The following is a 72089-nucleotide window of genomic DNA, read 5'->3' as shown; positions in this document are numbered from 1 at the left end:
AAACTTAATCATAGTTACTAATAAATAAGCGGAAAAAAATTGGAATAAAAGTTTATACCAAAAATAAGATTAATCTAGAAACCACCGGCGACCACCTTTGCTACCAAGCTCTGGTCACCGACTAACCAATGATCTCGCTCTTGGTCCACCTATATACTTGCCCCATCGAATGGAGTGTCCAAAAAATACAACAACGTGGACGTAAGCAACTACGCTCAGAACATAAAGCAAGAGTATATAAACCTAATATGATGCATACATATGACTGGGTACTAGATATCACACTTTCTCCTCAGTTTGGACGCCAATGAGTATGTAGTACCATCTAGGGTCAACTCCGTTGGATACATCCACACACTCGTTTGAACCACCGTAGCGTAGGTTTCCGTCAACACGGCGTTGATCGAGCAAATATTACCACTGAAACCTAAAAATATCTATCAACTAAGCTTGAATATATCGTAAGTGCACGAGTCAAGTAATACTATAGTGTACATGAGTACGAGTATCGTCCCACAAAGATTGATTTAAGATAAAATTACTCAAGTATTATTATTTAGTTAATAAAGATGAGATGAGAATAAATTAATAAACTAAAATAAAATACTGAAACAAAAGATAAATAACAAAATAAATTTCAGAAAATAAATGAATTAATGATTTTTAGGATCTCGGTTCACCTACCTTTTTCTTCTCTAATGATTGAATTTCAATTCTCAAGTCATGCTTCTGACGGAATTCCCTAATCTATCAATATACTCTGTCGAGCTATATTAATCTAATGAAAAAAAAATGCAACAACCAAGTGTCCTTGCATTATTTAGCAATTGCAATTGTATTAATGAATGGTGGAATTCTCTAGCTTTTGACCTATTGGACTATGACTATCAGCATGTATCCAACCTCATATGTCTATGCAAGTTGTAGATCCATGGATTATATTACTCTATCATGTTATAAAATCTTTTTTCAGTATCAATTATAACACATAAAATCAATTCGAAGTTGATCAATCTCCAAAATTGCAATAAACACAATAATATAATCAAAAAAGCTTTTAAAACCAAATTCAATCTTCAAGAAGAAATCAAAACAAAGTTTTAGGGTTAGAATCCCCTAAATCACAACAAAAATAAAATGAAAAAGAGAAAACTAGTGTTGGCGGTTCTTGAGTTCTTCTTGTCTTCTCCCTCGCTCATGCACTTCGTTCCTTTGATTGATAGCCGCATCCTCTCCTCCCGTCTCACGTCTGATATCTCCTTTTTATATGTGGTTGAAAGACATCAAATAAAGATTGCGAATCAAGGCTTTTAAAATGTCAAATATTCTGAATTTTTTCAATCCGCGCATGCACGGACCATGTGTCCTCTCCAGCGCCCAGTTTTTTGAAAAAATCATATCTCAAGTTCTGGCCGTCCGATTGAGCCGAAATTTGGACAGCAGCTTTAAAACATCTTAAACTAAATTTTGAAATGTGGAGATCAGAATTGAATTTTTCTATAATCAAAATAAATTTTTGAACATTACTGCTCCGTAATTCATTCTTGCGGCTTTTCTCTTGCCCAAAAATCACGATTTCTTCACAACTTCCTACAAAAATCAACCCGGATAGTGAAATGCACAAATATGAAATAAATCACAATAAAATCACATAAAAACATAATGAGACAATACGAATGCATGCAAAATAGACATAAACATTACATAAAATAATGCACACAAAATATACTTATCAACACCCCCATACTTAAATCGTGCTCGCCCTCGAGCAAGACAAAAAATGCAACAAACAACAAAGTAGGAACAATTCATGGGAATTTGCCTCAGAGAAGTCACATGTCGAACTAAAACACCCTCGACTCTCCACAATACACCATCGGTTTTGTGTGAACGTGTGTGTGTGAAATGTCATTCCAGTTTCATGCAACTTTTAAAGAATCCGTTTTAAGACTGCTTAGCGACCTAATAACACATCAATGCAAGAGTCACTCACATGCATCCATTCCTTCCAATTACCTCTAACAAACACTCCTCCCTTGAGATAAATTATTACGCACCGCCGGATTTTGCACTCGACAATTTTAAAGCCCCAATAATTACCCGCAAACTTAGCTATAACTGTGATAGGATTTGAATTTTAATCCCTTCTTCTATAGTCCGAAACCCGAATGGAGTCGTTATTAGTTTCTCAAAATGAAATTTTTAATTTTTATAAATTTGCAACCTCATTTATTCCGCAAACTTATCAAAGGACATGGTAATTAGGATTTCAATTCCTCATCAATGACCCGGATGAAGTTGAATTTCTCAAAACTTCGTATCAATTTTAAAATTTTTCAAAAAAATTTATGCGCCCAAGATCATAAGTGCAATTGGTAGAGGATCATTAGAATTCACATGACACAATTAAGATCACTAAACACCTAGTGTCGTGCAATGGTCAAACAGACACAAACATCATCAATTTTTTTCGCTACAATTCACTGTTTTAATATGAGTGCTTAAAAATATTCACGGTTCAACCTACGGTTTCTCATGTCAAGTCAAGAGAAAAAACAAAACATATTCACAAAAATCATAACTTTATATCATCATTGGCTCTCATTCATTATCCTACTTAACACATATGTAAACAACTACAAAACTAACAAGACACAACAAACTAAACGATAACGAATGCAACAAAAACTTAACAAAACACCGAAATAAACTAGTCTACCCCTCATACTTATCCAAAGCATTGCTCTCAATGCTTCAGAACAATGAATAGAATGCAAAACAAACATAAACACAATGAAGACAAAAAAACACTCCCCTGGTCAATGATCGTAGTGTATATCCATCTGCTGCTGCACCACATCTCTTAGGCCATCAGTATTCCCATGAATTCAGCTTGCAAATAAATTTTTTTTATGGGATTAAACATGATCAACTCAAAATAAAGCAAAAACTAGATAAAAACTAAAAATAAATAAGAAAAATAAAATGAAGTAAAAATCTTGGGTTGCCTCCCAAGTAGCGCCTGATTTTCAGTCTTCGGCTCGACCCTCAGATGCACTCATCAAAGAGCGGATGACGCCCAAAGTAAGTGTCATATGACACCAAAAATGGGTATTATTTTCATGTACCCTCAAGCTTGGCTAGATGTATGCAGTTTAAGCTTGTCATCTCAACAACAATCTATAGCAGCCGATAAACATGAGAAACGAACATCTCTGTAGGTTCTCGGAGAACAAATTCTTGTGAAATTTGTGTTGGCGGTGTATCTGCATATATTTTCTCCTTCAGATCTCCTTCTGGTTGAGGTTCAATAGAAAGAGAAGACTCAAACACCTCAGGATCTTCATCATGAACGATTTGCACTCCAAATCATGGTTCTTTGAGTCATCATCGTCGAACCAAATTTGGGGGATCACTGTTTGAGTATATTTCTTCGCTTCATGTTCTCGGTGTCCATAAAGAATTGATATTTTGAGATCTTCAATCTGCTCCTCAAGATGACATCTAGAATTGATTAGATCTTTTATAGCTCGCTCGGTCACGGCCACGTACTTTCTCCCCATATTCTCTAGTAAATGTTTGATCAATTGAGAACAAATTACCTCATCCTCTTGAAATTCGAATGGTTGGTCTGAAAAATCTGGGTAATGAGTATCTTTTGGATATTGATGGCTCCAAATCTGTGGTGTAAGATCCCAATACTGGTGGTAGTCAAATTCTGCCATAGCATCTAATATGTGTATCACACTGTCATCATCTCGGCAAAATAGTGGACAACCAGTTTGCAAAGCTCCATTAATTATCCATCTCCTTGTCACTGCATCCAAACCATTAAGAAAAAATTTAAGTAGATAATAATTAAAAAAGTCATGATACCAGAAGGTGTTTGCTAATTAATTGAATCTCTCCCATGCTGCGTAGAATGACTCTCCATGTTGCTGGGTAAAACTCGTAAATACTTGTCGATGGATCATCTCAAAGTATTACCCAGATGAATTCTTGCAAGAATAAAATATAAAACGATAGATCAAACAGGAATAAATCACTATAAAAAGAAATTAGAAAATTAACTAAATAAACTAACAAAAAGTAAAATTTGTCTATTTCAATCCCTGACAACGGCGCCAAAAACTTGATCGAGCAAATACTATAACTGAAAATCAACCTAAAAATATCTATCAATTAAGCTCGAATATATCGCAAGTGCACGAGTCAAATAATAATATAGTGTACATGAGTACGAGTATCGTCCCATAGAGATTGATTTAAGATAAAATTACTCAAGTATTATTATTTAGTCAATAAAGATGAGAATAAATTAATAAACTAAAATAAAATACTGAAACAAAAGATAAATAACAAAATAAATTTCATAAAATAAATAAATTAATGATTTTTAGGATCTCGGTTCACCTACCTTTTTTCTTCTCTAATGATTGAATTTCAATTCTCAAGCCATGCTTTTGACGGAATTCCCTAATCTATCAATATAATCTGTCGAGGTATATTAATCTAATTAAAAAAATACAATAACCAAGTGTCCTTGAGTTATTTAGCAATTGCAATTGCAATTGCATTAATGAATGGTGGAATTCTCTAGCTTTATACCTATTGGACTATGACTATCAACATGTATCCAACCTCATGTGTCTATGCAAGTTGTAGATCCATGGATTATATTACTCTATCATGTTATAAAATCTCTTTTCAGTATCAATTATAACACATAAAATCAATTCGAAGTTGATCAATCTCCAAAATTGCAATAAACACAATAATATAATCAAGAAAGCTTTAAAAACCAAATTCAATCTTCAAGAAGAAATCAAAACAAAGTTTTGGAGGTAGGATCCCCTAAATCCCAACAAAAATAAAAGGAAAAAGAGAAAACTAGTGTTGGCGGTTCTTGAGTTCTTCTTGTCTTCTCCCTCGCTCATGCACTTCATTCCTTTGATTCTCCTCTCGTCTCACGTCTGATATCTCCTTTTTATATGTGGTTGAAAGCCCATCAAATAAAGCCCGTGAATCAAGACTTTTAAAATGTCAAAAATTCTGACTTTTTTTCAGTTTGCGTCGCGCATAGGTGGTAAGTTTTTACCGCCTAGGCAGAAAACGTTCTGCCCAAAATCTATCAATTTCGCGACATGCACGGACCTCATGCCTAGGTTTGTGCCTGTGTCCTCTCCAGCGCGCAGTTTTCTTGAAAAAATCATATCTGGAGTTCTAGCCATCGGATGGAGCCAAAATTTGGACAACAGCTTTAAAACATCTTGAAATTAATTTGGAATGGTGGAGATTGGAATTAGATGTTTCTATAATCAAAAATAAATTTTTGACCATTGCTGCTCCGTAATTCATTCTTGCGGCTCTTCTCTTGCCCAAAAATCGTGATTTCTTCACAACTTCCTACAAAAATCAACCCGAAGAGTGAAATGCACACATATGAAATAAATCACAATAAAAACACATAAAAACACAATGAGACAATATGAATGCATGCAAAATAGACATAAAAATTACATTAAATAATGCATACAAAACGCACTTATCAGGCATCTCCCGATGTCAGACAATATAACAAAGAATATAGGGCTGAGCGATCCTACTACAAAGGCTATCTCGAAGGAGACTCATCTCAACATGATATGCATATGCAGCATAATATATCAAAGCAGTAAAACATGTATTATGACACGTAATATGCAACATACAAGCATGCATACTCGCTGGATATCTTAGTCAATACTTACGTACCTCAATCAATTGGCCTAGATGTACAAGAATCTATAGTCCAAGCCTACAAGTCATGATAATAATAGATACTCCCTATACTAATAAGGATCTCGAACTCTACCTACGTCCGTCATCTTCCCACTGATGTCGAAGGTCCTAACCCAAGCATAGCTCCGCTACAAGCCCCGTAGCACCTCGATATTTCCCGGCCCTCGAGTATAAGAATAAAACCCTAAGAATATATACTGATAAACACTCAAACACATCCAAACACACACTAATTGTGAAGATCTCGTCGTCTATTTATAGGCAAGGGTTCAGAAGCTCCGAACTCGCAGGTCTTCCATGTGGCGAACTGCCCTCTTCGGAAGCTTCGATACCACCCTTCGGACGTTCCGATATCATGCATACGATTGCGTGTCAAAACTCTGGTGTCATGTCACTAGTGCACATGTCCTAACTCTTCAGAAGTTTCGATCTCACGTTCGGTGGTTCCGATCTCACCCTCAGCTTTCGAACTACATCTCTTGGTCCAAACTTACACTGGTCCATGTTCGAACCTTCCAAACTACCCGAATCAACTTTGAATCTTAGACCATTTGACATCCTGGAGTTGATTTCTTGGTTTGATTAATTATATTTAATTTCTTAATCATGTTTAATCATTTAAGCTCGTAAAATGGGATTCGAGTTACTACATCATGAGAATTAATACACATGGACAATAAAGTTACACATTCAATTTAAAAATTTGTTTTCATCTTTAGGGTAACAACTTAAGAGAATTTTTTAAATAAGCTCATGCGATAGTCACATCATATTTGTTTTTATAAAAATTTAAACATGACAAGATTTAAATATTCTCCGACAACTATCAGCTTCTCCAAAATCATATTTTGGAACCCTTCAATATCAACCCTCTTCTTCTCAAATTCGAAGTTCTCGTCATTTTCCGTAAATCACTAAAATTTTAGACAGACCAACCCACGTCAACCCACCAAAAATCTTTCTTCTCCCTGCCATTCAGCGGGCTAAAAATCCCCAACCCAAGGTGGGTTGAGACTTGAGAGTTAGCCGTGCTGGTCACGAGTTGGCCTATATAAAAATAAATAAATAATAATAATTAAATCATTATAATAATTAAAATTTTGATTTAATAAATAATATTTATAAAAATATCAATAAAATTTTTAATTATTGATTTCACATGTTTGCATTTATACAAATAATTAACACAAAGAATTAAAAACTTTCATTAAAAAATATATAACCATAATTCATAAATCCATAATGTAAAAATATATATAATTTTCTTTCCAGGCCCTCGCCAAGTCAAGCCCACCTCGGGCTGACCCACTTTTAAATGAGTTGAAAAAGTTTCAATCCAAACCATTTAAGTTGTATGGCGAGTTGAACCAACTCGACGAACCAAACTCAAATTGACGGCTCTACCACCCACTACTATCTTGACGACAACCACAAATAGCTTCTTTTAAGGATGGCAATGGGGTGGGTTCAGGACGGTTTGGCCAAACCCGAGACCCGTACCGTCTTCCTTTGGACCGATCCCACGTACCCGACCGGTCCAATCCAGGCTATACCCGTTGGACCCGTTAGAATTTTTATAATTTAAAATTTTTAAAAAATTAACAAAACATAATTAAATTTATTTTTCAAATTTATATTAATAATATTAAGACAAAAAATATTCTCATAGGTTAAAATTTATCAAATTTTATTTAATTAATAAAAAATAAAAATTATAGTAATATATTTTCATATTAAACATATCATAATAAATTAAAACCATTTCAATCCAAAATTATTATAAACTCAAATTATGGATAATGTATTGATTATTTAATATAAAAATATAATTTTTTGGTGGGATGGGTTCGGGGTGCGGCCTTGCATATGGACCCGCTTGGGCGGGTCTATACCTGTCCCGCTGGGCCGAGTTCAATACAGAGCCGAGATTAGATCCGACACATTGTTATCCCTACCTCAATTTCATTTTCTAGAACCTCATTTTTTGTGTCCTCTCTCTCGAACGTTGTCGCTCCCCGCTGCTTCCTTGTACTTGTTCAGTTAATTTTTATATTTATTTTTTAAAAATTAAAATTATATAATGTATAGCTTCTCCAACGTACGTGACTCTAGATTCTCCTCAATTTCAGACCCCTCGTCTATGGTTTCTCTCCTCAAATTATATATTAAAACTAGGGTTGCATGGAGTGATCTATCTTGGATCACCTACTAGATAGAATTTAAGCATGCAATTAACTTAAACAAGTAAAAATAATTAGAGTAAATTGCAGAAACTTAAACCAACTACTAACCCGATAGAATACAACCGATAAATAACTGAAAGTCCAAATAAATAATTATACAGCTCAATCGAATAAATATAAAAATACCGAAAATCTTAATCTAAAATCATTGGCAACCCCTGATCCCAAGACAATGTTACCAACTACGCACAGGTTCAACTCCCAAGCAACCTGCAACTGTCCTGTCGAATGAGGTATCCAAGAATACAACCAAGGACGTGAGCGATAACAACGCTCAATAAGAAAGTATAAGTATACACGTGTTATGAGTGCATGAATGCAAATGTCAGAAAACGCCATGATATGCAACACTCTGGGCTGTCGCATAATATCTGTGGATTTAGGTGACCTAATCCCGTACTAGCGGGTCTAACCATCCATTAAGAAAAAGGGGGCAGAGTGACCCCACTACAGGCTATCTCAAGAATACACGATCAACATGAAAATACATGCAGCATAATATTCGTGACATAATATATGACATAAAATATGTCAAATAAACATGCAACACATAAAACATGCATACTCAACTAGAATATCTCGGATAGTACTTTTGTACCTCAATAAATGGTCTAGACGTGCATGAATTTACAGTCCATCACTGCGTGTCAAGACAATAATATATCACTATCACCAAGGGTAGATCCACCCCAAAGGCTGGGGTGGGCTCTAGCCTTGCCGCTTTTTTATTTATTTTATAATTTAAGTTTTGGTCCAGCCCACTTTTCTTTTTTTTTTTCTTTTGTTTAAAATGTTTAACAATTGACATTAAAATATTTAAATTAAATGTAATTGCCGTGAGAAATTAAATGAAATATAATTATTATTTAACCATTTCACATGTACATATTTCGTTGCATTATATGAATAAATAACATTACCTAAGCTTGTAAAGCTAAGTACTCATCTTAAGATCATGTTTCTTATAACTGTAGTTATATAAAAAAAATTAAATAAGTATTGTGATAATTATGTGAATTAAATGTTCACAATAATACTTTTCAATAATTAATAGAATGGTCTTTTATACTGGAAGTTCAAGTAGGCAAAAAGAACTATGTTTTTATTTTTTAAACCAAAAGCTAGTACATCGATTAGTTAAGAGTATTTTCCAATTAATGCTAAGATTTCAAACCATGATGACCAACATCCGTTAAGTAACTAAAAATTATAGGATGATGTGTGGGGATGATTAGTGGGACTTATAAAAGCAGTTTTCTTTTGGGCTTAGGATTGTGTTGAGAAGTTTATAAAATTTTGTTATTTTAACTTCATATCATGCTACATGCAAAATGAGACTTATACATTGAGTTACAAAGTACATTAAAAATCACAAAATTATACTAAATGTATTTTGGAAGATTTTTTTCCAAATTAAGCTTAAGGATAGATTTGTTATTTTAAATGTAATTTGTAACCCAATTTGTAACTTTATTTGTACACAGAGCATATTCTTTTAACTTTTGCTTGACATTGTGAGTTCCGTGCGGAAGTTGAGTATAAAATTTTAGGGTTGCGGTTACCTTTATATTGTTGAAGATTTATTTAAAATTCATAAATATATAATTTTGTTTTCAAATTAATGATTTTTCCATATATATATATTGGCAACAAAAAAAGCAAATTAAGAGAGAATTAATATTATAATGCCAGCTAATTCCGTTGCCTCACGTAAGAAGGGAGACCAGAAGAGCATGTTTAATCTAACATGAATGGCACTCATTGAATCACGTGATAATCGGGCCTCGTTAGCTCACTATAATATTAACATCTCCCCCATTCACCATTTCCACCCAACCTTCTCCCATCTATCTATCTTTCTTCTACATACTCAACAATTAATATATATAATGTCGTGGCAGACTTACGTCGATGATCACTTGATGTGCGATGTGGACGGCGTCCATCTCACCGCCGCCGCTATCATCGGTCAAGACGGCAACATTTGGGCTCAGAGCTCTGCCTTTCCCCAGGTTCAGTTTACGTCAATTCATATTCATGCACGACGTTTTGTTTTTGTTGTTGTTGTTGTTGTTTTTTTTACCGAATCTGGTGTGATTGAGTTTGATCTGTTTTTCTGGATCATATCTTGATTAGATCCTTTTTGCTTTTTTTAAAAAAAAAAAAAATTTATCTCATGAATATGGCTTTCATTTGTTTGTGTGGCGATTTATATATATATATGTTTGATTTTGTATTATTAGGATCACGTTATTTCAACCTTCCTGATGTGATGTTCTTAGGCAGTTTTTATGCATGGATTCGAGTTCGGTTTCTCAATCTCTTTCAAATGAATTGTGATTAAATTATATCCATTTCTTTTTATGGGGTTCTTGATAAAGTGCGAAATTCTCCTATATAAAGAAAGGATGTTGATGCCACCAGTTTCTTGGGATTTCAAATATTTTGTTGTGATTCAATCGGTTATATGGAAATTGTAATATTTGTTTCATCAACGATCAAGGCTCACATTCGCTTGTCTGCAGACTTGAATTAAATTCTATTACGCATTTGCTAGCTAGTTTGTGAGACTTGATGAGCATTATTATACTACTATGTTTAATTCGCTGACAAATTCTTGACTATCTGATTTTAGCTCAAGCCTGGAGAGATTGCTAATATCGCGAAAGATTTCGATGAGCCTGGATCTCTTGCTCCTACCGGACTATATCTAGGAGGCGCTAAGTATATGGTGATTCAGGGCGAGCCTGGCGCTGTAATCCGTGGAAAGAAGGTCACTTTTTTAGCTCTGTTACTCTTTTAAAACGAACATATATATACACATACCATCAAAGGCCCTATGTGCTTTCGGCCTTTCTTTATTTGGTCCTAATAATAATGAACGTCCCCTTGCTAGCTAATTATAAGCTGGCACTTTGTAATATATGGACTGGAATTCCATCTTTATTTAGTTCCTAATCAATACAGGTGGTATTTCTTTTAGTGGATATATACTAGCTTTTACTTTTATGCTTTTCTTTTGGTTAGTTTCTATCAAATCACCCAAAAAAAAAAAAAAAGTAAATTAAATTTCGTGTATTTTATGTTGATCTATGCAGGGAGCTGGTGGTATAACTGTGAAGAAAACAGGGCAAGCTCTCATTTTCGGTGTCTACGAGGAACCAATGACTCCTGGACAATGTAATATGGTTGTAGAGAAGATGGGAGACTATCTCATCGATCAGGGCCTGTAGGCCGTCGATTCCTGATGAGCATATATCTTATTACTACGATGATTTCTCGAGTTCCTTAAGATTGCATTTTCAACCCTTGCATTTGATTTATGAAGAGTACATTTGAAAGGAAAAAAGAAAAGAAAAAAGAAGAAGAAGCTATTAAATATGGTGATTTGAATGTGTTGAATAATATATAGTTGTTTGTTGTTTGATAAAAGTTCTCGTGTCAGATTGAGTATTTCTTGTGATTTTTCTCGTTTTCTTACAAGATAAATGAATCGAGTTTCATTTACAACGTTTTTGGATATTTGCACAGATGTGTGTCACCCATGACTAGAGGAATGTCACATTCCCTATCGAAACTCCGTGATATAAGGATTGTGTCCCTTTCCGAAGTATAGCGAGTAATAACATGTTCTTATTTAATTTGAACCCGGGTAATTCCTAAATATATCCCTATAGTTTCGTTGCACAGTTAATTATATCCCTTTTATTTTTCGTATCCTAAAAATATCACTTATTAATTAAAAAGTGTCTGAAACATGTCCGTGAAACTAAATAATTCATATTCTACCCTTTATTTCCCAATTTATTAAAAAATAAGTTTTAGCCCATCATGCTTCTGTAAGTAAATTAAAGCAAATTACTTCTTTGACCACATTGTTGTCGGGTTATGTCCATCGGGTTTTACAGGTTGCTCCTCACAACCAAACCACGCGATCGCAACTGATGGTTTCTGACACAGACTCCTTCAGCAGCAGCTAGCACAGCCTTATTTCGTTTCCTACCTTAAGGCGTATAATAAAAGCTTAATTTTTAAATGAAAATAGCATGATAGGGAAGAGCTTCGCAAATTTATTCAGACAACATATTATTACATAAATCAACCTCTTTTGAAGAGGAGGAGATAACTAGTTTAGCTACTCATAGTAGTCTTGTTCTTGAAATACATAAAATTAAAACTTAATACAAACTTAGAAAGAGAAATATTACAATGTTTTATCTGTAAGAAAACTGAAGGAAATGATCGATGTCTTCAGCTTCCTCAAATGTCTGTATTTATAGCTGAAGTTCCACTCGTTTCACCTAGAAACTTCAGGAAATCTTACAGCTGTCTTGAATTCTTTATGCCATTATTGATGACATCTTTTGTTAGTGGGAGAGTCACATGCCCGATGGCATCTTTTACTAGTGGAGGAGTCACATGCTTGACATTTTTTTTGAATTTATTCTCCTCACATGCCTTCTTTATTGTTTTTGGGGCATCTTTTGCTTTTGCAGTGGGCCCCTGGGAAAACGCGTTTTTGGTGGTCCCTGTCCACCTTTGCTTGTCTCAGAAAAATCTTTTCGATCCGTTCGGGGTTTGAAGGTTTTTCCGAATTTTGGCTCCTTCTGGTTTGGACATTCTGGGCAGATATTCTCTGACCATCTTCTGATATGAGCCATGTTACAAAATTTTCGACGAGTCTCTTTACTCCCCGGCAGCTTGTTGTTCCACAAAAAGTTCATCTTTTTTTCGAAGAGTTCTTCCGCAAAAGCCGTAGTTTTTTCTGTCATTGTGTTTAACAGGAATGATCCGTTCACAGAATTCTGATAAAATTTGAACGGAGACTTGACCTTATCCATCTCGGTGAGACAAACCCAAATACCACATGCCCTTCTGGTTGAGATTTCATTTTCTCCAAAAGTTGACACCAATGGTATTTCTTCATATATAGGATCCTTGATAAATCTTTGATAATTCATGTCAGGTCTCCTTAGCTTGATGAAATGAAAGGGCTCGTGTGATCCTTTTCCTGTTGGTTCTGGAGCTGCACTAAAAAAGTATAACTCGAGCACATCTCCTTTGGACAAATGATCATTATTTGCCCATGTTTCTTGGACTGCTTCCTGAATCCATTTTGGTAGCTGTGATATTTTTTGAAGCCCGGTGAAGTTGTATAAACTGAGGCTAAAGCCCTAAATTCATACCATAGCTTTGCATCCTTAGGATTGACATTGTTTTTTAGCCAAACCCTTGGATATATTCCTGCAACATCAACCCTGCAAGTGATCTGGTTGATTTCACTTATTGTACTTAATTTCTCTCATCTTTGTTGATAAACCTGAAATGGAGAAATGGCAGCTGGGTTAGTATCAATCTTAGATTTGCCCTTGTCAGTGTTGGGCCTAAGATTGATCTCTTCCTCTTTTACCCCAGAGGCGGACGATTGACTTGATGAGTTATCCTCATTAATTGTTGCTTTATCTAGATCATCAAAAGCTGATGATAGATTAGCGCTTGTTTCTTGAGTATTAGAATCCTCAACATATTATTTTACAACCGGTGGCTATATTTCTTGTTCTTGTAAAACCAATGATTTTAACATTTTTTGTTTATGAGAAACCAGTGGTTTTTCTATGGCACGCATAATTGGTCATTGAATAGCAGCCCATAGTTGAGTTTGAGCTTGCATACATCCTATGATTCGATTGGATATTTTGATCCGATCAGCTTGTTGTAACATGTCCGCCATATCGGCACTTATGACAAGCTGGTTGAACTCGGTTTAAAGCAACCCAAGGTGTTTCCTGAGATGCCTTTGCATTTTCATGATGGAAACCACATCACTGCCTTCCATATTTTTTTAATAAATCTGCAAGAATATTTTCATGAGATTTAATAATAACAATATCAAAAATATAATTTTGACATAAAGCTTGCCATCTTAATAACCTAGCTTTCTCAGGTTTAGATTCAATCTTATTTCTTAGGAAAGCTTTTACCTGAGTGTTATCAACCTTCAAAGTGAATTCGGATGACAGTTGGATGAATTCGGATGTTAGTCTGGGAAAACGGACGCCTCAAGAGTGAACTGGATGAACAAGATGACAGCATATGGAATGACAGACCAGTTCTGGTGTAATGATCATATCGCTCAGATCCATGATCCAAATGTAATGATTCAGTATGTGTTGGAAAGATATGAAGATGATATACAAATCATATTCACAATTCAAAGTCTTAATCGGAGCCTAAGAAGATGATAAATCACGTTAAAGTTGCTGGTTCTGCACATGTTGATAACCAAACTCGAGGATGTACACAGTCTGGTAATTTGAGCATATATCTCTCAAATGAGATCCAAATGAAGTGATTTTTGATGCGTTGGAAATCAAATACACAAGTCTACAACTTTTATGTTCACCACTTTGCCCAGAAATCAACGCATCAAGATCTACAAGACCTCGACCGATCAGCATTCTTCCGACCAATGAAGACCTCAACTGATTTAAGCAGCTATGGTATTTCGGAAATAACTTTTTCATATGAACTTCGAATTTAGTGATTCTTCTGGCGCTGGAAATATAAAATCAAGAACTACAACTTTTACGTTGATCACTTTGCCCAGAAGTCAACACAAAAAGAGTTACAAGCATCTGAACAAACAGTATCAACTCAAGCAGTCGAGAAATGTCAACTGCTCTATATCAACCGACCAACTTGAAGATATCAACCGATCTAATCATGTCAACCGACTCGAAGATATCAACCGATCCAAGCTTGTCACCTGATATCGCCTGTCTACTGGTCAGATCCAGATCTAGTCAAGCCGGTCAAAGCTACAGTCCAGAAGAGAAATATGAATGATATGATATCAGAAACAATACAAAACCTTTTCCAACAGTCATATTATTGTGTCTAACGTCTATATCATTCTTGGAGACTATAAATATAAGATCTATAGATTGAAAAAAAAAAAAAGAGAGTGGACACCCAAAAGAACATTCAGCTTGTTAGAGCTTTTCCACATCAAGAGAGGGAATCAAAACAGATCTATCATCTAGTTGAGAGCAAACCCAAGGTGTGAATAACACATCAACAGATTTCTTGAGTTTCTCCAGTCAAGTTCTTCATACCCCAACCCCAACTCACTCACACACATATGAGAGATGATTTGTAAAGATTAGTTGAGTGAGATTCTTAACACAAAAACGTTAAAAATTGTGTTTGTAAGTCTTGGCATAAAGGCGTTAAACATTATGAGGATTTTGAGGTTGCGGCCTACAATCGAGTGTGAATCTAGTAGTTCCGATTTAGGCAGTGGGTAAGTCCTAAAGTTGGAGTGAGGTGATTACAAGAGTTTATAATGTTCAAAGTCTTCTAGTGGATCCTTCCGTGAGGAAGAAGGGGTGACGTAGAAGATTGAGCTCCGAACATCCATAAACAAATTCTCGTCTCTTTACTTTATCGCATTTACTTATTATTACTGTTTTTGGATGATTTGTTGAAGCATTTTTTATGTTCTTTAAAGTACCAAAATATTGCATACAAAGTGTTTGATAAAATTCTTCAACCAAAATGTTTTTACTATCTCAACTTGTAATCTTTTTTAAGCGATTTCTCAAATACTTAATCAGTTTTTAGATGGATTATTTCGAGTGTTTTCTACTTGGTTTATTAACCAAACTCGATATAATTTATCGGTGCTCGGTTCTTACTCGAACATTTCAAGAACGAGCTATTGTAGCTCAAAATATTTTAAAAGTGTGTATTCACCCTCCCCCCCTCTCTACACACCGTTTCCGATCCTATCAATCTTGATATCATTATTTTATTAAAAATATGCATTCATAAACAAAGATTTAAATACATAAAAATACCAAAATATTAAACTAATTAAAATCATAAGTTCAAACATATTAATTTTTCGATTTATGACTATATAGTATTGAATCAAAATCTAAATTTTTAAAAAAAATGCATTGCACAATTTGCAATAAATAATAAAAAATAAAATGATTATATAACGATAAAATTTACTATTAATTCTATATTTAATTGAATAAAATAATATTTTTAATTAAATAACTATGAAAAATATTAGTTATTTTATCTTAGTATTATTTATACAAAAAATAAATTTTAATAGTAAATTTTATCATTATATAACCACTTTATTTTTTTATTATTTATTGCAAATTTTGCAATACATATTCTTGAAAAATTTAGATTTTGGTTCAAACATATATAGCACTTAAATTGAAAAAATAATATGCATGAACTTATCATATTGGTTCAATATTTTGGTACGTTTAGATATTTAAATCCTTGTTTATGAATGAATGTTTAATGGAAAAATTGGAAACACGAAGTGATTTAATAAAATATTGATATCAAGATAAAGTAATAATATTTATTGTTAGAAACAAATTAATTAATAACAAAATTCAAAATAAAAATTCATAAAATGTAAATGTTTGATAAATATCTTATAATTGGATCTTATGGGTTGAATAGATTTAAAAATTATACTCTCAAGGGTTCAAATATGTAATTTGAATATTTCACATAGGAATTTGCATGGTGCCAAAAAAATCAAAATATTGACACAGTTGCATGAGGGGTGCGTGCGCAATAATCGCTCATATGAAAGGGCGTGTGTGCTAATTTTATAAAAGATCAGGGTTGAAGATGCCTATTAAAATTTTACAGGGGAGAAGTGTGCATTTTCAATAATTCACAGAGGTATGTGGAGCAAATAACTCTTTAATAAAGTCTCAACCCTTTATAGTAACTGATTTGATAATTTATGTATGTAGACTAAAATATCATTTAATTTTTTTTATTGATAAAAATAATTGAATAACAATATGATACTTTACATTACACATTTTAAATCCAATTTCTCATCTCAAGCCCATGTTCTCTCTATTTTTCCCACAACCCTTTATTTTTTATACATTATATTTCACACACAACGTGTGTAGCTAGTATAAATAAAAAAACCAGTACTACGACGCCCGGCCCCCCAGCTCTACCATTTTCTCCAAACGCAACGAACAACAACCGCCTTCGTACTCCTACGGTGTACAGGTGCCGCCCTCCAATTTCACACACCTTCTGTGTACGTTTTGTTTTCTACAAATTCCGAAGGTCACTTACAGCCTCACCATTTCACATTCTCTGTAATAGATCTGTGTTCTTATAAATTAAATCGCTGATCATCAATCAATTATCAATAAATAAAATAAAATATTATGGATTAAAAAAATTTGAATAAAACATATATTTTATGAATGATATATTATTATATTTCAAAGTTCTGATTAACGAAATAGTTAATATAATATTATATAAATATAAACATACAATAATTAATATTATATAAATATACAATAAATATAACTAAAAATATTCAGTATTAGTAATTATAACGAAATAGTTAATGCTATATCTTATCTTAATTCTTAATATTAATAATTAATAACAATAATAATAATAATAATAATAAATACATAAATAAATGAATAATAAATAATAATAATAATAAATAATTGAATGAATGAATAAAATCTATAATCTATAACTATTGATACATATTATAAAATTTCATTTTAATTAATATAAATATATATTAAGTTATAATATTTAGTATTATTAATTACAACAAAATAGTCAAGATAAGTTGTAATATTCAACATAATATATCTTCTCTTATCTTCATAAATAATGAATATCATATGATCATTTTTCTTTTGGTTGAAAAATGAAATGCTACATTGTTCATCAATTCGAAAAATGATTATTTCTAGCCAATAAAAGTAGAGCTATATCACTTGACATATGCACATACACGCATATGAATTCCTTGGGCCGTGAGATGGATGGATAGATGTATGTATATACACGCATATGCACATACACGCATATTATTTGTTGTTGATAATAATTATTTTATTTGTGTTTAAATTCATGGTTTGCTTCACCATAAAATCGTGAGAATTTTTATTGTCTCACTTTTACAACTTTTGTCTAATATTTAAAAAATATTATGACTTGGTTATTTGCATTGAGTGGTAGTGAAAAAGGTGTTCTAGATATATATTTTTAAAATATATATATATTTGATGGGGTGTTCGTACCATGATAGGATATTGTTCTTCTTGGGGGTGAAGCGAAATACCAACATGTTTATTGATCCAGCGGAACCTTCTACGTATTAATTAGAGTCTACGTCAGGACCTAGATTCCAAGCCTTCGTCCGTAGTTAGTCCCGTTGATGTCGAAATTTTGTGTTCGAAATTATATTTCAAAACTTTGAAACATGTCCCAACAACTAAACCAAGTCAACCCAACACTGACAGGCGGCACGGCGGCGGTGGCTGGAAAATGGGTTTCTGGGAATCGCAATAAAACTTCGCAAAATCGGTATCAATAGATAGCTCTTGTCGAGACGATTCCAATGGTACATTTGGTTTTGATTTTCGGCGACCGGAGGCGGCCAAACGACGGCGAAAAAGTGAAGGCTGCCGGAGTTGGGTTCGTCGAAATCGCGATTAAAATGGGCAAAATGGGTGTCCGTGGATAGCCCTCGTCGCGAGGAGTCCAACGGTATATTTAGTTTCGAGTTTTGGTAACTGGTGACGGAGTTACGGCTGTTTGAAATTTCCATGGAGGAGAGAGAAAAAGGTGGACAGAAATATGAACGATGATGATGATGAATAGTGACATGTGGGAGAAATTAACGTGATATAAATATATATGTATATCTCAATGTAATCGTGTACACGTGTTTATATATGTGTGTACTTTTTTATTCTCTTGGCCCGATTTGAATTATTTTAATTTCTAGTCGATATGACTTTTTTCTGAAAAAAATTTATAGTCACTATAACTTTTTCTGAAAAATTTTTATAGTCGCTATGACTTGATAAATTTTTTATAGTCACTATGATTTCTTCTGAATTTTTTTTTTATAGTCTCTATGACTTCTTGGATTATTTATAATCGCTATGACTTTTTTGAATTGTTTCTAGTCGCTATGACTTGATAAATTATTTATAGTCGCTCTGATTTGATAAATTATTTATAGTCGCTATGATTTTTTTGAATTGTTTATAGTCATTATGACATTTTCTGAAAAAAAAATTTCATAGTCGCTATGACTTTTTTGAATTGTTTATAGTCATTATGACTTTGTGAATTATTTATAGTCACTATGACTTTTTTGGATTGTTTATAGTCATTATGACTTTTTGGATTATTTATAGTCACTTATGACTTTTTGAATTGTTTATAGACGCTATGAAATTTTCTGAAAAAAAAAATTTATAGTCGCTATGACTTGATGAATTATTTATAGTCGCTATGACTTGATGAATTATTTATAGTCACTATGACTTTTTTGAATTGTTTATAGTCACTATGACTTTGTGAATTATTTATAGTCACTATGACTTTTTTGAATTGTTTATAGTCATTATGACTTTGTGAATTATTTATAGTCACTATGACTTTTTTGAATTGTTTATAGTCACTATGACTTTGTGAATTATTTATAATCACTATGATTTTTTTGAATTGTTTATAGTCACTATGACTTTTTTTTGTGCTCTAGGAGAAATAATGTAGTGCTTAACATGGAGTACTTAGGAGTGGATCAAGTTCCTAAGATTTTGTCTCATTGGGAAGTCCTGAACCCACTCTATTTTCTAGGTGGTGAGGTATCCCGGGACTGTAATTTTGTCGTCTTGACCTCTTACAGCATCGTGGCTTAGGTAGTCCTACAGGGCTGGCCAAGCATCTGATGGATGAGTAGCCTTAACGAATGCATGGGTCGTGACATATGAGTTAAGAATTTGTTGACGGAGTTGTGTTCCTTCCTATATAATTAAATAGAAAAGTAAAAAAATCAACGTAAGTTTATTACTAAACTTAAAATAAAAGAGAATTAAATAAAATTTTTGATCTGCAGAGCAAATAAAGTAGCGGCAAGCAATTTATTTTAGCTTGCAGGTGTTTGCTCTATGAGTATAGAGTTTCTGTAGATTGACATGACTCTCTGTCATGTGTTATATTTCATTGTATTCTTCGTTTCGTTTTCTTTTCCTCGAGGAGTGCAACTCATCAGTTTCCTCGATGCGAATGTATTTTTCCGCTCTAGACAACAGCTGCTCCAAGGTGTCCGGAGATTTTTCTGCTATAGATTCTTTGAACCTTCCAGGACGCAAGTTCTGCTGCATTATTCTAGATAACATATCGTGGTTCACGTGTAGGACTTCGTGAACCGCGTGATTAAATTTATTAACATAGTATCGCAAATTTTCTCCTTCTTTTTGAAGAATTGTGAATAAGTATGCTGCTGTTTTTGGGTATTTCTTGTTAATTGAGAATTGTTGGATAAAGCGCTGGATGAGTTTCTCCAAGTTGGCGATAGATTCAGACGACAGCTTATTGAACCATGTGAGAACTTTTTCTGATAACGTTGTTCAAAATATCTTGCAGTAAGCCGCATCTGTGATGTCATATAAATCTGCTTTCGCGTAGAATTTGTCAATATGATCTTGAGGATCACCAGTTCCATCGAACTCAAGTAGGTTGGGGATTTTGACTCCCTTAGGCAATGATTCAGATAAAATGACATTAATGAATGGGCTCCGACGCACAGTCAAGATTGTTGACGAATTCTCTCCAGTTACATATGTGTGAGATCCATCTTTATGGGTTGGATCATTGGTTTTGTTTTCATTAGAGACGTCGTGAACTGTCAGAGCATTTGTTTCACCCTCTTTATGAGTAGTATTTTTCTCGGTCCCCTCAAGATCTTTGTCTTTCACTTTAGACTTAGTTTTCTTTGGTTCTTTGTTACCGGGGTCATGAGATGAGAGCCCTCTTCTATGAGCTGTCTTGTCGGTGCATCGGCATTGACGGGATTCCACGAACTGAGTGACCGCTTCAGTCGCTGCGCGTGCGGCTGTTCCTTCCATTAAGACTGTCAACGTTTCTTGGGTGAAACTAAATTCAGGCGGTGGTTTGGAGATTGGAGGTGGGTCTCCATTGCGATTGTTTCCTTGAGATGTTTGTGATGGAGTATGCATTCTCAATGATGCAGTGAACAATTTCCCACAGACGGCGCCAAGCTGATGTAGCAAAAAATTGATATTGCCCGATTAGAGAAAATCTGGGTAACTTGCGGAAATCTGGATAGCCGAATTAATACTCGAACTGTTTCAAAGACCGAACTTCGTGGGTTGTCACCTGCATCACAAAGCAAAGTGAGTGGTCGGGGGTTGCCCGGCGAAAACACTCTGACGCTCAAGTCAGGTAAAAGTTCTAAAGAACTAAAGCATGTGACTATAGAGTGCGTACCTAAATAATGAGAGAACTTGAGCTATTTATAGATAGTCAGAGAGTTTCATGAGCTTGAGCCTCTTATGGGCTTTGAGGTATTTATGGGCCTTGATAAAGTGTTCAAATAAATATCGGAGTAATATGGGACCCATATGGATTGAGTCATTGGGCTGGGACCCGGGAAAAAGTCAAATTGGGTAATAACCCATCAAGGTTCTTATAATTATTATTTAATTTTTTGTTCCATACAATGTTCCGAAATTAGAACTTAAATTTAGTAGAAGCCAGAGTGATTGTAATTATTTTACAACATAAACCCAATTTTTTGATCAATTGAAAGTCAAAATTCAGCATGGGCTGAACAACTTCAAATATTCTCACCCAAAAGGTAAGATACAACATTTCACCAACCCGCATACAGTGTTTGGATGATCTCATATTCCAGTTATCATTTCTCATTGTAGCATTTTGTATTTCTACCCTCAATCGTATAATGAAATTCCTAATGGGTTCAAATTTATCAATTTCCTCTTATTTATGATAGTCGTTATCGTGATACGATACAATATTTTGATTTATTTTTTTCATCAACATGTTGTTATTTGAAAGTCGTAGTTGTAAGACTATCGATAATATGTCATCAGCTTCTATCTCACAAGGTATATTTCTCTTCATAACCTATTATGAATCTCGCTTCAGAAAAAATAGTTGCCTTGCACTTCCTACTTGATGTAGTCCACTATATTAATATTAGAGCCATTCGTAGAAACTGCTTCACAAGTAAAAAAAAAAAAAAAAAAGTCACACGACGCATCTAAGCTAAGCAAGAAAAGAAAAGAAAAGAAAAGAAAAGAAAAGAAAGAGGTTTCAACTCAAGCAGGTTTCCCAAATTTCTTACATCATTTTGCTGTCTATTGTCATCAATTGTTATTTTGTAAAAAAAAATATTGATCTTTGTTTATATTTATTTCCTTAAATATTGAACTTTTCTTATATTTATTTCCTTATTTCTTATATCTTCTACATATCATATTTCCTTATTTATCTTCTACATATCATATTTTCTTATGTCTTATATATTATTTTGTACTTTAACTTCTCAAAATTATTTAATGAAAATAAATAAATTTTGCTACAGTACCTATTAACATTTTTATACAATTTTAGTTTTTCTGTGGAAGTTTATAATGAGCCAAAAACGTCTATCACATCTTCATTTTTCACTATTGCTATTTTTATATTTTATAATATTGTTAACATGTATTTCATTATCCTTTATTTATCCTCTCAGAAGGGTATGATCAATTTCCTTTTGTTTTATTATCGTAGCTATTGCTTCACAATCTAATATTTTGAAGTTACTTTCAACAACAGTTTGTTATTCAAAGATGATCATTCTAAAGCTATCGATAATATGTTATCAGATGCTACCTCCCAAGGTATATTTCTCCTTGTAAGCTATTACGAATCTCAAAGCTCGAAAAATAATTAAATGACTCGCATTTTCTACTTGATGTTGTCAAATATATTAATATTATAAAAATCTGTAGAAAGTGCCTCTAATGGCAAAAAACGGTCCGAAGACGCATCCGAGCCAAGAAAGAAAATAAAAGAAACAGGCTCCAAATCAAGCAGGTTCTCCAAATTTCGTTTCATCATTGCGTTGCGCATTGTCATAAAATGTTATATTGAAAAAAAATTATTTATCTTTATTTTCTTATTATCATTTTATAATTTATCTCCTCAAAATGTTGCAGGGAACAAAATTGGTTACACTCGTTCTAACATTTCTATGCAATTTCATTTTGGTTGTGCATGTTGGTAATGTGTTGGAAAACATATATTACCTCTACAGTTTTTTACTTTTAATGTTATATCTACAATATAGGCCTAACATGTTGTTCATTTTCCTTTGTTTGTTTTTATCAAAAGGGTATTATCCGATGATGGTAGCTTTGTGCCTATTGATTACATGCACACAAAACAACTAGCACAAGGTATATTTTTAAGATAAGTCTCATATATCGTAGAATTACGAATTACACCGTGTTTAAAATTTCATGCTGCTAACTATAATAATTATTTATAGACATATTTGCATAAAATACTTCAGAAAAGGACAAACCGGTGTCCAAAAATTCAAATTCTCTTATTCAAACACGCCCTCAACAGATTAAGAATGCATTACAGCCAAGAAGAAAAGAAAAGAAAAGAAAAGAAACATACTGTCACGTTGCTCATAGTTGTAAAATATCAAGGTAAAAGAAATAACTATTAGATATTTATGTCCTCATGAATTTCCTACGAAATATTTTTTTACATTTTATGATTTTCAGAATTAACATATAATTGTATTTTCCTCCTTTCCATAACATGTAGGAACAATAGAATCACGTGAAATAAATTCAATGATCATGTATCATCACTGCGGGGCAAAGAAGTTTGAATTTGAAAGCCCCACGTTTTGCTGTGATAATGGTAAAATCATATTAGAAAACACAACCATTCCAAAGGAATTATTTGTAATATTTACTGACACATAATCTCAAGAGGCTGAGGATTTTCGGAAAAGAATCAGAATATATAACAGTATATATTCATTCACTTTTTTTGGACTTAAAAAACGTCTTATTTTCAATTGTATTTTTGGGATAGCAACAATGAATTGACTAATAGGATGACCGTATTTGAGAATGCTGATATTTGTGAAGATACTATGAAGTTATTGAAGGATGTAATGAAAAAAAAATCCATATGCTGAATTGTTGCGTCGAATGCATGATTTTCCCTCAATTGAAGATGTAACACTTCAAATATGCAAGAATGCTGAAGTAGATCAACGTATCTACAATAATCCTACAGCTGACCAAGTTGCTGCTATTTTGATTGAGGGAAATAATCCTAATATTTCATATGATAGGGACATAATACTTCATGGGTCTGATGGAAAGAAACACATAATGAAACATTATTTTGGTTGTTATGACCCTCTTCAATATCCACTTCTTTTTTCAAGCGGTGAAAATGGATTTGTGGGACCTCGGTTCTAAACATATAATTTCGAGTTAAACAATAATTGAGCATACAAGATCCAAGATTAAAAGCAATAATTTTTTTTTTGAAAATGGCCTCGCTCAATCGGTAAGATTCAACCGATCGAGCGAGCAAGAATTTGCAAACTCACTGCCCGGAAAAATCTAGCGCCGCTCGATCGGTAAGATTCAACCGATCTAGCGAGAAACTTTTTTGCAAAACAGAAACATGGTCACCAGTCCATCGCTCGATCGGTTAAACTCTACCGATCGAGCGGTGACAGCACAGGGCTAAAAATACAGCAGAAAATTTTTGCCAAAGCTCAAGTCCAATGCATTCAATGCATAACAAGGTTCATAATATATGCAACGAAAACATTCAATCCACAATATTCAAATAATAGAAACTACAAACATCAACCAAGTTCGATTTCTAAACATGCTTCAAATATAAACTAGATTGACATGCTGAAACGACTTCTAAATCGAGTCCCACTTCTATCTCTCACTCTTAATGCTTACCAGTTCTTCGCTGACTTGATCATGCTCCACCTGTTGCCAAGTACACATACAAAACAAAGCAACAACCGGATAACTCCGGTGAGAATGATATTCCCTGTAAAAGCAACATAACATGCAATAACAAGTATTAACTCAAAACATGTAATACAGACAACATATTAAAAACTAATACGAATGAAATGCATGTCTTTAAAACAGGGATATCAAAACAAAAAATCAAGGAATTGCTGCTCTGCTTTTGGGATCCCGAGGATGAGATCACGTAACGAATCACCGAATCACCCAATCGAGGTGGTGTCACGTATCCCACTCCCCTAGAATTTGGTGCGACTATAAGGAGTATGCTGACACTAGGCGAACCTCTACGCTTAGGCCACTCGATTAAAGCCCCCAAAATGTCTAACATAAAAATGGTCGTTCTGCCCGCTGAAATCAAAGATTTGGCTCAAGATGAATGCAGAATAAAAACATAAAGCATTAAGCCATATAACAAAAGTTCAAACAACAAAATACAAGTCCCACATTCTAGAACAAGTATTGATGCAAGTATGTGATTTAAGGGAAAACTCAAGAACCAACTGTCTCGAGTATGCTATCCCACTAAAACGATGACTGCTTGTACCTTTCGATGCCACAGCTCCAACTATGGATAAGCTACAAAAGAGGTTATATCAAAATCTAAACAACCTAAACATCAACATCGCTCAAGGTAAACTCTTTACCGCTCTTCGTCCAACTCTTCAACGATCGACTGCTGCTAACTCTGGGCTTGACAAACTTCAAACAAACTGTATAGAGGCAAAAGATGATAAAAAAACGACAAACAACCCAATTTCCAAAGTCCTACAACTCAACGGTTCAAAAATCCCAAATCTCAAACCGGCGGTATAACGGCTATAAACTGAACAAACCGGAAATGCAGATAGCAATACAGCATTGCAAACAACTCAAATAAATGCTAAAACAACAACATCAAAGCAAACCCAACACATCTCAAAATTCCCATTTTCGAATTATGCTTTCCAAAATCAAAACAAATCCGAACGACGCTCTATTTCAAAACCGACTGAGAATAAACGACAAGAACTCGTTCAAGAACAAAATAACCGAAACTCAATCGATTCTAACAACATTCGAAAATAGAATTACAACTGATCGGAGAAAAAATTACGATAGAACGAAGCTCTCGCTGCTGTGATCGCTAAACTGCCTTCAAAAATAATTTATAACGGACGGATCGACCGGAAACCGGAATTTGAAAGCTTGAAGAAAATTTTCCCAAGCTCTAATGGAGGAGACATGATTTGGAGGAGAAGGTGGAATAGGAGAAAAGACTTAGTCAAGTCAACTAATATAACAAATCCACCTTTTGCGTTTTAGTCCCTGAAAAATCCAAAATTTGCAAAATAGACTCTGATCAAAATCAAGTCGGCTCTTGAACTCTGTAATCTTCGCTTATCTCAAATAAACTAAATTAAGATAAATTTGGGGTGTTACAATTTTCCCCCTCTAAGAACTGATTTCGTCCTCAAAATCGAATACGGTTCAATCTCAAAAGAAAAGGGATAATATCCAAAGCTGGAAAAGAATTCATCTCTCAGAATAAGTCCAGAAACCGTTGTCTCAAATCGGACTCTATTTCCCAAATCTCTTCTTCAAAATCGTAACTGCTCAACTGTACTAGCACAAACTGACTCTGTTTGTTTTGGAGCTACTTCTCTGTTCGGTCATACTCTGAATCATTCGTCTCAGGCAATTTGGTAACTCTTCAAATTCCGATCTCAACAAATAGAGAACATAAGAACTTCTGGTTGGGTAATTCAGCAACACGGATCTGGCGATAATCCGCAACGAAAGACCGAAATTACCTTGTGAAAACCAGAAAGAGACGAAACAAAACAAGTCTGTAGACACGATCGTCCATCAGCTCCAGACTCTAGTGAGATTTAAACAATCTTCAAGACGATTTCTCTCTTCTCATATCTGACAAATATTTCTGAAAATCGAAATCTTTAGAAATATTCGATATTTCCGATCAAAATACGAAAGTTTGCATCTAACCCTCGTATAATTCGACCACTTAGTCCAATTCCTCTACATTCTCGACACACAATCATCAACTGCTCCTAAACCTCGGAACAAATCTGGTCCTAAAACAGGTGACTCAGAAGAAAAATCATACCAAAACAACAGAGGTTTCCATTTCTGCTCGCACAAATCATAAACGATGTCATCGAGATAATCATCTGATAACTGTTTTTGTTGAAGAATTTCATAGGAGTAAGCGTCACTTGTCAGCTAGTGCAAGGATCAAGCACCTCCAAATCTCTCCTTCCGGAGTCAGGGAGTTTCACAACTTCCTATAATACAAACCATGGACCTTCAGGATAGGTACCATGAATTACCAAGTCTGGTAATAATGAGCTTAATAGATGGCATAGACCGCTCACCCTCACCTAGCCCGATCAGGCTATACAGATATTGGGTTGGCCCAGCACTACAGCTCAGCAAATCCTCTAAACCCAAATCGTCTGCTCTGAATGTCCGTCGTTTTGAGTACAACAACTGTACTAAGATGCAATCGAATATCAAAAGTCTCTTCGAAGACTATACTAAAAAAAATGGTATACCAAAGATCTCTGTCTGAAACGCCCAAATTCGGCACTCAAACAATCTGACAGAATATCTATCATTTGATTATGTCTGAGAATCATTCTGTATGGAATACAGAAGCAGCTTTCACCAATCGGTCAATCTTAAACAGATAGTACCTCCAACTCAAACTGCTCAAAGAAGTTTCCTGATGAATCCATCAGAAACATGATCTCTATCCCATTTTGAACTAGAATAAACTGTATAATAGACCGTCGGGTCGTTCTTTCTCTCTGCTATCAACTGCATGCAGTTCAGAACATCGGAAAAACATACCTCTAACATTGTTCTTCATCTGATATTACCAGAACCGACTCTGCAATCATCGTATACCTTTCGATCATCTGAAAGAATACTGAAAAGACTGAATCTCAGATTGGTTCAGTTATGACTTTTCTTCAACAAATACTAATAAATCGAATCAAATATCTGATCGATTTTGATCTTCTCACACAATTCTGATTCTGCTCAAAATCAAAATGCTGATAGAACTCCTATCTGCTTTAAACTCTGGTCATAAGTGCAGCATACTAAGGAATTGTCGATTGGAAATCCTTTCTATCCATCGAGGAAAGATAAGTCGATCCTATCAGAATTCAGCCGTCGATAGAATAGCATACAACTGTTCGGCACGCAATTCTGCAAGATGATTCTCGAATGCTCTGCATGATTAGTACAACTCTCGATCCGAATGGATAAGAAATCATCGATAAGATTAGTCACAATTTTGTCCAATTATCTCTGAAAGATCCGGCTCCTAAAGTTCATATGCACTGCAGAAGCGTCTGCCAAAACAACTGCAATACAAAGTTCAAGCGACATACCTCGTTCTGAGTCCGGTATTAGGAAGATGACACTCTGATTTCAATTCAAGCTGAAGCCAATCTAACGAATCGGAATCAAAACCGGAAGCTCATCCTGTTATATCATCGTCTGCAAATTCTATAACCACTGGTGTATCAACCAGATCGGGTTAAAATTTCAGGACATCTTCTGCCAACATAAAGAAATCCTCCGCACATTATTGTAATAAACTGTCATTCTACAAAACAAATATCAAAAGAATCTACGAATCAAGAATTCTTACCGGAGGATTTCCACTCGTCTAACGAATCAGATCTAAAATCTGGCAACTTTCTGGAAAGAATCCTCGGTTGCCCTGTACTTGGTTAAACAGCTCAACGGATAATAACTCATAATCCGATAACCTAAGTACCAGCTGCCCAGTTCAATCTTATTCCCAACCAAATCAAGAGTTGCTACTAAAGTAACCCAAAAGTTCAACAAAAGGGAATGCATCAAACTAGATTTCTTAAGTAAAAAGGTAGGAAAAGTACCAATATCTAACATTTAACAGGCATAAAACCAAAAATTCGAATGATTACCTGACTTATCATCTCCAGGTGCAGCCCGAGTCTGCGTATCCTCATTAAGAGCAAATACTAAAGTCTGTTGCATCGGAGGTTGATTCATATTTGGATAACCTCCTAGTTGATTCTGCTGCGGCGACTGAAAGGAATGAACCACAGTAGTTTGCCGCCCCTGTTGAACCATCGGTCGAAAAGAACGCCCTGACCAAGATCCAACGGTATCACACTGAGGAAATCTCCTCGCGTAGTGTCCGGTCTGATGGCAGATATTGCAACTACCATAAATTCCAAGACAGTGCTCGCTGAGGTATCGACCTCCACAATTGCTGCAAGATAAACCGAAGATCCAGAACTCTGTCCTGAACCAAACTGTTGGGATCCGCTGGAGCTAGAAGAACTGCTCCCAGACTTCTTGAATTGTTTCCCTCTTGGTTGCAATTGATTCCTCGTATTACTTCTTCGATATCCAATCTGTTGTTGGAACGGAATTTGCCGAAGAAATTCTGCTTTAAATAAACTCCAAGAAACAACCATACCTTGATTCTCCAAGGCCTTCTTCCTTGAAATCCACCAACCTTTGGCCATCCCCTGAAGTTGGTACACTACCAACCAAATTCGACGCTCATCGGTGTAGTCAAGAGAATCAAACAACTGATCGATTTCTTCTATCCAATTCTCGCACTCCAAGACATTCTCATTACTCTTCAGAGTTGGTGGGTTGAACGACTGAAACCTAAAAAAAAGTGCTTCCATCGGAGTCGGAGTTACAGCCATTCTTTCAGTCGCAGAACAAAGATGTTCAATCGGGGTTGCTACTGAATGTTTCCTGATCAAAAATTCATCGAGGAAACTGACCGCGTTAATCGGTGTGATATAAATCTACTGACAAGCGTACCAGGTCAAATAATAGTAAAGTGGACTGAGAGTCCAAGTATCGATCCCACAGGAACTGTTGTCAATTCTCAAGAATTAATTATTTTACTTAATCTAGACAAAATAATAAAAAGCAATTTGATTTAAATAAAATAAGAAAATAAAATAAAAACTGCTTAAGAAATAAGAATAAAAATAACTGAAGATAAAAATAATTAAAACAAAGAAAACCAAGACACACGTAGGTACCGAACAAATCATGTAACATGTAGTCGATTTAGGACTCAGATTTAATCTTAATTCACGAGAATTCTCCTAATTTGTTCAAAGGACTATTTCTAGAACAATCAAACCTATTCAAATATTGATGAAATAATCTTTCGTAATTCTAATCAAATTTGAATGCATTAAATATTTGTGAAAATTCAGTTTACACCCAAACCGCACACTGAAACCGAATTCTATTTCTAGTCGGTTTTACAATATGTTGATTATCAGAGTGATCAAAATCAAAACCTCCTCTGTCGACTTGAAATCGATTAACATGCAAGCAAACAGTTGATCAGACTATTCACAAGACAAATATAGATCTGACAATCAATAAAATAAAATCAACTCTAAAAAATCCCAAACAAACATCCAAGTTTTCTACATGAATTTGTTCGGCCCAATCACTCCGTCTTGGTTGAAAATAAACTACTCAATAATTGAAAACAATATTCAAACAAAAATTAAAATAAAAAGAAAGAACAGAAGAAATAAAAAAGCGAAGAAATCTTCTCTGCTCCCAGCCGCCGCCTTGCCGTCTGCGTTATGCGTGTTGGAACCCCCTTCTCACGTCTGAATAAGTCCCTTAAATATGAGTTTAAAAAGCCCATGAAAAATAGCCCGTAAAATAAGACTTTTTAATTTTCAAAATTCTGATTTTTTCTAATTCCCGACATCTCGCTCGAGCGAGCACAACCTCTCGCTCGAGCGAGCACAACCTCTCGCTCGAGCGAGCACAACCTCTCGCTCGAGCGAGAGACTCTCTGTTCCGAGGAATAAAATTCGCGTATCGCTCGCTTGAGCGAGCACAAGCTCTCGCTCGAGCGAGCAAGTTTTTGCCCGAAAAATAACACACACAGACATCATGCGTGGTTCCCTTCATTCCTTGCGCATTAGCGCTACTCCTTGCGCCAAACTCCTTCTTCTAAGCGCATTAGCGCTTCTTCCTAGCGCCAAACACAAGGGCAAACGCGCTACAACACTCACCAATAGCGCAACATTCAACCTGCTCCGAGCGGCAAATTTCAAAAATTCATAACTTGAGTTCTAGCAGTCGGATTGACCTCAAATTTGGACAGCAGCTTTAAAACATCTTGAACTTCATTCTGAATTGTGGATATTGGATTTGGATCTCTCTAAAATTAAATATGATTTTTCGATCAAGGCTGCTCCGTAATTAACTCTTCAAAAATCCATTTTTCTACAAAATTAACCGGGAGAGTGAAATACACACACATGAACTTAAAACACATAAAAACACATAAAAACAATATTGATGCACACAAAAATATATATAAAAATATTACAAACTAATGCATACAAAATGCACTTATCAACACCCCAATACTTAACTCTTGCTCGCCCTCGAGCAAGACATGCAAAAACAAAATGCAAGCAAAAACATAAGTAAGGATGATTCATAAATGTGCACAGCCTCCGAGAAGTTCAATCACAAAACCAAAAACACAGACATGCTCTCAACTTTTCATAATACGCTTTCGGTTTAACATGAACGTGTGTGTGTGAAATGTCATTCCAGTTTCATGCAAATTAGATCGAATTCGTCTCAAATCTTCTTAGCGACCTATGACAAATCAGTACAAGTTTTACTTTTCAAGTGTCCATTCCTTTCAATGACCTCTAGACATATCCACCTCCCTTGAGATAATGAATTACACACCTCCGGATTTTGCACCCGGTATTGCTTTAGCCCCAATAATTACCCGCATACTTAGCTAAAACTTTGATAGGATACGAAAAATCATTCTATTTTTTCTTTCTAATCCCCTCGTCTATAGCCCGGATGGAGCATCAATCCCATTTAATCCGCATACTTAGCCTTAAATTTAATCTTTTATAGGATTTTATTCCTTTCAAGGCCCGGATGGAATTGAAATTTTTTTTTTTTAGGTGCGCCCAAGATCATAAGTGTAAACTAGAGCCTTATCAAAATTCATAATACACAATCAAGATCCACAAACCACTTATTGTCGTGCAATGGTCAAACAGACAGAAACTTCATCAAATCTTTCGCTACAATTCACTGGTCTAACATTAGTGCTTAAAAATATTCACGGTTCAACCTACAGTTTCTCATGTCAAGTCAAGAGCAAATTTTTTTAAAAAATCCATTTTTTCAAATAAACTTCATCATCATTGGCTATTATGACTCATCCTACTCATAACAATGCAAACAACAACAAAAACAAACTAAATGCAAACAAACACAAAACATGACAGATGCAACACAAACATAACAAACAATGCAATATACTAGTCTACCCCCCCATACTTATCCAAAGCATTGTCCTCAATGCTTCAGAACAATGAACAGAATGCATAACAAACACACAAATGCAAAGACGAACAAAAACACAATGAGAACAAAAATAACAATCCCCTGATTTTCGATTCATCCTCTTCCTTCTTGACAGTATCAGCTGGGACAGCAGCAGCAGACTATGTATATCGGCAGGCTCGGCAAACTGGAATGGGAAAGAAGTAAAAAATAAAATAAAAAAACAAAAACCAAAAATAAAATAAAAAACAGGGGAAAGAACACTGGGTTGCCTCCCAGTCAACGCTAAATTTATAGTCTAATGCCCGACTATGCAGAAGCAACCATCAAAGAGCGGCTGCCGCCCATAGTAAAAATCATACGACTCTACGTATGGGTCTTGATTTCCTTCGCCCTCAAGCTTGGCATGATATATACTTTGTAAGCTCGTCGGTCCAACAACACTCAGTCGGAACTGATTAGTTTGGAAGGAGACTCGGATTGCAGGCTGAAGCTTATGGAGGATGGAATATTTTGGAAGTGGCGTCAATGGCAAAAAAGAATCTTCTAACGGTGTACATGGAACGACCATTGACGAGGTAAAATCTATAGCCTTGTATGTTTCTTCCTCCTCCACTATCACTATTGGCTCTTCTTCACAAGAAAATTCCTCAAAAATTATTTCTTCATGCGCTGGCTCAGTTACTTCACTCTCTTGGCAGATCTCAAAAATTGGTTCTCTAAGAAGCGCAATCTGTTCATCCAAAAGACTCCAAGACTTGATACGGCTTTCTAAGAATTGATTTGTTTGTGTCTGTTGCCGCAAAAGATTCTCCAACTGAGCCACATAATCTTTAGAACACCCTACACACTCGTCTTGACTCTCCGGTGGTTGGTTTGCAAAATTTTTAGAGTTGATATCTGGAGGATATTTGTGACTCCAACCTTGCAATGAAGAATCACAATGTCAATGGTAGTCGAAATCTGCCATATCATTTAACAAGTGCATCGCACTGTCTTCATCTCTTCTAAACAATTGACTGCTAGTGGCCAAAGCTCCAGAATCTACCCAACTTCTTGTAATCTCATCCAATTCACCATAAAAATTTTTAGTGAGGGTGTAAGTCGAAAACTGATGGCATTGAAATATGTTCGCCAAATCATTGAATCTCCCCCAAGCAGCATAGAAAGGCTCCAAGTATTGCTGGCCAAATCTTGTGAACACCTGTCGATGGTCCATCTCCAAGTACCTCACAAGAAAAAAAAAATTTTAAAAAAAATCAAAGGAACGAAAAAAATAGAAAAAAAATTTTTTTTAGTCTCAAGCAAATAATCTATCCTAATATTAACTAAACAGTCCCCGGCAACGGCGCCAAAAACTTGACCGTGTTAATCGGTGTGATATAAATTTACTGGCAAGCGTACCAGGTCAAGTAATAGTAAAGTGGACTGAGAGTCCAAGTATCGATCCCACAGGGACTGTTGTCAATTCTCAAGAATTAATTATTTTACTTAATCTAGACAAAATAATAAAAAGCAATTTTATTTAAATAAAATAAGAAAATAAAATAAAAACTGCTTAAGAAATAAGAATAAAAATAACTGAAGATAAAAATAATTAAAACAAAGACAACCAAGACACACGTAGGTACCGAACAAATCATGTAACATGTAGTCGATTTAGGACTCAGATTTAATCTTAATTCACGGAAATTCTCCTAATTTGTTCAAAGGACTATTTCTAGAACAATCAAACCTATTCAAATATTGATGAACTAATCTTTCGTAATTCTAATCAAATTTGAATGCATTAAATATTTGTGAAAATTCAGTTTACATCCAAACCGCACACTGAAACCGAATTCTATTTCTAGTCGGTTTTACAATATGTTGATTATCAGAGTGATCAAAATCAAAACCTCCTCTGTCGACTTGGAATCGATTAACATGCAAGCAAACAGTTGATCAGACTATTCACAAGACAAATATAAATCTGACAATCAATAAAATAAAATCAACTCTAAAAAATCCCAAACAAACATCCAAGTTTTCTACATGAATTTGTTTGGCTCAATCACGCCATCTTGGTTGAAAATAAACTACTCAATAATTGAAAACAATAGTCAAACAAAAATTAAAATAAAAAGAAAGAACAGAAGAAAGAAAAAACGAAGAAATCTTCTCTGCTCCCAGCCGCCGCCTTGTCGTCTGCGTTATGCGTGTTGGAACCCCCTTCTCACGTCTGAATAAGTCCCTTAAATATGAGTTTAAAAAGCCCATGAAAAATATCCCGTAAAATAAGACTTTTTAATTTCCAAAATTCTGATTTTTTCTGATTCCCGACATCTCGCTCGAGCGAGCACAACCTCTCGCTCGAGCGAGAGACTCTCTGTTCCGAGGAATAAAATTCGTGTATCGCTCGCTCGAGCGAGCACAAGCTCTCGCTCGAGCGAGCAAGTTTCTGCCCGAAAAATAACACACACAGACATCATGCGCGGTTCCCTTCATTCCTTGCGCGTTAGCGCTACTCCTTGCGTCAAACTCCTTCTTCTAAGCGCATTAGCGCTTCTCCTTAGCGCCAAACACAAGGGCAAACGCGCTACAGCACTCACCAACAGCGCAACATTCAACCTGCTCCAAGCGACAAATTTCAAAAATTCATAACTTGAGTTCTAGCTGTCGGATTGACCTGAAATTTGGACAGCAGCTTCAAAAATCTTGAACTTCATTCGGAACGGTGGAGATCGGATTTGGATCTCTCTAAAATTAAATATGATTTTTCGATCAAGGCTGCTCCGTAATTAACTCTTTAAAAATCCATTTTCCTACAAAATTAATCGGGAGAGTGAAATACGCACACATGAACTTAAAACACATAAAAACACATAAAAACAATATTGATGCACACAAAAATATATATAAAAATATCAATATCACAAACTAATGCATACAAAATGCACTTATCAGAAACATATCTCATAATCAAGAGAATTAGGACACAAATATCTCAATTCAACAATCTTGTGTCCTTAATCTCTGTTCAAAAGTCTCATTCCATATCAGGAATAATTAAATCCGCAATTCTAATATATATCATGCTTTAATATTTAAATCACATAATCATGTAATTCAAATAGATCATAGAATAATAAATCATGCTCGCATGAAATTTAAATAATCATTTAACGGACTCAATCACATGCGAGAAGCCAAAACAAGCGGACTCGATCTACCCCATCTCACTCTAATTCCATCCAGAAAACTTATCGCTCTGATACCACTTAATGTGAGACCTCGGTTCTAAACATCTAATCTCGGGTTAAACAATAATTGAGCATACAAAATCCAAGATTAAAAGCAATAAATTTTTTTTTGAAAGTGGCCTCGCTCGATCGGTAAGATTCAACCGATCGAGCGAGCAATAATTTGCAAACTCACTGCCCGGAAGAATCTAGCACCGCTCGATCGGTAAGATTCAACCGATCGAGCGGGCAAATTTTCTGCAAAACAGAAACATGGTTACCAGTCCATCGCTCGATCGGTCAAACTCTACCGTTCGAGCGGTGACAGCACAGGGCTAAAAAATACAGCAGAAAAATCTTGCCAAAGCTCAAGTCCAATACATTTAATGCATAACAAGGTTCATAATGAAACGACAACATTCAATCCACAATATTCGAATAATAGAAACTACAAACATCAACCAAGTTCGAGTTCCAACATGCTTCAAATATAAACTAGATTGACATGCTGAAATGACTTCTAAACCTACTCCCACTTCTATCGCTCACTCTTAATGCTAACCAGGTCTTCGCTGACTTGATCCTGCCCCACCTTTTTCCAAGTACACATACAAACCAAAGCAACAGCCGGATAAATCCGGTAAGCCTGTTATTCCCAGTAAAAGCAACATAACATGCAATAACAAGTATTAACTCAAAACATGTAATACAGACAACATATTCAAAGCTAATACGAATGAAATGCTTGTCTTTAAAACAGGGATATCAAAACTGATAATCACGGAATTGATGCTCTGCTTTTGGGATCCCGTGGATGAGATCACGTAACGACTCACCGACTATCCCAATCGAGGTGGTGCCACGTATCCCACTCCCCTAGACTTCGATGCGACTATAAGGAGTATGCTGACACTAGGAGAACCTCTACGCCTAGGCCACTCGATTAAAGCCCCTAAAATGTCTAACATAAAAAGGGTCGTTCTGCCCGCTGAAATCAAAGGTTTGGCTCAAAATGAATGCAGAAGAAAAACATAAAGCATTAGGCCATATAACAAAAGCTCAAACAACAAAATACAAGTCCCACATTCTAGAACAAGTATTAATGCAAGTATGTGATTTAAGGAAAAACTCAAGAACCAACTTTCTCGAGTATGCTATCTCGCTAAAACGATGACTGCTTGTACCTTTCGATGCAATAGCTCCAACTCTGGATAAGCTACAAAAGAGGTTATTTCAAAATCTAAACAGCCTAAACATCAACATCGCTCAAGGTAAACTCTTTACCGCTCTTCGTCCAACTCTTCGACGATCGACTGCTGCTAACTCTGGGCTTGACAAACTTCAAACGAATCTGTACAGAGGCAAAAGATGATCAAAACGACGAACAACCCAATTGTTAAAGTCGTACAACTCAACGGTTAAAAAATCCCAAATCTCTAACTGGCGGCATAACGACTATAAACTGAACAAACCGGAAATGCAGACAGCAGTACAGCATTGCAAACAACTCAAATCAATGCTAAAACAACAACATCAAATCAAAACCCAACACACTCAAAATCCCCATTTTCGAATTATGCTTCCGAAAATCATAACAAATCCGAACGACGCTCTATTTCAAAATCGTCTGAGAATAAACGACAAAAATTCGTTCAAGAACAACATAACCAAAACTCAATCGATTCTAACAACATCTGAAAATAGAAGTACAACTGATCGGAGAAAAAATTACGATAGAACGAAGCTCTCGCTGTTGTGATCGCTAAACTGCCTTCAAAAATAATTTATAACGAACGATCGACTGGAAACCAGAATTTGAAAGCTTGAAGAAACTTTTCCCAAGCTCTAATGGAGGAGACACGATTTGGAGGAGAAGGTGGAATAGGAGAAAAGACTTAGTCAAGTCAACTAATATAACAAATCCACTTTTTGCGTTTTAGTCCCTGAAAAATCTAAAATTTGCAAAATAGACCCTCATCAAAATCAAGTCGGCTCTTGAACTCTGTAATCTCCACTTATCTCAAATAAACTCAATTAAGATAAATTTGGGGCGTTACATGATGGCACCAGAATATTCTTAAATTTAATGATGCAGGAATTGTTCTCCAACCACAACATGCAACTGTGAATCCAATAGATTTTTCCTCAGTGGAATGTATTCTTCAATCAGAACAGAGAGGTATGGTTTTCGAATTGTTCTCATACAAATTCTTCTATCAGCAATAAGATCATGTCGGCAAGTAAGTTTTTGCTTGTTTATATAATAGAAAAATATGATTTTATTTCAAATAATAAATGGTAGTTTTACATTTTTAATTCAAAATTTATTTACCAACTAGATTCATTGTACTTTTTAATTAAATAATTTTATAATGTTATTTAATATTTAAAAAATATGTACAAATATGTAGTTTTATTTTCATTATCGACCTTACAAATTATTACAAAAGTGTCTTACTATAACTATGTATATAAATTTATATTCATAAACTAATTTTTACAAAAAAAATTACTATCTTTACAGGTGTTAGAAGAAAAAACACCAGAATGGTTTCTTGCCGAGAGTACTATTGTTATAAATTCGAGATAAGGAGTCACATTTCATCAGTTCTTTTTTATTCAAGGAGGTTGTTGCAACAATATGAATTTGAAATGTACATCAAACTTGAAATGACACGTTTAGATTATTGCAGAAATAATCAAGCTGAATTGAGATCTGATTATTATCAAGGCATTGTGGATACATCAATTGTGGAGAAACAAGAGGGAATGAGATTGGAAAAAGAATTGTATTTCCTGCATCATTCATTGGAGGTCCAAGAGACATGCAAAAAAGATATTTAGATGCTACGGCATTTGTAAGAAGGTTCGGAAAACCAGATCTCTTTATAACAATGACTTGTAGTCCAGAGTGGAAAGAAATAACAGAGAACTTAATAAGGAGTCAACAACCTCAAGATCGGCCGGATTTGACAGCTATAGTTTTTTGATCAAAATTCCAAGACTTAAAAACGAAAATATTCATAAAGCAGCATTTGAAGTTTTTGCATATGCATATGTAGTTGAGTTCCAAAAACGAGGCTTATCTCATATTCACATGTTGATCATATTGAAGAAAGAATATAAGATAAACAATGATGATCAATTTGATGCTTATGTTTTGACTGAATTACCTAAAAAAAAGAAAAATTCAAGGTTATTTAACCTTTTTGTGAATCATAGGATGTACAGAACATGTGGATATTTGAATAAAACAAACTCTTGAATGATTGTCGGGTAATGCAAGAGTCATTATCCACGGAATTTTTGCGAGAGAATCGTTCAAGGAGAAGATGGTTCCTATTTACCGGAGAAGGAATGACAGCCAAACAAGAAATGTAAGAAGAGCTAAATTAAATAATCAGTGGGTTGTCTCTTATAATCCATACCTTCTTATAAGATATGATTGCCACGTAAATGTTGAGATTTGTTCTGGATTGACTCCAGTTAAGTATCTGTACAAGTATATTTACAAAGGTCACGACAAAGTCGCAGTACACATTGCTTCAGGAAATGAAAAAATTTCTAAAATGCAAGATGGGTATCTGCACAAGAAGGTTTGTGGAGAATTTTTTTGTTTGAATTGAATGAGATATCTCCGGCTGTCATCAATTTACATTTGCCAAATCAACATTGTGTGACGTTTTGGAGGAATCAGAAATTAGATAATGTTTTGTGGCAAGATCACAATTCAAAGACATTGTTAATTGAATTTTTCCATGCTTGCTCGATAAGCACTAAGGAAAAAACATTGTTGTACGCTAAGTTTCCTGATATTATGTTTGGTACAAAAAAAGTAAATGTTATTACAAGAGGAAGAAAAAAAAATTTATTGGTCGTGTAAATGCAACAAATCCCGCCGTAGGAGAAAGATACTATTTGAGACTTCTACTAAATCATGTAAGAGGACCTACTTCTTTTGACTATTTGCTAATAGTTAATAGAAACCATTGCTTTACTTTCAAAGAATCAGCACATAAAAGAGGATTACTTGAATCCAACCAAAGTACTTGTGAATGTTTGAATGAAGCTGTTACCTTCCAAATTCCACATGCTTTGAGAAGATTATTTGCAAACATTTTGGTGTATTGTGAACCAGCTGATATGAGATTGTTATGAAATTCATACTTTGAAGCAATGTCTGAGGTTAAAAATATTTTTCTCTGAATGGAGAATTCTTAGTCTCAAAAACACTTCAAAGTATAAACATGATTTTGAAAAGCATGGTAAACACATTGCTGCTTTTGATCTCCCAAAAATATCTCTCAACATAAACAAATGAAATAGAACATTTTGCAGAGAAATAGATTAACAAATATCTATACCAATCTTAGAAGATGATTATTTGGAACAATTCAAGTTGAATGATAGACAACATATGAAGCATTTCGATTAATTTTGAAATGTGTAAATAAGGGAAATGGTGGCTTGTTATTTGTAAACGGACCTGGAGGAACGGGAAAGACTTTTTTGTACAGAGCACTACTTGCGAAAGTCAGGAAAAACAAAACAATTGCTTTAGCTACAGCAATTTCAGGAGTTGCAGCTTCAATATTACCAGGTGGTCGAACAGTTCATTCACGCTTTAAAATTCCAATTGATTTACAGGAAGAGAGTTATTGTACAATAGCAAAACAAAGTGGTCTTGCAGAATTGTTACGACAAACTCACTTTGTAATGCCCCGAAATTATCTTAATTGAGATTAATATTGATATTCTGAGATTATGAAATTCGAGGTTTGAATTGGAAGTTTTGAAATTTGATCAGGGGCTGAATTGCAATTTTTTGAAGAATTTGGGGACTTAAGTGCAAATTCCCTTCTTTTGACCATGACTCATATATTATTTGAGATGACTAGTCTTCTCACCTCATCTTTTTCCTTCTCCAAACGCGTTCCCCTCCATTTTTCTTCTTCAAACGTGATTTCAAAATTTCCAATTTCTGATTTTTCACGATCCGTCCGGTAGATTTTGAATCTGAAAGTATATTTGCGATCACAACTGCGAGAGCTTCGTTCTACCGTAAATTTTTTGTTGATAAGTTGTACTTCGATTTTTGGATGTCGATGGAAATTGATTTTGATTGGATATGTTGTTATTGAGCTAGCATAGATTGTATATTTCAAGACTGGTCGGAAAAAGAACGATATTTGGATTTGTTATGAATTTTTGAAGTAATTTTCAAAAATGGGATTTCTGAAAATCTTGTTTTTGGACGTGTATTGTTGAGATTTTGATGGATTGTTGATGTTAAGAGTTGTATTGGATGGATATATTGATGGTTGTTGATTTTTCGGTTAGCCGTTTATTAGCCGTTATGTCGTCGGTTCAAGTTTTGATACCGATTAGTTTGAATTGATTGAGCCGTGTTTCGATTGAGTTTGAATGTTGATATTGATCCTAGTATACTTCATTTCAGATTGTTTGAAGGCTGTTAAACTCAGAGTTAGTAAAATTCGAATCGTCGACGACTTGATCGAGATTGGTAACGAGTTTATCTTGTTGGTTGAATTGAGTTTGGATGGATTTTGATTTTATCTTTTGTCTTTGTACAACAAATTATTTATGGCTTAAACAATCGCATCATCGTCATCATCATCATCCATTTTCTTCCGCGTTTCTTACCCTTCAATTTTGCTTCTGCAACTGGTTTGGACGATGGTGTGATAGGTTTGGACATTGACTCACATCTCCATAATCAACAAAAAACAAATCCTCCGGGCTAATCCCTACATTGTTTGGTACCTCAGGAGTCATTTAAAGGACTTCTTGAACTGTAGCGGCAAAGTGGTCACGTCTATCGCCAGTTGCCTGATCGTTTCCAAATATTTCTACCCAATCATGGTAATAGGTCCACCTTTTGTGTCTAATTGTACGAACATTGTTGTCTACCTACAAATTTGAGAAATAAAAAATAAATTCAACATACTTTTGTACAAAAAGTGTCATGTACTTTCATATAAATACCTTAATAAGTTCTTCTCATGTGTCGCTTGATGCTTCGATAGTCTTTTTGGTGTCATTCCATCCGACTCCACTTTTACTTAATATTGCCACCAGAGTACCGTACAGTTTCTTCCACACGTGAACTTTGGAGTTAATATGTGGATTGCCACGCCAATTTGTGTCAGAGAATGCTGCTTTCAAAAGATTTTCAATAAAACCCAAGTACCCTGGCCGAAATCCATTTCCGCTCTTCCAACCTTCAATAGAAGCCTCCTTAAGTTCTTGTATCAAAACTTGTTCTTCACGTTCACTCCAAGTGCGTCTAGTCTTATCAGGTTTTTTTTCTTTGCCTACACGCCTCTCAACATTTGATCCACTTTCCATGATTATGAAGTTGTCTTATTCCTGCGTAAAATATAGCTCAAAGACGAATAAAATTAGTGACAAGTCAAGTCCTTACAACCACATTTTTCATATATATATATATATATATATAAATCAAAAAATTATTACAAGATCACTCCGGTAGAATTAATCAAACAAAAAAACAAGCAATTAAATTATGTTCTTAAGTTCAGAAATGAAAAGGCGTCGAATGCAACAAGTACACTACTTCAAAGTTGTTCATAAATGAAAAGGCATCAAACGTAAACAAGTAAAACAATCAGATGAAATTAATTAAAACTGTTCCACATTGACATAGCAAGGTTCTCCCTCCATGTATCCCAGACATCCGATGACTCAAAGTTGTTGATGAAATCATCTTGTATCTCATGGCCCAAGATGATAACATCGTCGTTCAATTTCTAAATGGGATTTTCGAGCATTTCAGACCTAATGAAGTTATGCAACAACATACAAGCCAATATGATTCTGTTTTGTGTTTTCAACGGATAGAACAAAGGACTTTGTAGTATGGCCCATCGTTTGTTCAACAAACCAAAAGCTCTTTCAATCACGTTTCGAGCTTGAGAGTGTCTCCAATTAAATAACTCCTTTTAATTTTGTGGACCAATTGCACGATTTTCCCAAGCATCCCTATGGTAACATACTTGCCTGTATGGAGTCAAAAATCCATCGACATTGGCGTATCCATTATCACATAGATAATAACATCCTAAAAAATAATAAAATTATGTCACAAACAATACATATAGAACAAAAATATAAACAAGAAATCACATTAAATGATATCTATCATAGTTCATAGTTAATAACATAAATTCATATGATGAACAACCTCTTGGAACCTTAAATATATCGTCACCATTCAAGGCATCACGAAGAACTCTAGAATCTACTGCAGATCCTTCCCACCCCGTAAGTGCATAATGAACTTCATGTCATGGTCTCAAACCCCAAGAACATTCACTGTAATAGTACCTTTTCTTGTTCTATATCGTGCTTTCTCCATTTTAGGTACATGTACACTGACATACGTTCCGTCCAATGCACCAAGGCATCCCTATATAATGTAATAATAACAAATTTATACTTATGAATGTAACTATCATAATTGGTATAAATCTCTAATTCAAATATTTATTTTTTACAAGTTATTAAATATTGATTAAGGTTACCTTGAACCTTTTTCAAGATTCGTCAGTGCAAGTATCATCAACAGGAAAGGGTTTGACCAGTAGTATTGGATGTAACATGAGGATTGATTGGAGCACTTCATGGAAATTGGTGCTGATTGTATGCCCACTGCGTACATAGTCATGACCAACAACTCGATTTTTCTTATGATGAGCCAATATAGACAAAAACATTACGACCTTCTCTTCAATACGCACATATCTAGACTCGACTAAACCTCCAACATGAGTTAGCAAGAAACACAATCGTGCAAATGCATTCTTATTCATTCTTAAGTTCACCACGCACTGAACATCCCCTACTTCAATAATCATGTGAAAATGGTTCATTTGTACATTTATTCTCTACGCCATACTATATGAGGCTGTTGTTCTACGAATATCATAGAGTCGTTTTGCACGTTTTTTGTCGATTTCATCTCAAAAGTATCAAAATCAAGAAGTACTGACACAGGATTTTGTGCAGCATCACAAAAAGTACGATGAGTCTACGCTTTAAGAACATCTTCCAAGATACTCCACTCTAAATTACATTTCAAAAGATGATTAACAATAGAAGTATACAATAAAATTTAATATCTTGGAAAATATTAAAAAATACGATAGGTTCAAGAACATATTATTGATTTATCAATACTTATTTATATAAGAATAGGTACGTATTTATTTATGGACCCACTGGACATCTTCATCGATATATATAGGTTCATAAGTGGGAAGTAGCACATAATCATCATCCATCTTTTAACATATATTAAAAAAAATAAGACGAAATTTTATAGTCCCTAGTACTGTCCCGAGCTAGCATGCACGCAAGAAACTTGTGATTTTAAAACGATTTTATAGAAAAAGTCAACACAAAAAAAAAATTTATGTGCACAGACTTGACATGCCAGGCCCACGTTTTCATGTAAATTTAAAATTGTGTTTATGGATTTAAAGGGGAGATGTCTGTGCAAAATGAAAAAATTGGCATGCATATGTGTGGGAAAATAAGGTCATTATCATCCACATAGAATCCTCGAACAAAATAATTTATTGATGCTATAACACTAAATTTGCAGAATTAAATACAAACACAAACATGACAAAAATTTTAAAATATATATATTTTTCAAACACTATAGGACATGGTAAGAAATGTGATAAAACTCAAATGAAACAGAAAGATAAAAACAAGAAGTAGAAAAATCACTTTACTTCAAAGAATCAACAAATGCAGTTATGTATAATTAATGTGTATTTTAGGGATACTAATGACCGTCATAGTACAGGAGGCAGAGTTGATGGTCAACATTAAAGATCATGTCCTTGTTCCTGAGCATCAGCTTCTCACGCCTGAAGAAAAGAAAACTCTACTCGTAACATTGCTTTATCTAGAACCTAAGTTTCATCATGATTCCAACATCTTTATCTAGAACCTTAGTTTCATCATGCTTCCAACATCATTTACAGCAATGAATTCCACTAATTTCATAGATTAATCAGAGATTTACATCATCTATGACGAAATTAAAAAAAATTCAATCAAAAGTAAACCAAATACCAAATACCATCAAAAAATTCCATTCAATATGACGAAATACCAAATACAAAATACATAGTCTCTGATTAATTCCAACCAAAAGCAAACCAAATATCATAAAAAAAATTAAAAACAGAGGGCCAAACCAGCCCTCAATTTTTAATCTTCAACAAAATTATAAAATGAATGTTGTGAACAAATATTTCAAGAGATTTACCCACACAGCGAGCTTCCTCTGTCTTCTGGAAATTTCTCAACCGAGACAATAAAATAAAGCGTCAGATTGGAGGGAAAAGGGTCTGCGTAGGCGGGAATGCAATCTCAATGGTGTTTAGGGTGGAGGGAAAAGGGTATTAGGGTAATTGATGGGTATGATAAAAGCAAGGATAATTTATACTAGGGTGGTCGAAGGGTTTATTTAACCCACTATAATATCAATTTATCCTTTCTATAAGAGATTAGGTTGCACGGACAATGAGAGGCTCCTGGTAGGCTTCTAGGCGAAGGGAGACACGAATGAACCGATCCCGTGCCGAAATGAGAGTGGATTCTGAGACTGTGTAGGTATGGAACTACATAGTTGATGAGGGTTTAAAAGATTTCATATGTACTGCTCATATCAAGAAGTTACATCTTCTTTTCGGGAGCTCATCACATAAGAATTCTAAAGTTAAGCGTGCTTGACTTGGGACAATTATAGGATGGGTGACCCCCTGAGAAGTTTCTCAGGGTGCGTGTGAGTGAGGACATAAGCATGCTGAAAAGACCCGTCTTGATACAGTGAGTCGTTACAGTTTTAATTAAAATCCTACCAAACAATGGATTATAATGAAATTCACACACAAACCTACCTAATCTCTTGTACCAAACATTACATGAGTAAATTAGATGATTGTATTTATATGGCTCAACCGCCTGGTTTTGTTAATGATTTGAATACATCCTATGTCTATAAGTTGAACAACGTGATCTATGACCTTAAACAGGCGACACGCATTTGGTAGACTATGCTTTGTTAATTTGTAATTAGTGTTGGCTTCACTTGCTCTCTAGCTGACACGCCTCTATTTATTTACCGTTCTTGAGGCATTACTATGTATCTACTTGTCTATGTTGATGATCTGATTCTCACAGAGAATGAATCTGGTGCTCTCCAGGGCTTCATTAATCAATCGATTGAGCATTCACTTTTCTGTCAAGGATCTGGGTTCCTTATCTTATTTTTTAGGTGTTGAGGTTGATTACTATGCATGGGGGCCTTTTTCTGTCACAGAAAAGTATCTTCTTGATGTTCTCACAAGGACGAACATGGCTGACTCAAAGCCTGTTGAATCGCCTCTATCCACGTCCTCGACCTTGCACTTGCTGGATGGATCGCTCCCTACCGATGCCACCCTGTATCGCCAAACACTGGGGAGTCTGCATTATTTGTCGTTTAATCGTACATATATTGAATTTACTGTTAAAATGTTATCTCAGTTTATGCACTCTCCTTCTCTCCACTGGAGTGCTGTCAAACGGCTCTTGCTCTATATAAATGGTACGCGCTCCTATGGTCTTATTCTTCTATGGCATCTCTCTCCGTCCCTGCATGCCTACTGTGATGTGGATTGGGCTGGTGGTCTTGATGATCGCATTTTCATTGTGCCTATATTGTGTTATTGGGTCCAAATCCCATCTCGTGGATCTCCAAAAGGTAGGGATCTGTTGCTCTCTCTTCTACTGGGGCGAAATATCGTGTCATTGCTTTTACGGTTGCTGAACTGCAATGGGTTCGATCGCTCCTTGCTGAACTTGGTGTTGTTGAGCCTTCACCAGTCTCTATCTACTGCGACAACATTGGAGCTATTTATTTATGTGCAAATCATGTCTTTCATTCTCGCGTGAAACATATTGCGTTCACCATGTCTTTTGATTATTGCCTGAATGGGGTTTATTTCGTGGTCAATTATCTATTCATGCATCTTGTAATCGTTTTCTCGTTCATTTTTATAGAAATTGAATACTCTTCTATACCCGATCGTAAGACCCTCATAATGAATAGGCTTACGCGTAGACAAATTTCTCCAATAACCACCTTTAACTGAACGGTTTTCACGCGTAGTCTTCCATTTCTGGTTAAAAAATTATCATTCTTTGGTTCTAAGGTTTTGCATATGCCTAATATTATTAGCATGGATGGATGAATGAGTAAAAGTTGAGTTAGAGGCGAAAGCGTACATGCATTACCAATTATACTTGAAGCAATTACCATTTGAAAATTACAAGTACGAGAATACACGAACATATATATGTCATTAGCAATCTTGACTTCAGGAATAAAAATGCTTTATTCAAGAAAACAAAATTTATGAAGGGCCAATCGAGGGGCAATTAACATGCTTGCATGCAGCAACTTTAATCATTTCATCTGTCTGATTGCGAAAAAAAATAATTATAATACATGAATACATGATAATAATGACTTATAAGATTGGTTAAACATATTACATACGGATGAGTTCTTTTGGGCTATGTTGTATACTTCATGGATAAAATTTTCGGTTCCATGGGGCAATGGAAACCCTCAATTCTGACAAAAGAAGAATATTCGTACAAGCTGGACTGCCACATCCCGGCATTACCAATGACGGATTCCTGAAATATTTTCAAGGTTTTGAAAATGTGATATTCTATTATTTCTGGAATGACATAGGTGATGATCATATCACCTTTAGTATTAAAGGTGACGCTGATAGAGTCTTGCATATACTGATGGTTCTACATCCTCAATGGTACGCGTTTGAAGGTATACGACATGAAACACCTCCGTCTTCGCTTCAAAGCTCATTATGATCATCATAATGATCTTGGAAGCGAAAGTGTTTCACTCCGTCTGCCTTCAAGAACTTACCATTGAGGATGTAGGAGCGTCGGTACAAGAATTTATCGGCATCACCTTTCATCCTCAAAAGGCGATATGACCATCACTTAGGTCATTCCAGAAATAATAGAATATCACATTGCTAAAATATTTTCAGGAATTCGTCATTGGTAATGCGGGGACGTCGCGGTCCAGCTTGTACGAATATTCTTCTTTTGTCAGAATTGAGGTTTTCCTTTATCTCATAGAACCGAAAATTTTATCCACCAAGTATACAAACACAGCCCAGAAGAACTCATCCGTAAGTAATATGTTTAACCGATCTTATAAGTCATTCTTATCATGTATTCAAGTATTATAATTATTCTAACTATTTTTTTGGCAATCTGCAGGCAGATGAAATGATTAAAGTTGATGCATGCATGCATGTTTGCTCCTCGATCCGCCCTTTCTTTAATAAAATATTGTTATTCCTGAAGTCAAGATTGCTAATGACATATGCGTACGTGTATTATCACACTTGTAATTGTCAAATGATAATTGCTTCAAGCATATATAAATATTGATCATGCATGCATGCATGTTTGTGCCTAGGGATGTAAACGAGCCGAGTCGAGCTTTTGAATGTTCAAGCTCGGTTCATTTATAAACGAGTCGAGCCGAGCTTATTTAACGAATATATTCATGGCTCAAGAGCTTATCCGAGCTTTTATCGAGCCTAAACGAGCTTAATATATTTAAATTATAAATTTAAATATTCATTAAATTAATTAAAAACTAAATTATATATTTGAAAAAATATAATATTATTATTAAAATTTGTAATTTTATTCTAATAAATTAATTTTTTTAAATTTTTCAATATTTTTCATAACTAAAGTGTAAATTTATAAATTAAATATCTATATTATTATTTTTTCGTCTAAGAGATGACTTACGAGCGTGTTAACGAGCATGTTCACGAGCTAACGAGCCGAATATTGTAAAGCTCGAGCTTGGTTCGTTTGCCTTAACTAGCCTCATTAAACGAGCTCGAACGAGCTTTTATCGAGCCGAGACCCGAACTGTTCGCGAACTGTTTGTCTCATTTACAACCCTATTTGTGCCTCTAACTCAATTTTTCTCATTCATTCATCCATTCTAATAAAATTAGGCATGTGCAAAACCTTAGAAGCCAAAGAATGGTGTACTTCTTTAACGAGAAAAAGAAAGAGTAAGCGTGAAATCTGTTCAGCTAAAGGTAGTTATTGGGAACTCCGTCTACGCGTAAGCCTATCCGTTACGAGGGTCTTATATATGGTCAGATATATGAGATAATTACTCGATTTGTATGAAAACGAACGAGAAAATGATTACAAGATGCACGACTATACAGTCGACCGTGAAATAAACCCTATCAAGTTTCTGAAGCAAGAATGCGGACAGAACATGCATGTGAAAAATCCACCAACAAAAAGATATATATATTCTAATTAACAGTAAAGAGTTGCTACCAAAAATCAAATATTTAATTTAACTTTTGGCACACGGTGAAAAAATAATGAAGTGACCAAAATGAACTAAACTTAAAGGGGCCGAATATCATTGGACTCAAAATCACAATCAACCTGGTGGAAGTTCACTCACAACGATTTAAGTTATCCTCGATCCTATTGCAAAAGTATCATTCTAATGATGAAAGTTTATATATTATGTTCGGAGAATTCATTATTAGACATGAAGTTGTAAATTAAAATTATACATGCACTGATCGATCTTTTAAATGAACGATGTATACGTAACTATTACGTAGTTATTATTTTGGATCAGCCTTGTAGGAAATTAATAAAAATTTCAAGAGATTGAAGAAAATTATTTTGTAGGAACCGTAATAATTTGCGATTAACAAAACGTACCGTACCACCGACGAGTTCTTCAACGTAACTTGATAGTAAAATTTACACCATTAATGTTTTGCTGCATCGAGCGTTCCCCGTTCCTGCGGATTTTTTTTTTCGCCTCTTCTTTTTCTGGATCTTTGGTTTCTTGAGATGTTAGTGCGTGTATAATAATTTTTACGATATAATACAGTTTACGGGAAACACGGGATTCAAATCTGGATATGATAATTTTTTTAAAAAAAATCTGGATATGATAATCATAAATGATGCATATTTGTTTATCTACGAACAAATTAGACAGCATTATTTATTATTATTATTATACATACGTTGCAATATGACGTAAATTTCACGCAAATCTTTAAAAAATATCACATTGAAAATCTCAAGAAACTCAAAAACAAAAACAAAAAAAAATTGAAAAAATGTCAAGAAAGTCGATCGCAGCATGCATGGATCACTCGACGCAACACCAACAGAACAGAATCATCAACTTGAGGCTTTGGCTATGCAAGAGATAAACCATGATATAATTCTAATAATCAATATTATGTAACATATGAAAAAAATTTTATAATAAATCTCAACAATCGAATAACGAGGAGCAAAGTTTCCCCACAGTTCCTTTCAAATGCGTACGAAGATTTATGGTATCCTGAAGAGTCTTCTCCATTTCGAGAGCGATCTTTTTCTCCTTTACCGACAAGTTTTCCTGTATATATATTTTTTTGTAAACAGCATAATCCACTGGTTAGTCTCCAATTCCCTTTCAAGAAAAAATTAATGTTGTGGGTGCTTCAGTATGTGGTTAAAAGAATGATCTAGCAAGGTTCAAAAAAAAAAAAAGAAAGAAAAAAAAAAAAAAGAAAACTACGCACTAAAATTCAATAATTACCGCATAGTGTTCCTTCCGTGCATCAAGTGAGTTTCTAGGGATTTTGCTCACAAGCTTGTCTTCAATTTCAAAATGCCAGACACCGAACATCTTCTGCCGCTCTTCGAAGTTACTGCCGATTCTCTGTTAGAAGACATACTCGTGTTTTGGCATGCTTTAAAAGAAGTGCAGTGCACAGCATTTTGCAAAGTTTCACATACGCCATATACCAAAAAAAAAACACTTGATACAAGGACAGGGAAACGAATTAGACTGCCCCAAAGTTTGGGTTCCATAAGGGATTGCAGTTTCCAGCGGTTTTAAAAGCAGCAAATATATCAGTTTTTAAGCCTCAGTTGGAATGCCCGACAATACCATAGAAAATATTATTAACCACCATACATACACACACCATAATGTGGAAGCTGTGTCGATACCCTATCAGTAAGGTAAACAATCTTGTTCTTGCGTAGTTAGTCTAGTCACGAACAATTGCTTTAATGTGTTTTGAGGAATAGCTTGAACTTGGCACATGAGGCAGAAAAATCTAAATCAAATGTTCAACTGGTACGAGTTAAATATTTTTAGTTAGGAACATGTTTTGAGCCTGATGCCTAGAGAACTAAAACTCTCGGTACATTGTCAAGTTTTAAAACAGGATCAACCTTTCCATAAGGTGCATGGATGATAAATAAGGTAAGTAATCAACATAAAATAAAACAATAGCATATTCGACAAAATTAAATGTGATTTTCATGCATTATTCTTTGAGCTCTAACAGGAAGCAAAAAGAATGGCACACCAAAGTTCACAAAAAAATTGAATATATAAGCACCGAAAATCCCAAACCTAGCTTAATGGAAAGGTTCTGTCCTTTCTTGGCATATTCAACAGGCTTCTTATTATTCTCAATTGAAGGAAGCTATACGACCAATGTCAATGAAATCTTTAGCAGGAACAGATAGTGGAGTTCCAACCTGCAAAAGTAAATCCAAAATAAACAACCATTCCAACATAAAGCAAATAGTTTTCTCTAAAACAAATATTTACATTTTATTGGTTTATGATTTGCCTGGAAAATGGTATTTAACTGGAATTCTAGTGGGCTACTACAAATAGAAACTACTATGAACAGTCTATCTCTTGTCTTTCTCAACCCCTTCAACTCTCTAGTTCACATTCAATTCACTTGGAAAACTATTATGAACAAAATATTCCTAGTCTCTATTATGCGCTTTTAACTCTCCAGTTCACATTGAATGAACATGGAAAACAATTATCAATTTAACCTCAACTTTGCATGCTAACAACATCAAACACTTCTTTTATTGGACAATACTCAAACTGACATCAGTGGAGGGTAAAAACTCAAAAATTAGAGTCCAAACACACACATTTATAATTTCAAACAGAGCATAATGGACAAAGAGATCCATGCACTCAATCCCACCAACACGGGAGTAAAGAAGTAGTACAATGATGACAAGACACATTTTTATTCAGCAGTATGTGAAAAAGGCTGTCCAAAAAAATTTACCTTTGCGGTGCCTTCAAGTATATCAACCGCCCAAGACAATGGGATCCTTCTTATTAAACACATTTCGGTTTGATTTTGAGAACACATGGGAAAACTGCTTCTTCAGTAGCTTCTTTCCTCTTTTCCTCCTTTAAGATTACCTATATAAGCCTTAAATTGATCGAGTAGGTGGTAAATAACATCAGCAACAAATATTTTAACACCAAGTTCATCAGCAAGTTCCCTAGCTTCAAGTGTTACTTTGACATCAAATTCCAATATCATCCCATACTCCCTTTTCTTTTCAAGCATAACACTAGCCTTCATCACTCCTTTTTGTGCACTGGGCCTATGCTTGTCACGTTAACTGCAGGAGTCTTCAATAATTCCAGTAATGCTTCTAAAGACCCAAGAAAACACGATATAAACAAAATTGTACAAGTTAAGAGTGCGTGAAATAGAATATAATCTCAAAATTTCCAGAATTACAAATCATTATTTGCTTGAAAAACATTCAGAATATCATAAATTATGTGCACGCTCCAAGACAGTGCACTGCCACAGCAAAGACAAACTAATCAGACACTATCTCTCAAAAAAAATGGAAAAGAAGAGGTAAACAAAACCTGCAAACTTTTGTAATAAAAGGGTCACAGATACTTATATGAATATTGGATAGACATGGTTACAATTCCACTCACTCGGTTCAGGGCGACAATAAATTCAGTGTATCCACTCATTATATTGACAACCAAAATTGCAATATCACATAACGAGAAGGCAAATTAGTGAAAGATTCTTCTGATAATTCAGTTCCAATCAAATATTCATCATCGTCCATCACAATCCCCTTCTTCTGAAACTCACCAAAATTCATTCATCAGATATGATATCTTGGGGAAGTTAGGGGTATCAGGGCTAAGAAGAAGCAGAAGCATCAGGGATGCTAGTCAGGACAGCGAACAGGGTTCTAGCCCGACTATTTTTAGGGAGGAATGGTGATATCCTGGAAAGTCAGGGGTATCAGGGCTAAGGAGAAGCAGAAGCATCAGGGATGCTAGTTAGGGCAGTGAACAGAGCTATACCGAGTCAGGAACGTTAGGGGTGTATAAAGGCAGACCTGGAGCTCCAGGATCCCGGGAGGACCAGGTCTTCATGACTTAGACAAAGCCCATTTCTCCAGGGCATGATCCCCATGATTGCCATAATCCCGAGCCTTCCGGCTTCATCGTGTGTGACAGGTAAACGTGGGCAACTCTTGCACCCACGACCCAGATCGTGGCCACTACCCTGGAAATACGGAGTGACTCTCTCACTCCAAGGCTTATAAATACCTTGCCTCGGGTATTTGTAGAGGTATGTTCATCAAAAATTCCAAAGTACTATATTCATTTTTCCTGAAGCCCACTCTATTTCTGAGTCTGACTTAAGCATTGGAGTGGCCCCGCCGAAAAACCTTCCGGCGTCCCACTAACATGCTTTCATTTCTTTTCCTTGTGCACAGATCATCTCGATCAAGGAGGGACAAACCACACTTCATCTCTACTAGCCCGGTCAGCTCGTCAAGCCCACTATACTACTGTTGATAGCCCGGGCACTCGTTTTTATCAAACATCATTATTGGCGCCATCTGTGGGAAACTTGTTCTATAAGACGTAGATATGGTTTCTCATGAACAAACATCACCAGAAGGCCTCCAGCAGGGCCGGAACATTATTATTCCTATGGATCAACTCGAATCATATGTTCAGAATATGATACAGAAGTCGTTAGTAGCTACAAAGCAACCACAATCAAAGGAAATAACAATGGAGGAAGAGGGGAATCGGGGTAATCCGCACCTAATGCCCGAACCAAAGAAGGAGAAGAAGAGGAAAGTTCTTGGATGCACTCAATCCAGCCTTCTGTGGCGGATGAGCTGCAGGAACTCAGGAAGAAAATACAAAAGTTAGAAGAAGAGGGTCCCAAAATGGCCTGGTCTGTCAAAATTTCGGGTTGCCCTTTTTCACAGGAGGTGATAGAGTAGCCCTTGCCATCCCATTATAAGTCGGCCAAAATCCGAGAATATGATGGGAGCACTGACCCAGAAGAGCACTTGGCTCGGTTTGAGAATGTGGCTATGCTACATTGCTACGGAGACAAGATTAAGTGCAAAGTCTTCTTAACCACTTTGGTGGATTCTGCCCAAAGATGGTTTCAAAAGTTGGAGCCGCAGAGCATTCGATCATTTGCAGATTTCAAGCAAGTGTTCTTGCAACACTTTAGCAGCAGCAAGAGGTATAAGAAAACGGCTTACAGTTTATTTGAAGCAAAGCAAGTAGGAGAAGAGTCTTTGAGAGCCTACATTAAAAGGTTCAATAAGGCTGCTCTAGAGTCCCGACCTGTGCCCAGGAGACTAAGATCACTGTCTTTACTCAAGGTCTTCGGGAGGGGGAATTTTTCAAATCATTAGTAAAAAAAGCACCTCGGACTTTTGAAGACTTATTGGCTCGGGCCGAGAAATACATTAATATGGAGGAGGCCCAGAGGCAAAAGAAGGAGGTGACTCGAAGAGAGGGAGGTCGGGAACAGGGAAAAAGCAGAGAAAGTCAGGACCGCATGGGGCGTTTGTCCCGGTATGCACCACACTGAGTAATCCAGGACAAAGCTGTGCATGTATGCGAAGTATGTGCTGAATCTCAGACTCCTGTCACTAGGGACAAATCTTTGAAGTATTGTGCTTTTCATCAGGGAGGCACACATGATACCAATGAATGCCGAACGCTACAGCAGAGACAGCAGCAACCCTATATCCGGGATGGCAAGCCGGTTCAAAAAAGGCCTCGGGGTCCGCCTTGGATCCAGGGGTCCCAGGCGCTGGTTCCCCCCAGAACTGGCGTTGTTTCCCGAGAGGGAGGGAAACAAGAGACAGGTACTCGCACAGAGGATAGAAAATCAGGAGAGGGACCATCTAAAGGGGTTATCAACATGATTTCTGGGGGATCTACTGACGGAGATTCAAACAGAGCCAGAAAGTCTTGGAGCCGGAGGGAAAGTTTGGGGGTGGAGGAAGGGAAGCCGGGTGCAGGGCCAGTCATCACGTTTGGATCCCGGGATCTGGAGGGGGTGAACCTGCCACATAACGACGCCTTGCTTATATAGGCCCGGATTGCTAACTACGATGTACGAAGGGTGTTTGTAGACTCAGGAAGCTCGGTGAATGTCCTTTTTGAGGACGCCTTCGAGCAGATGGATTTGCAAGGGTATGAGTTGAGCCCCGTAAAAACTGCCTTATACGAATTTGCTGGGCACACAGTACAGCCTCAAGGGAAAATGTTACTACCCATAACCTTGGGAGCTGGAGATGTGAAGAAGACGATCATGACAAAGTTCACGCTGGTTGAAGCACCCTCCTCTTACAACGTCATCTTGGGGAGACCGGCTATGAATGCCTTCAGAGCTGTGGCCTCAGCTTATCATCAGAAAATTAAATTTCCCGTGGGAGATAACGTTCTTTTATTATTTTTCAAAAGAAATTAATGAAGCATGCTGAATTGATCGTCACACGTAAAAATATGAAAATTATAGAAAAGGCTTTTAATATTTGGGGAAAAAAAAGCTTCAAATATTTTCGTTCGACGAAGATCGAGATATTTGTTGTGCTGCTATATCTCGATTGTAAAGTCGTCGTATCTTAGAGACGATTGCCGTCAACGTTTAAGCATTGTTAACGGGTAATTTCGTCTTGCGGATAGAGAGTTTCTCTCGCCTCGACTTGTTCGTTTTCTGTTATTGCTGTTGTTGCTGACGTGTTCAGAATTCGGAGTACATTCTTATAATAAAAAATGTATAAAAATTATTTTAATAATGGAGAAAAAAAAGTCAAATGACAAACATGCGATAAGCAAGGGTATTTATGGATCTTTTGGCTGATTGGAGTTTTGGGGAAAAAAATTATTTTTCAGGAACTAATTCACAACTTTATTTATTTAGGAACTCGATCAAAAGTTTGTTTGTTTGGTTTTTAGACGAGGAATCAATCAAAAGTATTGATTTGGGGTCGGTCATAGAGGATACTTGAAAGATGGATAATGAAGAGATTAAAAACTAAAATATAAAGATAAATATTAAAGTGTGACAAATTTTTTGATTTTTGGTATGATTTTAATGTGATGGATTAATTTTGTATGTTGAATACAAATGACCAAAATACCCTCGAATATTATAATAATAATATAAAATAATTTAATTATTAGAATAATGACAAAATAATAGATTTGTATAATAATCTATTATTTAAAATAAAATGTAAAATAATAATAAGATGATAATATTAATAATAATATCGATATTACATGTCAAAAATAATAATAATATTGATATTAAAATTAATATTTTATTTATTAATTTTAATTTTAATTTGTTTTTTTTACTCTAAAATTTTGTTCTTACACTTATGATGTTTTTTTATTAGTGATTGAAATAAAATAATAATAATAATTATTATTATTATTATTATTTTCTTTACTATTACTTATTATTCTTATTACTATCGTTTTTAGACATTAATTACGAAAAGTTATTTTTCTTATTATATAATCATCATTCTTATAATATTATTATTAAAAAATTTCATATTATTCCATTTAATATATCTTATTACTTCATTTTTATATTGGTTATTAATTTTTTAAATTTTTTGGTATAATTCAATAATAATATTATTATTATTGTTGTTGCAATTAATAACAATATTTGGGAAAAAATATAAAAAATTAAAATAGTGAATAGTGTAATTCAGAAACCGGGTTAACAATATTATATTTTCAAAATGAGTAGATTTATATTTTATTAGATCAATTTTTATTTATTAAGATTGAATTTTTCGATTAATCAAAATTTTTCATTTCTCTTTCCTCCTCCTGCACTAGTATCAACAGAGAAAAAGTTTACTTCTGTTTCAAAATTCAAATGTAAGGGGTATAAAAATAAAATTCTATGTTATCATTATATTTGTAAAAATAATACCACAGTCATGAAGAGATTAATTGTCTCTCTCTTTGTGTATACAGTGCGGGCTTTCAACGGACCAATGGGAAAATTTTGAATCGTCAAAACTCCAACCAAACGCAGGACAATGGATGATAATTAACTAATATGCTCTTTATCACCCGTACCAAACTCACCCAATACTTTTAACAATCCTATTTTAATTTTGGAAATATTAGAAATAGAACTCCACTTAGATTATTTGCACATATATAAATTTCAATATAATATTCTCTTAAATTTTATATATACAACCACATAATAATTAAATCAAAGAATAAAAATAAAGTAAAAATTAATAGAAATTTAAAAATTAATTAAAAAATGACGAGTCAACCCAACTCATCATCTTTTCGTATTCTAATAGGTTGATAATATCGCAACTGAACCGCATTTTTCTAAATTACATTTGCCCTTAAATAAATTTGTAATATTTAATTTATACCATATGAGATATATTTCAGAAAGGTAACATAAATTTACTGAAAAAGGTAACATAAATAATGAATTTCTGTCGCTAGTGAACGTGTCCGATAATAAAAATAAAATGCCCCCAATCAGGGAACTTGACACTCTTGAAACGGATAAGTTTTGAAAACATGTGACTCTCCCCGCACCCAATCTAATTAATTTTCAGATAAGGCCATCAAAATAATAAAATATACTCCAATTCTTTTGTAAGGTCACTCAATAATATTCTCATTATCAACAAATAAATTCTGATGTTATGTGGCAACCTACTCGAAAGATACATATTTAACCATTCAAACACAATAATGATTGACTATCATTATTTTAATTTGGATGTATTGACGTCTTATATTCCATATGATATCTAAATTGTTTGAAACGAAATCTTGGATTCGATTTTTCAGTGTAATAAACGGCACTGTCAATTTTAAAGAAATACTCATTTCATAAGTTCCATGACGATCTATTTATAAAAAAATTTCACAAAAATGTTTGTATCTTTGTAAACACGAAAACTCTTATAAGATTTTCATACTGGTTAGTTTTGTGAGATGGATGTCTAACTCTTCCGCTCTATAATAAATTATCAATTTTTTTACAAAAAATATTATTATTTTCTCTATATATGCATCAGATCAAACCATCTCACATATATTATCCATATATAAGACCGTCTCAAAGGAGACTTATCCCTTTTTAAATACCAACTAGTATTCCACCCGTGCGATGCACGGGGTGTTATTTTTATGTAATTAATGGTAAAAAATTATTGAGTATAAGTGTTTGAATAAAAAATTAAAATACAAATAAATTATGGTTGGATTTGGATGAAAGTATTTGAAATCCATAGATTAAATGTATTTTGTTTAGATATCTTACACAAAAAATCAAATTCATACTTATATATTATTTACATGATTTTATATTTAAACTCCATTTTCTGTTATTTGCACTTTATTTTGAGTAAATTTGCACTACATTTGACATATGAAGTGAGGTATAGACAATATAAATGGAGTATAAATATAAACTCCCTTTATTTACATTATAATTGAGCCACTCAAGATGTATTTCAGTGGGAATCATTTGAAATTAGTTGTGGTTAGAATGTGTTTTGAGAGTTTATAATATTTTTAAATTTGTTTGGTAAATTTTTTTTAAAAAAAAAACAGTTTATAAATCGTCAAAATAAATTGTTTGACAACTTATAAGTTGTATTTAAAAAAGTTGGTTCACCCCAATTTTTTTATAAAATGTCGTATTTTAATATTTTACTTCCTCATATCATCCTTGTATATTTTGAAATGCCCACCATGTCCCTTGTTTAAATAATTAAATTAGCCTACAAATATAGCAACCACCTATTTTTCAGTTCATTTAACATAAAATATAAAATAATTTTATTTTTTTTAATTTTTTAATTATAGGTGTAAATTAAATTTATGATAAAATTTTAAAAATATTTTTGTACAAATTCCAAATTTTTAGTAATTATGATAATAAAAAGATCTTACAATACCAAATACATTAACATCTTTAAGTTGTTTGAAATAAGTTTATCCAAACAGTTTAACAGTTTATTTTTAAAATAAGATCTGACAGCTTAAAAATTCATAAAACAACTTATATAAGCTTTTAAAACTTATAAATGTCTTTAATAAGTTTAGCAAACATTGTACAGAGTAAAAGTAAGCAGGAGATTGATTTGAGTTTCAACTATTTAAATAATTTAACAATGCAGATAAATTTGAAATCTATAAATTTCCAATGACTCAATCCAAATGTAACCTACTTTGATTATATATCGTATATTCAAAGAAAAATTTGAAATAATTTATAAACGATGAAAAACTTCATGATACAAGACTTGTAGTTGAATTTTTTTCTAGTTGTTATCATTACTTCATGTCGGAATTTTAAGATTTCTGGAATTCAATATTTTTCAAACATTGTGATTCGTAACTTTGCATACAATTAACCATGACAAAACACCTAACTCTTCAAAATAAATCTTACAAGAGACAATAATTGATTTTGTCCTCAAAGAATAATGTTTTTATTGAAATAAATAATTTGTACCACAGTCACCCTATTAAAACCAAACACCAAATTTTATTTGATAACGAAAAAATTATTTTAATTTTTTTTGTAAATTCAATCATATTTTTATCTGTATTTAATTAAGTAGTTATTACTTATGATATCATTTTTTTTTCAATATTTACTGCACATATGTATATATGCTTATAGGAAAAACAACAAACTTATTAAAAGAAACAATTAAATTTGTTTTAAATTCAATCGTATTTTTATATTTATTTTAAAATTGTTAGATAAAAGAAGCTATCACTCATAATATAATTTTTTTTTCTTCTTCTTCTTTAAAAAAATATTTGTGGTGTATATGTATACGTGAAAATTCACAAAACAACCATCTTATTAAAATTAAAAAATTAATTTTCTTTAATCACGAAAAATATTATTTTTAATTCTGTTTAAATTCAATCGTATTTTTATCTATATTGTCAATTTTGATATTAAATAGTCTATCAATCATAATATCATCTATTTTTTAAAATCTCAGCTATATATATATATATATATATATATATATATATATATATATATATATATGCATCAAAACAACCCCATATTTATGTAAAACAAAACATATTGAAAGCAAAAAATAAATTATGTTTTATTAAAAAAAATGTTATTTCAATTTTGTTTAAATTCTATTGTAATTTTATCTATATTTTAAAATTTTTAGATTGAATATTCTATCACTCATAATATCTTCTTTTTTATTTATATATATTTTAAAATTTTTAGATTTAATTAGTCTGTTATGAATAATATAATTTTTTAAATATGTGACGCGTATATATATATATGCAAAACAATCACCCTACTAACCAAAAACTAAATTTTTTTTATCATGAGAATATTATTTTAATTTTTGTTTAAATTCAACCCATATATTTTATTTATTTTTTTAAATAAAAATTAATTTTTCATTATAAAAAATTATTTTAAATTTTTTTATAAATTATATCGTATTTTTACATGTGTTTTAAAATATTTAGATAAAAGTATCTATCACGTACTCATGATATAATCTTTTTTTTAAATCTATCTTTATCTATGAGTTTAAAATCAATATTATCTTTATTTGTATTTTTTAGAGTAAAATGTATTTTGGTACACAACTATTGGTAAAATGTCATATTGATACACGAACTATTGAAAATGGCTTAATTGGTACATGATACAATTAAAAGGTCAATTTTACCCTTAATAAGAATTAATATTATATTTATTAATTTTAAAATATCATATTTATTTAAAAATTAATCGAGTAAAATTCATTTTGATACAGAAAATAAAATGTCAAGTTGGTATACGAACTATTGAGAATGATTTAATTGGTACATGATTAAACTAAAAAGTCTAAATTATCCTTTAGTAATTGATTTTAAGTTCAATTATTTTTAATAATAAATTTCAACTAAGTGTACATTTTATTTTTTAAATTAATTTTTATTGATTGTCAATTAAAATTTATATTAATTTAAAAATAATAAGAAATAAGTATCTTAATATTTTTATAATATATTTATATTGTACTTATTAATAAATTATTTATATTTTAAAAATATTAAAAATATAAAATAACATGGTATGTTTTCTATCTATGTAAATAATTATCCATTTAAAAAAATTGATATAAATTATATAATAATAAAATCACAAACTCAATAAATAAATCATATGCAAGATTAAAATATATTTAATAACGATAAAATATAATTAAATAAATATTTATTTATTTATATTTAATTTAAGTGCGAGTAAAAAATATAGAATTATAAATTATTAAATCGAGTAAAAAAATTTGGGTTATTAAAACTACGTAAATCGAGATAATGAGTGATATTTTTTCTGTGATATTTGTTTTTTAATGATATAATCTTTAATGTTGAAAATTTTTATACTAAATTTTGAAAAAATAAAATGGTGATTATGCTTGTTTCAATCATTTAAACACAAGATCAACAGACTTTGGTGATATATATTTTTATCATATCAATATATTATAATATGTGTTGTATAATTTAACTTAACAATTGTTTATCATTATATATATAATTAATTTTTAAATAAATAAGATATTTTAAAATAAATCAATATAATATTAATTCCTATTAAGAGTAAAATTGAACTTTTAATTGGATCATGTACCAATTAAGTCATTTTTAATAATTCGTGTACTAATATGACATTTTACCAATAATTTGTGTACCAAAATACATTTTACTTTTTTAAAATTAATAAATATAATATTAATCCCTATTTAGGGTAAAATTGACCTTTTAATTGGATCATGTATCAATTAAGCCATTTTCAATAGTTCGTGTATCAATATGACATTTTACCAATAGTTTGTGTACCAAAATAAATTTTACTGTATTTTTTTATGTATTTACGATTTTTGAATGAAACTTTAGCGGGAGAATTTCACTTTTCTTTTTTTAGTATTATTTTTAGTTTATATATATAGATATATATTTTAATATCATCTATATTCCGACATTTACTAAACTATATCTATATCTATATAAATATAAAAACAAAAAATTATATTAAAAAGAAAAGTTGAATTTTCCCATCTAAAGTTTTATTCTATTTTTTTTTAAATAGAAAGAAATTTTTGTTTACTAAAAAAATGATGGAAAAAAGTACAAAAAAATGATCACGATGAAATTTTAAACAAATAAATAAACTCACAGTGATGCGGCGCTACGAAAAAATTATCAGTTAAAAACAAAATTTATTTATTTTTTAATCACGAAAAAGACTGTTAATTTTTTTTATTTTATCGTATTTTTATCTTTATTTTAAAATGTTTATATTAAATAGTAATCATTAATAATATCACTTTTTAATATTTGTTGTGTTTGTGTATAATTTCTAGATAAAACAACAACTATTAGAATATTTTTTTTGATCACGAAAAATAATATTTTAATTTTTTTTAAAAAAATTCACTCATATTTTACTATATTTTAATTTTTTTGGATAAAACAACTTATCACTTAAAATATAATACTTGTTTTATTTAGGATATTTCCTTTACCTATGAGTTTAAATTCAACAATATCTTTATTTTTATCTATACAATATTTTTACTAATTTTAGAAAAAAATTTAGGCGAGAAAATGGTATTTTTCTTTTTTTTTTTTAAGTATACTTTATATATATGTATATAGATATAGAACAATTTGATGGTATATGTTCGTTCAATTTTATTTGAATAAACTTTTAAATTTTTGCCGATAACTATAATATAAAATTCTTATAATAATGTTTCACGCCATTTTTAGTAAATAAAATTTCTATTTGATTCGACTATAAAAATATTATTTTTTATGTCACTTTAAATATGAATCGAGCCAATTTCTCTCACGAATATAAATTTGTGAGTTCATTTGATAAAAAAATCACTCCAATATAATATCATACATAAATTCATATTACGTTTGACGTGTCAAATTTTAATCTATATTCAATATATATATTGAATATTCTTTTTTTTTTGAGCCAATATATTTATATATTCTTGGTTACCTACTTTTGTATATTATATATAAAGACACATCACACACATGATTCATCAGGAGTTCATGGCGGCAGCATGGTCAATGTTGATTTATATTGCAATAAATGTGTTGTACCACCTCCACAATTTGGTTTTACAATAATATTTGAAAAAGAATACCCAAATCTTATCTTTGAATTTTTTCCCCTTTTTTTAAACCCAACGTTATATTATTATTATTATTATTATTATGATTATGATTATGATTATGATTATTATTATTATTATTATTATTATTATTATTATTATTATTTTGACGACCCCTTCTCTTTAATGTTACATATATCTTTATCTATATATATGCTATTAATAAAAATAAAGAGGTTATATTAACTATTTTTGATGATTTTTTTTTAATATTCAATTTGGTTCTTTTTTTTAAAACTTTGATTTACTTTTTGTTAAAAAAAACTTTAATTTACTTTTTGATGGTAAAAGAATTTGTGAATTCGTTCCACTATTCTTACAATATAATCCATATCTTTAAAATGAATTTAGTAGCAATTTTTTTATTTTTTTTTTAAAAATAGAAGCAGTTTCAACTTTCAAGCTTCAACCTGATTATAAATGCACATACTAATCGAGCACTGCAGATAGATTAAAGAAAGTTGTATAGTTAATTTTTAGAAAAAATAAACATTATTTAAAAATATAAAAACGTTTATAAAACTATCTCACAACTCCATTTTATGAAACACATTTCTGATTCGACCCATGGACAAAATTATTATTTTTCATATAAAAAAAATATTATATTATTTTAGTTACCTAACGGGTCCACTATTTATCTCGCACATTTAAAAGACCAACCAAAAAAAAAAAATCGACTATAATTAAATGAAGGGTCCGACTCCAGGCATCTATAAAACATAAAAATTTGATTATTTGGAAAATAATAAAAATGAAAATATAGATGTGGATGAGAAGATGTGAAGCAAATTATAGCGTGATGAGATGTTGAGTAGGATGATGGGTCGCTTTGCCTTATCTTGTTCCAACTAAGGCAATTGTACGATTCAATAATTCATTTTTTTAAATTTATTATTATTATTTCCCAAGGGACAAGATAACGCCGAATCTCAAGATAAGCCTAAAAAGTTCTACCTAAATTACATTAGTGTCGGAGCTACTCTAAACTCACCAAACCCTTTTCACTCTTCTCTCTCAAAGACCAATAATATCCTTCCACGTGTCCCATCCGGGGTGACCGACTTCTAAGCTCTTACGTGGCCGAACCAACCTAATCCACTCGTTTTATGATAATAGTAATAATATTTAATTAGTCAATTCTGAATTTTCCCATATATATGTTTCCTTATTAATTAATCTTGTCCCAATATTTCATGTATTGTATTCCCTCTGGAGATTTTGTGACCCAAACCCTTTAAATTTCATGCCATAATAACAATATTTGTTGAGAAATATGGAAGAAGGGAAAGCTCCTCATCAAGTCTTGCAAGATTCATGGTTTGGGTATGGAAACCATTTGAAGAACAAGGATATTGATGATGATCAATGGCCCAAAGTTGATGATTTCTTTCACGAGGTCTCAAATGGATCTTCCGTTTCTTTGAGTTCGTGTGATACAACAGACGATGCGTCGTCGTCTTCGAATTCGAGTGGATCTTTGTATGATTTATCGGAGCTTATGGTTCAATTGCCCATCAAGTAAGTGTTATTGAATAATTTTCCTTTTTGTTACGAGGACATGATGAAGTTTGGGCTATAACTTACTTAATTAGATGTCTGTCTCATCGAGGTTTAAATGCATGTACAACTTTAAATTAGTTGTGTTTGTGGGGTGAAAATTTTACCATAAACTTGTTTAGTTGTATGTGTGTGTTTTCTGAGTTAGTTTTTGATAAGAAAGCTAGCCAGACAAAGAACATAGGAGTTGGAGCACAAGATTGATTATTATTATTTTTTTTCAAACAAAGATCGAAGAAAAAAACGATGTTATCTATGATATGATGCTTCTATAAACGAGGGTTGAGATTAACATTACATCTGCTTGATATATCCAATTAATAATAATTAATGTCATCTCTGAGTAAAAAAATTTATTGTAAAATACCGTGTATTTTTTAAAAAAATAACAGGAAAATTTATATACGTACATAATGATTTTTATGGGAATTATTTAACTAAAGAATAACATTATGTTTGACCATGATTTTGAAACATAAGTTTCTCAGTTTTTACACTTTGTTTGATTTTTTTTTTTTTTTTTTTTGTTTGAAGTTCATCTTTCAAATTTTTTTTAGTTCTTTGTATTTGAAGATTATTTTGCAAGTTTTTTTTTAAAAAAAATATTGTTATAAATCAAAAAAATTTATTTGAGCAGATCATTTTTCAACATATCCTTGGCCTGATTTTTTTTTTTTTTTTTTTTTGTCTTTAAAGTTCTTATTATAAATACAATTTAGGAATTTTGTTTTTGACACAAATCACTTGATACAAAAAAGATATGTAGAAAGATATATTTTAGGCCGGGAGAATCATTAGATTCCATATATTCTGGAAATGGGTCAAACAAGTTTTCCTGATTCTTGGAACAAACTTACTTCCAAGTGCGAGAATATATATATGTAGAATAATACGATGGATGATTCTGTCAACTGATTATAGAAAAAAAAAAAATGATTGATTTGTTAATTCAGGAGAGGACTTTCCAAGTTCTACCAAGGGAGATCGGAGTCATTCACATCACTTTCAAGGGTGACAAGTGTGGAAGACTTAGCCAAGAAAACAACTCCTTTGAGGTCGAGGAAGAGAGTGAAGGCCTCCAAGAATGCATGCTTAAATAGCAGCAGCAGATATAAGCCATACATTCTCCCCAAGCCACTCATCTCAAAGACCAACAAATTCATTCACTCAAACAAGACAACAACCCCTTCACTCAACTAATTCCATATGGAATTAATGCTACTTTTGTTTCGCATGCAGTACTCCATCGGTTTTCCCTACTTGTACATGAGGATATACATCGTCCGCGTACACACATTAGAGAGGTAGTTTATGCAGAGTTACGTTCGGAATTAATATATCTTTCTTTTTTTCTTTTTTGCGGAGTGTCTCCAATCTCTTATGAGAATGGTAGGTAAGAGTCTCGAACTCGAAATCTTGTGAAAAAAAACAGTCTTGTGTTTTTTTCTCACAAGTTTGGTCTTCATTGGTCTCACAAGTCGTAGGATTGGGGATTTTCCCATCCTCCATTACCAATACATAAGCCGGCATAGTCGATTATGGGCCAATTCAGTGGCCGACGGTTTTGGATCTAATTTTTTTTTTTTTTTTTTTTTTATAAAAATGAGTTTTAACTAGTTCAACTATCCAAATTTTTGTAGTAAAGAATCAAAGCATAAAAATCTGAAGTAAAAAAAAAAATAGCATAAAAATTTGAAGTTATAAAAGTTTTAAGAAATTTTTAAAAGAAAAAAAAATGTTCAAAGTTGAATTCTTATCCCCATAAGTTTTAGTAACAGCAATAAAAAAAAGAAAAGAAAAAGGAACAAAACTCATAAGCATCTGAAAGAAACCCCAACTTTTATAAATTACGGGTGCTTCAAAGCTACCCTTCGAGAGCCTTTTTGTTTTTTTCCTGATCCTATACTTGAGATATTCGAGGAATATTTCGCCAAAAAAGATATCGAACATAATTCAATTTTATCCTTCGGGTAGAAGCATCGAACAAACTCGAACGTAGGTAGATAGATTGGTAATAAATACACGAGTTTAAAATAATATTAATTCAATTTTTATCTTGTACGCAAACGGTGGTGCCGCTAAAAAATTAAATTCCAATTAGAATGTGAAAGATAAAAAAATTAATATATTTCGATGGATTTATTGTGTATTTAATTTTCTCAATGAAATGAACTTTAAAAAACTTAAATTCATGATGAGAGTGGTCAGATTGCCAACAAAAAACATAATATTATACTTGAATGAAATGATTTTAAATTTAGTTTTATTAACAATGAAATATTAGATCTTAAATTAATATCTATTATTTAAATAAAGTAGAATGAATTTGAGAATTCACTATTATTAGTGGGTGAAAGTTTGAAATTCTTAATAATTAACAAAAATAATATATAAACATGTAAGTGATGGATTTGAAATTTATGATTCACTCATCCAAACAATAAAAAAATACATTTCAATACATTGAAATCCATAGATCAGGAATCCTTCAATCCAAGATAATAAAAACTCAGCCCAATCCACATGAATTGATTAATAATAATTGGCTCTTTACCATATTTTCGTTTTTGTAAATTCTATTAATCAAACATTGTATTTTTCTCCATATCAAATTTGATGAAATACCTGCCCAAACTGCTAATTACAAGTTTTTAAATATTAAATTGATTTTTTTTTCCACAAAATATCCCAATGAAATATTGAAAATATACTATTCTCTCATTTGAAAATTTAATAGGGATTTTTAATTAATCTTAACTTTTTATAAAATTTACATGTTTAGGACACGTGTTTCCTGCACTCGGGTATGCATTTCTTAGATAATATAAAGCATGCGGTACAAAAATGTCCCTATATTATTATAATAATTTTTAGATTTGTTAAATACAACACTTATATATCATAATACAATCATTTTTCTTAACAAAAATCCAATTATAAAATATTTATTAGACATTTTTCACATTATTATTATTATTTATTTTCAAATTTTTTTAATTTAATTTATTGCTAATAATATTATCAATTTATTTTGATATCAATTTTTTATTTCAAAAAGGAAAAAATATCTAAAAATATTGTTTCAAATTAATATTTAAAAAAATATTAATATCAAGTCGATGATAATCCTCTCGTTCTACATTTTTACGATATTTTAAATTTTAAAAAAAATAATCTTACATAACACAATATTAAATTTAAGAGAAAAGAAGAAAGATACTCATCAAACATAATGATACTTTTTATCATCACTTTGAATCTAAACAAGGTTAATTTAGTAAAATGACAACTAATTTGACCATGTGTTTGTTTATTGGGACCAGTGTGCAAATTTTTTAAAAAATTTAAGGGTGTCTATGCCTATTAAATTTTCACATGGATATTTGGTAAAAAAAACTCTCAAATTAAATGTAATGCTATCATTTTACACGCGGGAATTATTATTATTAAAAATAAATTGAACTTCCAAAAGAATTAGACCTTCATAATTGGACCTTCATATTTAAATGGTGCAATCTTAGGCTTTTTTGGGAATTTTTCTAATGTTTGTTTTAATTTCGGTGTAGTTTGGTTAATTTAGATTTATTCAAATGTGTATTATAGATTAAAGTACGCTATAGATTTACAGTGAAAAATAATATTTTTGACGTAAAAAATAATCATTTTTAATAAATTAGATCAATAAAATATCGTCTCATAAAATTAATCAACGATGTCGTCTCATAAAAATTTATGTTCAACTTCTATTTATTTGTTCATCTCCACATCCGTTTCAATGGCATAAATGCACATCTGATCATGGTTTTGTGACCCTTGGTATCCGCGCGGGGCCCGCCTACAGCATTGCACGAGGCTTCCTCCGTGCAACATTCTTGCCCCTTGAAGGATAAGTATAGAAGACCACATTCCTCTATTAATTGCATAAGAAACGGTCCAACCTTGCTACAATAAGATCATCTTCACGACGTCGGTTGCACCAATTATACGGATCACCTGAGAACGATAAGTATAGAAGACCACATTTTTCTATTAATTAAAAAAAATATGACATTTGAGACATATCTCGCGGAATTCCTCCACTTTTTTCAGATTCATACAATATTTCATTCAAATCCCCACCTACCAACCACGGTAAAAAATTTAATTCATACATACCTGCTAATCTTCGAAGGTGTTGCCAATATTGATTACGTCGAGAAGCAACAGGATTCCCATATACACCGGTAAAACGCCACTGGTCCAAATCATTATTAACAATACAATCAATGTGACAAGCCGAATACGATTTGATCTGAATGTCAAAAAGTTCCCTCCACAATAGTATGAGTTCGTCACGTCTGTTACAGTCTACCACAAACTGACCATCCAATTGAAATTTACTCTTTCACCGGTTACATTGACTCGCCACCAATTAGTGTCAAAAATAAAAACAACAGATGGGTTACTTTCATCTAAAATACGTTTAAATTCGCGGATTGAAAGTTGGTTCCCAAGTGTCAAAATATTGTAAGAATTCAAAATCAGGCAACTCATGGGGCTGCGCCACAGCCACTGCCACTGCCGAAATAATAACTTCAGCATTTTTTGAATTCAACTCAAGCCTTGGCCTTTTGATAAGATCCATGGAATCTGCCTGTGAAACCAGAGGACGCTTTCTTTGCATTTTAGAACCACCAACGAATGAATTCTCCAAAGACAAAGACTGATTTCATCGCGCCACCTTTTTCCATTTACTCTTTTTATTAATATTGATCGGCATTGTGTTAGGTTCCAATATATCATCTTCATTCATAGACAACTCCACTGAGTCTATTGGATCTAATTCTGCCAAAGATGAAATCTGATTATTGTATTCCAGATTATGCACCAAGTTATAATTAGTTGCACTTTTCTGTCCCGACGATACATCCTCCGTATGGACAATAGGAGAATTAACCAAGGCCATAAAATGATTATTTCATCCCTCTTCTTGAGATGTTACTCTTGGTGAGTCGTCACTACTATGAATGCTATTTGATTTTCGATCCCCCCCCTCCCTCTAGAGGAAGCCCTTAGCCAATTACCTAATTGACCTTCTTTTCCTTCTTGCCCCTACAATTCAAAATCCCTCTGAACGTTTCCCAATTTCCCACAAAGAAAGAATAAATTAGGAAGACGTTCATAAAGCAAAATATAAGGCCTATTATTTCTCATCTATTCTTTGCAGATGATAGCCTAGTTTTCTTCCGGGCATCTAAAGAGGACTGTTTGCAGGTCAAGAATTGGATAACTTAACTAACTGGACAAGGAAAACTCAATCGAACCCAATCAGTTGTGCCAAGAAATTTATGCATAAGGATTTTAAAATATACCAGTCACATTCTCAAAAGGACAATCAGTTGTGCCAAGCAATTTATGAATAAGGATTTTCGTACACTCCAACCGATATTTTGAAAGGATAAGGTTGAGTAGATGCTATCCGCAGGGTAGTGTCCAGCGGGTGACATGGCGGCTCATGATTGGTTAAAATCAGTGGGCCCCACGTGGGACCACTAATTTTGACCAATCATTGGGTTACACATCACCCACAGGGTAGTGCCCTGCGAGCGGCATGTACTAAACCGGATGAGGTGAACTACATTGTATTGTTGACAGAGATGATGACGTGGAAAAAAAGACAAGGGAACGAACATTATTTTTGTAAGAAAATCAATTTCAAAAATAGTATCCATTGCAGAAGTTCTATAAATAGGATTTGAAGATAAGTTGAGAATTGTGGTGACCCTACCAGGATCACCAACTAACCAGAGTCTTAAGTATAATATAATAATCAGAAAAATTAATCAGAGTTACTAACAACTAGACGAAAAAAAACTCGGAATAAAAGTATATAACAAATAGAAGTTTAATCTAGAAACCACCAGCGACCCCTGGTCCACCTGTATAACTGCCCCATCGAATCGATTGTCCAAGAAAACACAACAACATAGACGTGAGCGACTACGCTCAGAACATAAAAAAAGAGTATGCAAACCTTATGTGATGCATGAAAATGACTGGTACTGGTGTTTACTATATCTGCTCTGTCTAGGCATCAGTGAGTATGTAGTAGAATCTGGGGTCCACTACACTGGGAACATCCACACAATCGTCTGAAGCACAGTAGCGTCAGTCCCCGTTAACACGGCGTCTCCCACTGTCAAACAATATAACAAAGAATACAGGGTTGAACGACCCTACTATAAGGCTACCGCGAAGGAGACTCGGCTCAACATGAATATGCATGTGGAGCATAATATAACAAAGCAGTAAAACATGTATCATGAAACATAATATGCAACACATAAGCATGCATGCTCGCTGGGTATCTCAGTCATTACTTACGTACCTCAATCACTTTCCTAGATGTACAAGTATCTGCCGTCCAAACCTACAAGTCATGATAATACCATATCACTAATGTTGGTCTATAAGCTTTAACTAAGTTAATAGATATTTAGCGGCCCGCATGGATCACCTACTAACTAGCAGTCTTAAGCATGCAATTAGCTTAATAGAAAAATCACAGTGATTATTCAAACTTAACAGAGTTTATTGCAGAAACTTAAAAACAAGCTATTTACAAGATAAACCGGCGGAATACAACCGACATTACAAACCCAAATGTTTTTACCCAAAATATATACAAATGAAACTAACTGTAGCATAATACTCTTGGCATCCCCAGAACCTGCACCTAACCCTGCTTTGATCCACTTGCTTCATCCATCCCGAGACCTATCCCGTGGAATGGGGTGTCCAAGACAACATCAAGGACTTGAGCGACTAATTCCCAGTACGTAAATATGATGCAACAAAACTTAATATGATGCATGCGGCATGGGATGAGTGGGGTGACTGATCAACTAAACCAAGTCCTGCTCAGACTAGGCGTAAATGAATATTTAGCACCATCTGGGGCACTGTCCTCTGGGTAGCTCACACACTCGTCTAGATCACCATATTATCAGTCTCCGCTTCGTGCTGTAACTCGTGGTGTTAGACAATATAAACAGGTGTAGGGCTGAGCGACCCTACGAGAAAGACTATCTCGAAGGATATACGACTCAACGTGTATGTGTACATGCAAGATGTATTTAAATCAGTAAAACATGAATCATGGCACTAAATGCAACAAATAAGCATGCATACTCAGCTGAAAATCTCAGGCTACGTTTAATCGACTTGATAAACCTAGGATGAGTTTATTAATCCAATCTTATCCCTTGTTTACTTACAAAAAGTTAATTCTTCACAAATCTGAAAGCCCTTCATTCAACCCTCATTTCACGTGATATCCCATCTTTCTTTTCTCAAGGTATAACTCATCCTGATCTATTTTTGTGGAAAAAAATCCACATAAAACCTAATCTACC

The 72089-nt window shown here is 33.5% G+C and overlaps 2 protein-coding genes and 1 long non-coding RNA gene across 8 annotated transcripts; 1 reads left to right on the top strand and 2 right to left on the bottom strand.

Annotated features, from left to right (window-relative positions):
- The first annotated feature begins 9824 nt into the window (after window positions 1-9824).
- LOC140882760 (profilin-1) lies at window positions 9825-11511 on the top strand. Its single transcript, XM_073288951.1, has 3 exons — window positions 9825-10036; window positions 10660-10797; window positions 11123-11511. The coding sequence occupies exons 1-3, from the start codon at window positions 9914-9916 to the stop codon at window positions 11255-11257; spliced, it is 396 nt and encodes a 131-aa protein (XP_073145052.1). The 5' UTR covers window positions 9825-9913; the 3' UTR covers window positions 11258-11511.
- Window positions 11512-36756: 25245 nt separating this feature from the next.
- LOC140883349 (uncharacterized) lies at window positions 36757-49580 on the bottom strand. Of its 6 annotated transcripts, XR_012150376.1 has the most exons (7): window positions 44915-45056; window positions 43155-44510; window positions 42815-43039; window positions 42627-42691; window positions 41596-41979; window positions 41374-41520; window positions 36757-36940 (listed from the first exon to the last, which is right to left on the bottom strand). It is a non-coding gene; the product is annotated as an uncharacterized lncRNA (long non-coding RNA). The 6 variants fall into 6 exon arrangements; XR_012150379.1 differs by lacking the exons at window positions 36757-36940; window positions 44915-45056 and adding an exon at window positions 49456-49580 and having other exon boundaries at window positions 41224-41520; XR_012150375.1 differs by lacking the exon at window positions 36757-36940 and having other exon boundaries at window positions 41224-41520.
- Window positions 49581-50023: 443 nt separating this feature from the next.
- Window positions 50024-52157, bottom strand: LOC140878694 (uncharacterized). The gene is given in 8 exon segments (XM_073282309.1): window positions 50024-50152; window positions 50336-50458; window positions 51150-51233; window positions 51235-51291; window positions 51852-51878; window positions 51880-51910; window positions 51912-51985; window positions 51987-52157. Coding segments are annotated over 8 exon segments (696 nt in total).
- Window positions 52158-72089: the final 19932 nt, after the last annotated feature.

The sequence above is a fragment of the Henckelia pumila genome, chromosome 2 (assembly GCF_033568475.1).
Source record: "Henckelia pumila isolate YLH828 chromosome 2, ASM3356847v2, whole genome shotgun sequence".
Lineage (NCBI taxonomy): Eukaryota > Viridiplantae > Streptophyta > Magnoliopsida > Lamiales > Gesneriaceae > Henckelia > Henckelia pumila.
The sequence above is the reverse complement of the archived record's forward strand: the minus strand, read 5'-3'. Positions and strand labels throughout refer to the sequence as shown.

What these genes read in the sequence shown, in the direction of transcription:
- LOC140882760 (XM_073288951.1), top strand. Translation starts at nt 9,914, where the DNA reads ATGTCGTGGCAGACTTACGTCGATGATCACTTGATGTGCGATGTGGAC. An exon ending in AGAGCTCTGCCTTTCCCCAG is followed by an intron (nt 10,037 to 10,659) that starts GTTCAGTTTACG and finishes ATCTGATTTTAG; the next exon opens with CTCAAGCCTGGAGAGATTGC. An exon ending in CTGTAATCCGTGGAAAGAAG is followed by an intron (nt 10,798 to 11,122) that starts GTCACTTTTTTA and finishes TGATCTATGCAG; the next exon opens with GGAGCTGGTGGTATAACTGT.